The sequence below is a fragment of the Tamandua tetradactyla genome, chromosome 7 (assembly GCF_023851605.1).
Source record: "Tamandua tetradactyla isolate mTamTet1 chromosome 7, mTamTet1.pri, whole genome shotgun sequence".
NCBI lineage: Eukaryota > Metazoa > Chordata > Mammalia > Pilosa > Myrmecophagidae > Tamandua > Tamandua tetradactyla.
Genome location: NC_135333.1, coordinates 130,912,285 through 130,982,567, shown reverse-complemented (window position 1 = coordinate 130,982,567; position 70,283 = coordinate 130,912,285). Strand labels below are relative to the sequence as shown.

At 36.7% G+C, this 70,283-nt stretch overlaps 1 protein-coding gene and 1 long non-coding RNA gene across 2 annotated transcripts; one reads left to right on the top strand and one right to left on the bottom strand.

Annotated features, from left to right (window-relative positions):
- Window positions 1-16,367: 16,367 nt before the first annotated feature.
- LOC143690149 (uncharacterized) lies at window positions 16,368-58,724 on the bottom strand. The gene is made up of 3 exons (XR_013179012.1): window positions 58,589-58,724; window positions 53,866-54,018; window positions 16,368-16,726 (listed from the first exon to the last, which is right to left on the bottom strand). It is a non-coding gene; the product is annotated as an uncharacterized LOC143690149 (long non-coding RNA).
- Window positions 58,725-58,955: 231 nt separating this feature from the next.
- AVPR1A (arginine vasopressin receptor 1A) lies at window positions 58,956-64,226 on the top strand. The gene is made up of 2 exons (XM_077168115.1): window positions 58,956-60,150; window positions 62,425-64,226. The coding sequence occupies exons 1-2, from the start codon at window positions 59,181-59,183 to the stop codon at window positions 62,709-62,711; spliced, it is 1,257 nt and encodes a 418-aa protein (XP_077024230.1). The 5' UTR covers window positions 58,956-59,180; the 3' UTR covers window positions 62,712-64,226.
- Window positions 64,227-70,283: the final 6,057 nt, after the last annotated feature.

The following is a 70,283-nucleotide window of genomic DNA, read 5'->3' as shown; positions in this document are numbered from 1 at the left end:
CTTCATGAATAATGTCATCTACAGAGCTTTAAAAAGTAAGAAAAAAGAATATACAGACATCTAATGGGAAACTTGTACCATGATGCTGTACAATTATTGTATCTTTAAGGTGGTCTCATACTTTAGGAAATTCATGTGAGAAGAAAACACTCCACGCTGTCAATTTTGCACTTTGTTGGTTGACACTGCTTACTTGGAGAAGGCATTTACATATACACTAGTCTCTCTCTTCAACCTTGTTTCCTTTCTTCATCTTTCCATTTCTTATATCCTTTACCTATTCTCTCATATTCCATTCTTCCCACCCCTACTAACACACAAGCAACAAAAAAGGGAAGGGAGTATTTATTTCCCAAAATTGTATCAACTTACTAAGGACTAGGAAATCATGATGTCAAATAAATGTGGAAAAAAAACTTTTCTTTTTTTTAAAAGAGAGGGACCATCTTAATTAAAATGCAGGCATATTGATTCCAAAGTCTGTGCTCTTTCCAATAAAATACCTTTATGATTTCTTATTTTCTCTCTCAGTATTCAAATAATTCCTACGTGCTGTGAGGAACAGAGGGCTGTCACTTTTATCAAAATTAAAATCAGGGCGGGGAGGGTGTTTCTTTGATTTATTTTAGGAAAAAAAGGACAATCACCACTTAATTCCCTCAATTCTTGATGCTTTTAAGCCAGTGTAGGAAAATGGTCTTACTGTAAAGTCTGCTTTTGCATTAGTAATGTGAAATTCTTCTCAAATTAATTTCATTAAAATAATAACTCCAATTAACTTACAACAATGAGGTAAAACTAACTTTTGAGAAGTTAAATGAATTGTTTCAACTAATTTTCACAATATTCTAGTGAAACAGATACTGCTGTTACCCTCATTTTACAGAAGAGGAAACTAAGGCATAGACAGGATTAAGTAACTTGACCATAGCTAGTAAGTGGCAGATCTGGAGATTGAATCCAGGTGCCCACTTTACATCATCCCATAGAATGATGATGAGAACCGAGCAGAGTTTTAACTACGTGACAATCCCGACTTTCATGTGAACTTTAAAATATATACTATATTAAATACTTATACTATGGCATATTTTAAATACACAGGTGAATAAATTATGTACGCAATCCCTCATTTTGGCATAGATGTAAATAGTGAATGAAACAATTTAATTATATAAATATCATGAGTTCCTGTTTTGAAAATAATTCACAATTTAACATCTGAGGGGAAGCAAGTTAAGCATCTCAATTCTGTGACTTTGAATTTCTGGTATTTCTTATTCCAAGTTTCTTTAATGAATTCTGAATTTATAGGAGACTAGAAAACATGTAAGGCAAAATCAATGTGCAACAGTTTTTTAAAATCTTGACTAAGAATAAATGGTTAGAGTAGATTCTGAGGAAACAGTCTGCATGTACATTGCCAACTGGTGATAAAACTAGAGAACTGACTCTGAAATGACCTAGAGGAGCATGAGGGCACCGTTTGCAAAAAGAATTAACTGTAAATTAGCTGTGATCAAGAAATAGAGTACTGACATTGAATATCAATTAGTGACTAATTCTCTATCATTTTAGTTGGGTCTGGAATACATCATATAAATTTTTTTGTATGATATTTGCTTTCCTGATTTGGGTTTCTAAGATGACTCTAAATCAATTTCTATTTTTTGCTTTAGATAAATTGATAGTTAAGGAGAAGCTGTCCAGTTGCATTTAAGTAAGCAGGAGAAAGTCAACTGGGTATTTGCATTGTAGATTACCATCAACCTGTGTTTTAGGGTTTAGGATATCTGTGCTCTCTATGACAAACCACTTGCCTCCCCAACACGGTGAGGGCTTTGACACATCTCACCATTATCAGCATGTCACAGAACAGAGATTCTCATGAGGGAGCTCAAGTCTGGGGCTATTCTGAGGACTGGAGTTCAGGGACAGGAGTGGGAGAGGGGCTGTTTGTGATCATTCTGCTGAAAAACCTTTATGGGTTGCTTCTTATCAGAATTTGTGGTCTCAGAGCCTATGTGCTGGTTTGAAAGGATGTATGTACTCTAGAAAAGCCATGTTTTAATCCTATCCCATTTTGTAAAGGCAGCCATTTCTTCTAATCCCTACTCAGCACTGTATGTTTGAAACTTTAATTAGATCATCTCCATGGAGATGTGACTCAATCAAGAGTGCTTGTTAAGCTGGATTAGGTGGAGACATGTCTCCACCCATTCTAGGTGGGTCTTGATTACTTTACTGGAATCCTATAAAAGGGAGATTCTGAGAGAGCAGAACGACGTAACTACGAGAAGCAGAGAGTCCACCAGGCAGTGTGACCTTTGAAGATGAAGAAGGAAAATGCCTCCTGGACAGCTTCATGAAACAGGAAGCCAAGAGAGAAAGCTAGCAGATGACGCTGTGTTTGCCATGTGACTTTCCAGCTGAGAGAGAAACCCTGACTGTGTTCACCATGTGCCTTTCCACTTGAGAGAGAAACCGTGAACTTCATCAGCTTTCTTGAACCAACTATTTTTATCTGGATGCCTTAGATTGGACATTTCTATAGACTTGCTTTAATTGGGACATTTCCATGGCCTAAAAACTGTTAACTTTTTAACTCCCCTCTTTTTTTAAAAGCTGTTCTGTTTCTGGTTGCATTTCGGCAGCTAGCAAACTAGAACAGCCTACCTTCCATCCTATGCTATGCCTCCCCAGAACCAGCTTTGGGTGAGTCCCTGGAGTGGGGCTGGCTTGGAAAGCTCCCCAGCAACGTCTCGGGGACTGGGAGAGTTGTAGGTACAAAGCCATCTCTGCCCAGAGGGATAAGTGGAGTGCTGAGGAGTGAAGAAGCCCTGTGTGGCCACTCCCCCTTTCCTTGTCTGGGCCCTGTCAGCTCCAGGCCCTGGCTTAAGTGGAGGAAGTAGTGGAGGATGGTGGTGGTCAGGCTTTGCATAGTTTTGCTAAAAGAGGATGTAACTTGAAGATGGTGAAGCTAAAAGCTCTTTTCCATTCTTATTCTAAATAAATCCTTTTGAAGAAAATTAGAATCACTTAAAAAAAAAAAAAAAACCAAGAGACTTGAGCAACAGAGACACATGACTACATAACCTCATATTTTGTAAACTGAATAGAGTTTTCCAAGCATCCCATTTAGTTTTCTCCCAAGGGTAGTATAATGTTCAAGATCATTTCAAATGCTCTTCAGACTAAAGTGAGGCTTAGAATAGCAGAGAAAAATATAATGATTTCAAGTACAGTATTTTAGTTTCTCTATTAGACATGAAAAGAGCATGCATATGTAATTTCAGCATTTCCTCAGGGACGTTTTCCTTTTGGACTGAAGCAAAATCATTTAGACCGTGCAGAAGAAACTTTCCAACATAAAACTTGAGACACAACAGAAGGTTGGCAATTGATAACTGATACAGTAAGGCCTTGCAGACTATGGTAAGAACTGTGGCTTTCACTCTGAGTAAAATGGGAAGACATTGGCAGGGCTTAGATTTAGGTTTCTAAATAATCACTTTTGCTACTATGTGGATAATAGACTGTAAGGAGAAGCGAATAGAAGCAGAGAGACAAGGTAGAAAGTTTTGTAATGATACAGGTCAGACATGTGACAATGCACTGGGATATGGAAGAAGTGAAGGTATTCATAAGCAGATTTAACAGTAACTATTTACCATAAAATTCAGTGATTCTGAATTTACTGCCACAGAGAGAATGAGACTGTAGGGTTTCTCTAAAAGTTCAAAATGCAGAGCTCTTCAAAAAGCAGATCAATTACAATTCATCCACCACAAACCTCTGAGGATGATCCTCATCTTATTTTTTCATGAATTGTAGATATATAACCTATAAAAGGATTTGATGATGATTGCTGCTTATTAGAGTGCCTGTTAGAAAGCTTGTCATTGATTCTGTACATCAACATAATGACAAGTATGGATATTTTTATAGAACGTTGCACCTATGAATAACCATTTTGCATGCAAAAGAATAGCACAGTTATTCTAAACTGTGCTAAAGAAATGAATGAGCTATTTAAAATAATGAAAAAATAAGGATTAATTACAGCAATCTACATGGTTTATAAAATGCATTTAATAATGACAACTGATTATATATATACACATAAAGCCAATATACATTTCTATTTAAATATATATAATTACTTTATTAGAAAAAAAAGAGTAACATTTCTGGTTTAATTTAGAACAATGAGAATTACTGAAAAAATTAGTCTATAAATCACCTAAATATTACCCACTCATTGCCTGTTTCACAAAGAAAGGAAGAAAACATTAAAGAGAAAAGCAGGAAGAACCTAGAATAAATGAAGACAATGATATCAATCTTTGTCTTTTAATTTATTGCTTCTAGATTGAAGAAGGGCTACTGCCCCCCAATATCCAGTCTTCCTTTTACCTTTTAGTAATAAACTTACCTTAGTTTTAATGGAGCAAATACTTGTCTACCTTACAGAATACATTTTATTCCTTGAAGCTGGGCATGAACATGTCACTAAGTTTGGACCAGAGGGTTATGAATAGAAGTGATATGCATAATTTGTGTGCCACTTCCTTAATAAGATGGCTGTCTGTCTTTAGTAAGATAGATGCCTGCTACTTTATTTTTCCCGGCAGCTAGAATGCAGCTATGATGGCAAGGCTTCATCCACCACATGGATAAGGACAGGGTGGAGCAACAAGGTGGAAGATACTTGGGTCCTAAGATGTAGAGCAGAGCCCCTTTCAACTCTGGAATGCCATCCTTACCTTTGACCATTTAATGAGAGGGAAATAAATTTCTATCCTATTTAAGCCACTGTTATTTGAGACTCTTTATTATAAAAACTTACCTTGTGCTCTAATTCATCCATTAGAGAGTTTTAAAATTCTCTCATTCTGCTTCCATTTTTTGAGTGGCTTCTGTGTATATTAGGCAACAGGTATAAGATGGCAGCCCAATATACTCTCTGCCATCATGAAGCTTAGAGACAAGTAGAGAAAAATGTACAAATCAAATATCACATAAATAAAGGTAAAACCACATAGTGTGCGCTAGTTCCATCCTTTAGGTGCATTCAGGATAAGTCTAATTCCTCTTCTACATTAGAGTTCTCAAAATATTTGAAACCTTGAGTCTTTACTAATTCTCAAGCAGAAACAATTATCTTCAACATTCTTCTCATCATGTGGTTTGGAGTTTCTTTCACTCCAAATATCACTCCATTCTAGTCATATCCTTCACTCCATTATACTTATATCCTTCTTGATATGCAATGACCAAATGGAATGCATTAATTCAGGTGTGGTCCAACTGATTGATGTAACAAATTAACATGCTTAGAGGCTTCAACCAAAACAAATATATTCTCCTACAGGCCTGAAGGCCAGAAGTCCAAAATGAGTCTTAGAGGCCTAAAATCAAGGTATTGACAAGGCTGATTACTTCTGAAGCCTCTAGGAGAGAATCTTATTTTCTTGTCTTTTCTAGCTTCTGGAAGCTGCTTATATTCCTTGGCTCATGACCCCATCCTTGCACATTGCCTTTTCTCACCCTGCTTTCATCATCACATCACTTTCTTCCTCTTCCATAGTAAAATCTCACTCTGACTCTTGTGATTCATTTGTGTTTACAGTTAGGGCCTACACAAACAATCTAGGATAATTTTCCCTATCTCAAGATCCTTAGCTATAGCTACAAAGTCTTTTTTACTATAAAAGGTAACATTCACAGGTTCCCAAGATTAGACCTGGATATCTTTGGGGACCATTATTCAGCCTGCCATTTAGTCATACTCTAGACTCAAATTAAACATACTAGCAGATAAAGTTTCAAACCTTTTCATACATGTTAACAGGCATCATCCTATTTTTTAGACGTTTTGGTATTCAAGTGCGAGACCAAATATTTCATACCCTTATTAAATTCTCTCTTGTTATATGTAATCCATTGATCTGGAAAAAGAGAACTTATTGTATCTATACTCTACTATGTGGCATATCTAATAACCTCTCCATTTTTGAAAGCATTGAAAAGATGTCAACATGTTTTTCCTGTTTTTGAAAGTCTGATGTGATGAGGTTTCATTGTATATGGGCAGGGGATTGTCATAGCTCAGTAGTCCTGGACCAAGGCTGAGGAAAACTAACTGAGCTGGCAGGGGTGCTCCTAAAGAGTGTTGATAAAAGTCCAGTCAAAGTCTCCAAAGCGGGATGGTCCTGGCTCATGCTGACACAGGGCTCCAATCCAGAATGTGAGCCATGGCAATAGGAGAGGCTCTCCAGCAGGAACACGTGAGGTCAGTTATTTCAGGCTTTTTTCCATTTACAGAGGAACCTGATCTGAGGCTGAGGACATAGATAATAAAGTCCAGCCTCCTCAGGGTAGAGAGCAAAATCTAAATGAGGGACTGAGATTCAGAGTAGAGTTCCTAGTAGAGTGAGGAAGTGGTGTTTGGCAGGAAACTAAGGCAGATGTCCAGTCATATTTGCTGACCCAACTTGGAAAGAGGCTGAAACTCAGCAGGTAGGTAGATGCCCTTGTCTGCCTCATACCAGGCAGTGATTAAGAAGACCACCTGGAGACCTTACTCTCTGGAGTGTTGGCCAAGACTGAATCAGAGACTGGGATTGGAAGGCCCCTAGCTCAGAGGGAGGCCGGGGGAGAAAGGAACATGAATTTATAAAATTCCAGGCCTTGAAGAAGTGTGGGAAGTACTGTAACCCAGTACTTTCATCATTTGTAACTTAACTACCCTTGAATACAGACCTCTTTATTTGAGTAGGAAAATTGCCTTTCTACCCCAAATGGAAAAACTCCAACAAAATATTTAAGATACTTCAGGGAATAATATGGAGTGCTTACCATAAGCCTGGCAATGCTGCAAGTGTTTTGATATACATTATATACATGACATATTAAGTAATTATACTTATTTAATCCTCACAACAACCTATGAGATATTACTTTACAGATGTTGAAACTGAAGCATCAAGAGATTAAGTAACTTGTTCAAGTTTACAAAGCTAGTTAGGATTTGAACACAGAAGCCAAGATTTTAACCACCACACCGTGCTGCCTCCTATGCACGCTCCCTTCTTGCATCACCCACCATGCATAGTCCTTGCACAAAAACAAAGCCCTATAAATGTCTGTCGAGTTGATCGAAAATGGGGATAGAAGCATGAGTAGAGGGATGGATGGATGGAAGAAATACCAGCTGGGAGAATATCAGTTTTATTTAATCAAATGAAACAGCATGAAAACCCTGCTATTACAGACTGCTTCTTTAAGAGCAGTGTAACTTCACTAATAACGAAATCTTCACCATCTTTTATTAGCAAACACCTTCTGTGATGCTGTCACAGTTAAAATAGGATCCAAGTTGGCTAAATACCATAAACAATATGTGCAGCTCCTTTTTTTTTTATTCCAAAATGAAAGGGGACATTACAATTAAACGGAACAAGAATGTTCTGAGCCAAACATTGGAAATCGCCTACACTCGTCCATTACTCTGTTTAATGTGTCAAAAGTAGCTCTTTAAACATTCATTATTCCTATTTCTTATAAAGGACACAGTTTTTGTTGAATTCTGAGTTGCATGAAGGCAGATGGAAGAAAAGGGAGCTCTGTATTCAATATCTGCTTTGATATAATTTTCTCTTCTTTATATGTACTGCAATATTAAGTCTAGGCTGATAAGTTGATTTGGCATTTATAATTCTTGGCAATGGACAGACCTGCTGTTATGTATGCTTGCCCTGTTTTAGCATTTGCTAACATGTCCATAGAATAAGATTCTATTAGAAGTGTTTTAGAAAATAATTTTTTCCCAGGTACCTGTGATGCTATAAGTTTAAAGTAGCAATTACAATTCCAACAAATAATACACAGCTGGGCTTCAGTGAAAATTTTGTTTCTACTTCTTCTGAACCAAAAATGACATTTTCTCAAGCACCTAGATTTTCATTCAAATATTGTTTACTCTGTCACTTAAAGCATGGTGGATTGTATGAATATATCTAAATGTGAAGGTTTGGCAGGCTTTCAAATAACTGAAGACCACATGTTGCCCTTGGTAAAAATTATTTTGTACAAGGAGTATGTACAGATGGACTGCTGAGAAATCATTTGCCTGTTTTATGGCTTTTGGCTTCCAACCCACCTGGCCTAGGCCTTGTCTGATCATCTAGTTATATTTTCACAACAACTCAAATGATAGGATCTTTTCCAGTATCATTTGAACTGCCTGCAGCTGTCCTTGTCAACCTTTGTAGTCACTCAAATAAAAAGCAAAGATAATTTTTTCCCTCAATTTTCTCAAGCAAAAACACTAAAATTTTCTTTATGTTTGGTTTCAGGCCTCAGCTAGGTCACATATGGCATTATTTTTATCCTGTGTTCAAGGCCTAATAGTTTTATGACATGATCTTTAAGTCAAGTCATTCTTTCTTTACTCATTTAACCTGTTCATTCAATATTATTTTATTGTGTGCCTTTTGTATGTCCAGTTCAATGATACACAAATAACTAATGGAGGATTAGGACTCTTGAAGATTTGACGGTCTAATAGAAATGAAGATATGTAAACAGGAATTAGAGTGTCATGCGGAAAGTGCGTTTTGAGGGCAAGTATTATGAGATCTCAGAGGAGAGCGCAATGGAGATTTGGAGGGAACTAGGCACCAATCTAACTTGTAGGCTGTCACTTGCTTATTAAGGTTTGGCTTTCATTCTAACATATTTTAATTTTGAGGGATTTTTCAATGTTTTTGCTTGTTCACCATCATCATCATCATATTATACATGACGCAATACAACAAACAACTATTCATGAATCTTAACTATGCCCCAAAAATCTAAGGAAATTAATTGGAAAATCTAATTCATTAATAAAAGCTAATAAAAAATTAGCTTGTCAATGATTACTATTTATTATTGTACCAATTTTGAATTTTCTATTTTTTCTGTAAATTTAGCCATTTCATCTGGGCTATCATATTTATTTTCAAATAGATGTCCACAATCTCAAATTAAATTTTAGATAATGGTTTTGCTTAGTTCACTTTGTATTTTTTTATTTGTACTGTTTTATTGATTTGTCTTCCAAGACATTTATCTATCTTGTCCATCTTTTCAAAGAATGATTTATTAATAGTATTATAATTTTCCTTCTAAACATTGTTTTAGCTCTGTCCCATATAATTTGACACATACTGCCTGAATTGTTTGAAATATTTAGAATCGATTTCCTCTTTAAATCAAAGCTCTCCAGATTTATGGTTTGTTCTGTTTTGTTTAGTTTTTGGTTTTCAGACTTATGGTATTTTATTAACTACCTTTGGCTATTAAATACTCATTTTTTTGAGTTGTCATTAGAGAATAAATCTGTATATTAATTCTTTGGATATAATTCATAAGTCCACTTTGGTTTTGCACTTGGTCCATTTTGTGTGTGTGTGGATGTTCCACATGTGCTTAAAAAAACACACACAAAAAAAGTATAAATGCCTACAGAGATCAATTAGTTCAACCTTATAGTACTATTGAAATATTTTCTGTCTTTGCTTATATTGTCTCATTGCTTTATCAATAAGTATTGATTTATCTCTTTCTCCTAGTTATTATAATACATATTTTTAAAATGTTTATGTATAAATTCTTATGCCTTTTACCGTCATATATTGACATTATTTTTACAATTTTACTTTGATACAAAATTGGTACTCATCTTTTTCTGATATGTTTTTTGTAAGCTACTTATTTCAATGTTTTGCCACATTTTGTTTTAAGTATATATCATACTGTTGGTCCTTTGTTTTGTTCTGATCTGTATTTTAAACCATTATTGGTAGTTTTTATTACTAATATGCAAGAATTTATTTCTACCATATTACTTTTAACATGCTTTTATGATAATGTTTTCTCCTTTCCTACCTTTCTTTGGAGAGCTCAAACTTCTACTTTTGAAAACTCATGCTTTGAATTCTTCCTATCAACTTCTTAAACATATCAATATCTCTATATTCCCCTCAAAGATATGAGTGCTTTAGTATGCTCATCTGCCCACCTCTCCATTAACTCCCGCCATATTGATAGTCCTGGAATGCTATGTATATACATTGCTTTTGGCCTTTGTTAATCTTCAAGTTATTTGAAGTTATTTACTTATCTCCTCTTTCCCATATTGCACTGGTTCCTCCTTGATGAATTTCTTATTGCTGAAATACTTCCTGCAAAAAATACTTTCATCTTTGCGTGGAAAACATCCTAAGGCTTATATGCCTAAGAATAACTTTATAGCAATTAACATTTAAAGTATTGTTTACCTGGATATAAAATTCTATGTCTCAAGTATTTCTTTTTCAATACCTAGAAAATATTATTTCATTATCTTCCTCTTTCTTGTGTGTCTGTTCCGAAGTTTTATATCAATATAATTCTGTTATCTTCATAAGTTTTTGCATTTTTTCTCTGGAAGATTTAAGGTTTTCTTTTGATGTTTTTAAAAAGTTTCACAATAATCTGTTTTATGTGATATGTTCCTTTTTCTGTTCAGTTTGATTCTGGGAAACTTTTGTTTTTTAGTTCTTCACATTTCATATACTATATTGCTTTTCATACCTCCTTTGTCAACACCATATTTGTTAACATTTCTTTAAGAAAATATCTTCTCTTTTTTCCTTCTGATGACTTTGGGAGAATTATTTGATCAAATCATTACTATACTTGAATTCTATATCTTCTAAAATTTAGCCCATCTTTTCAGTTTTTCTCTTTATTATGTTTTTCATACCTGTTATTTCCAACTGGCGTTTTAAAAAACAAATGCTTATAAATGTACTCTTCAACAAGACTACTGAAATTTTCCTGAGGTTACTCCTACAAATCTTCGTAGCAGCTATTTTTCTATTCCTATTTGCAATGCTCCAAGCAATGATCTGCCAAGGGTCATGTGGCTGTTTTGAGAGAGCAGCACTGCAAAAGCCCTCCCCCAATGCAAGCCTTTTTCCATGGAGGCATCCTCCTGCGCAGGATGCCTTTTCTCTTCACTTACACGATCATGAATGCCTCTGTCTTCCTAGAGTTCTCAATAGTCATTCCTTGGTTCTTCAGCTTACACATTTTCTCCCCTTTAAAGCCCTCTTCCAAAATTGGGTAGGAAAAGAGAGCCTCTAGCCCATGCTAGTTTCTTTCTCATTTCTCACCATCCCTTCCTCCCTTGAGCCCAAAGAGAACATACACAGAGGCACATATTGAGAGGCGCAGTAGAATGAGAAAAAAATATATGGAGGAAGGCAAATGGATTTATCTTCCCCTTGCAGCTTAGTGACTCTTGTGCCTACTGCTTTCTACCTCTGTAATCACACCATGTTATAACACTCCATTGTAGGAAAGTTTACAGGAAGCTGGAAAATCCCAGACCCTTTGGTAAAAGAGAAAATCCTTAACGTGAATTGAGTAGCATTTTAAAACCTGCCCCGTGGGGTGTGGAACATCAGTAGAAAACCTACATTAGTAGGCAATGTATTTATTCTGTATGGTAAGTGAAAACAAAACACATGGCTGCAATAAATGCATGCTTTTAAAGTCAAGAACAAAAATTCTAATGTCCTTAGCTCATTAATTTTGATTTTTATGAAATTATTCCATTAGCTCTATAAGGTACATTGTCTTAGCTCTGTTAGGCTGCTGTCACAAATATCACAAACTTGTTTTGACTTCAAAACCGGACTTTACCGGCTTGCTCCCTCCCGGGGTCGATTCTTGCTCCCCAGCAGTCTTTGGGTTCCTCAGCTTTCCAGACTCAGGGCAAGCCCTCTTCTTTCTCATCCAGGTTCCAATGACTTCCAGCTTCTGGGTCCTCCTGTTGCTTTCTCCTATTATGCCTGAATTTTTTTTACTTATACAAGACTCCAGTAATCACGATTAAGACTCAACCTCATTCAGTCGGTTGAGCCTTAACTAAAATAACATCTTCAAATAATCCTCTTTACAAAACATCCAAGAGTTGGAATCAAGACCCAGAACATATCTAAATTGGGAAATATAATTCAATCCATCACATATATTAAGTATTATTCTGCTGGGGATGTTTGATGTTTTGTTTTGTTTTCAATCAACAGACAATCCACGTGACAATTTAGTCTGTAATGTGGGAGGAAATGGGCGTTAACTAAGGTCAGAAAAGATTACCTAATGATACCTCAAAAGATGTGATACGTGGCAATAACACTACAGTGTCTCAAAATATTTGTCCCGGTGTCTGAGAAAGATCTGCCTGAACAAAAGTTATTGGCTGTCTTCTAGACTAGAAATTCATTTTGAGCTACTTTATCACAAAATTTAAAATATTTATTTTAAGCTTTGGCATATGAGGCTTTATACTAAGAAATCTATGCTGAGAATTAAGCAGCTTAATGTTTCTGCTGTCTCCTCCAATATCAGTGTAAGTGTGTTTGTAGACTTTTTAACTTTATTGGATTTACTCAATCCTTTGGGTAAATATTCTGTTAATTTAAAGTTCAAATTTACTATCAAGGATGCGTTTATCCTCTCAAAGAATCTTCCCTTCCTCTCCCCCTCCACATGATGATGTCGGGGTTCAAAGGGAAACCTATATACCATATGTAAAACTTTGGGGAAGGGGAACCCTGATCCTTCTCTGCTAGTTTCCACTGGCCTCTGGTTGAGGTATAATGCATCACCCCAGCCTCTATGTCAGCCTCTGCCTTGACGGGTCTCCTGCAAAAGTTCTGCCATTGATGGAATTTGTGGCAGGTCCTCTCCACATGGTGAGGGAAAATCCAGCTTCCGTGCTGACTTGCCGTGTCATCACCCTGACTCTCACCAACATTCAGAATCTCTGAGCCTCAGGCTCATCTTCCTACTGACCCCTGACTTGGGCTGTCCATGTCCCTATTCTCTGCCATGGGGTCACCTCATGTCTCAGCCCACAGGAGCAGCTGGAGTGCCCTTCCATGACGTACAGAATCATTCACTGTTCCTCTCTGTAAGCATGGCAATTTACTAATAACAAGTTTATAAAAAGACCACTTTTTACATTTTCTTTTTTTAGTTATGTTTTATTAACTGATTTTTTGTTTTCTCATCATAAAAGCATTTAAGAAATCTTTATTTTGTCTTGCCCAAGATCCTCTTTACTGCAGATGAAAACAGAAACTGGGACTGATACAGGGAATCGGAGAGGTAGAGTGATGGGGGGATTGAAGCAATAAGTAAAACATATCCCTCAAATTATGGATTCTCTACTTTTATCAATACGAAAACTGATGTACCTTCCAGCCTTCATGAACACATTGATATGGACACATTCATAAGAAGAGCAGATTGAAGGATTTTTTTCAGAATATTTAAAATGTCATCCTAGAACTGCAGAGTTTCTGAATATTTCAAACTCATTTGACCATGGACATTTTATTTTGCACTTTTTTAAAGAACTATTGTTCTTTGGGAAAATTGTTTCAGAGACAGAAGGTAACAGAGAGCTCTGTTTCCTTTAGCACTGAGGTCTTTTCATAAAAAAATATAAAGCAGTTTTGCCCTCTGCCTAAAAATTAATCTTTTTTATAGCCAAAATACTCTTTGGACTCAGTAGATACAAAATCAGCAACAAAATTCTCCTTAAAATATATGCACCTGCTGTAGATTCCCAGGCTATCACTCTGACCTGAGATTCTAATTCCCATTAACATGTTAAAGGATGAAACTTAGAAGAGGAAATTCAAATTAGTGATTCACTAAAACTTTATAGCTCTTCCTGTGCTCAATCTGGAAATCCACTTGCCTTTACCCTCAATACTCATACCTTACCTTTCCAAAATACTCCTGGTTTTCAAGATCACTTTCTCAGTCCTGTTGATTTGGTCCTTAGCACAATATGAGTTGTGTACATAGGGAGTACAGGGGAGTTACTTCTCATTTTAAAAGAGGGAACTCTTTTACAACAAGGAAGTGATCAAAGTATATTGTCAAAGTCAAACAACACCTAAATTAGAGCCAGGACTAGAGCTGGAGACCCTACACTCCTCCTCTGATCCAATGCTTCCATCACACCCGGGGAGAATATATTTGTATAACATTATAATTGCCATGCATAATAAACAGAAGCAGACTTCCCAGGACATTGGAATACTATTCCTATTTAGTGAAATAAATCATTTGCATCTTTGATTAGGAATTCAATTCCGATGGCAAATTGCTTAAATTGGTCAATAGGATTGATTTAGTTATTATAAGTTATCTCAACCAATGCACTTAATCTAATTAGAAATGCTGAAGAAGAAACAAATGATATCTGAATATCTGGTACTGAGAAAGCATAAAACTGCATTAGTCTAAACATCTAACTACATAAAAATACTGCCTGAAATAACTAAATTTTAAAAAGAGTAAATTGATTCTTCCGTAATTACCCATGTATCTAAAGGAAATTTTTCATATTTCTTTTGGAAATATGTAATTTAATCTCCTTTAAGAAATTCTACCAGAGTTAACTCTGCTTTTTCATTTTACATTATTGTCCAGCTGACCCTCATTTCATTACACTCTGTTCTATGTTTCAATTGAAAGAAAAGGAGAAAAGGTTATTACAATCATCTTTCTGAACAACCCACAGATATCTTTAATTTTTTTCCTTATCTAGGTCTGTCTATTCACAGAAACGTATGGCCTAATAAAGCAATAAAAGCAGTGGGGAGAGATGTCACCTTCCCCCCACACACACACACACAAAAATTGTTTTGGCTTTCCATAGCAACTTCCTAATCCCAAACATAGACTGATACAATCATTTGGTGGAATGATTCTTGCATATTAAATGTAGACCTAAAAACTTACTAACTGCTTAAAAAGTTTTATAGTGGAAGGAACAGTAAAGTTGGAATAGCCACGATTATCTAGGACATGGAGCATAATCTCAGATCTCTGAAGGAGAGGACCTGGTAAAGTGGAAAGGAAGGGTTAAGGGAGCACAAGCAGACTGTGGTGGACAGTACAAAGCGTTGAAGTAAGAATTTTGTTCAAACTTCACCTCTTATTTGTGAGGCTTAGAGACATCACATGGTGTGCTGTGATGTCCTGTGTGCGTACAGGAAGTGTACAGGAAGTGCCTCATCCAGAAGACCTCAATGAGCCTGTGTCCAGGCTCTGCAGCCCTCCACCCCTCATAACTGGGGCTAAGTCCTGGTATGCGTGGCCGGAACTAATACTCATCTCAAGCAGTGGACCTTTAAGCATCATTAGTCCAGCACTCCCAAGCATCATCCAGACAGTGGCCCTTCTTTCCTACCAAGCTCTAGCCACTATAATACCTGGCTCTCTGCAATGGCTTCCTAATTCGTGTCTCTGCATTTATTCTCACCCTCCCCAATCCATTCTCCACACAAAACCAGAGTAATCTTTTAAAAGGACACATGTTCACCCTTGTTAAAATCCCCTCAACTGTTTCTTTAGATAAAACCCAAATTTTTAATGTGCCCTACAAGACCGCATGATCTACCGCCTACTTTTCCAGCTCTTCGTCCCAGTCTCCTTCTGCTATCATGCTACAGTCATGCTGGCTTTCTTTTTCTTCTCAAAAAATAGTCCTTCTCCCTTCCTTCCTCGAGAATTACCACTGCTCATTCCCTCTTACCTGCTTAATATCTGTCTACGTGGCTGGAAGGTAAGTTTCTTGAGAGAAAGAACCTGCTATATCCCTAACCAACTTACATAGTGTTTTTCACATGGTAAGTGTTGTGAGTTGAATTGTGTCCCCCAAAAGATATTTTGACTTCTTAACCCCCACCCCCTCCCCAGTACCAGTACATGTGACCTTATTGGGAAACAGGGTCTTTGCATATATAATAAAGTTAAGATTGGGTCATCCTGGATTAGAGTGGCCCACAATTCCAAAGACTGGTGTCTGTATAAGGAGAGAGATATTTGGAGACACACAAAGTCATACAGGGAAGAAGGCCATGTGAAAGCAGAGGCAGAGATTAGAGTGACACAGCAAGTTAAGGGGAGCCAAGGACTGCTGAGAGCCACCAGAAGCTAGAAGAGGCAAGAAAGAATTCTTCCCGAGAGCCTTGTGAGGGATCATGGCCCTGCCAACACCTTGATTTCTGATTCCTAGCATCCAGAATTATGAGAGTAATTTCTGTTGTTTTAAGCCACCCAGTTTGTGATCATTTGTTAAGGTAGCCCTAGATATGAATATCATCAAGTAGCAATAAAACCTGTTTGGATAAATGGGTAACAAGACCTTGGCTACTATCTAGTTTTAACCTTGTGGACAAATTCCAATGGCTGGATTTCTGTGTTCTCACTGTGATTGAATTTCCATCTTGACAACTTCCCTAGTTCACAATTTAAGAGTCATTACAATTTTCTGCCCATGCATTTAAGAAGAAGAAAAAAAAGGCTGATAAAATTAAAGAACTACTTTTTTTTTTTTACAATATTGAAGATTCATTTCACAATAGGATTCACAACAGGCTTCTCCTCAGAGTACCTGTGTGAGCTTGATTTAAATTATTATTTGACTTCTCCAAATTCAATTTACACAGTACTCTTTGGAAATAAATTAGTGCATGTTTGAGGTAGAAGCAATCTTAGGACTCACCTGTGTCCTCAGTTGTCAAATGAAGGAGTCATTGCTCAGAGAGATTTGGAGACTGGACAGCTTGCTCAAGATAACCCTGGGTTATGACCAGTGGATGATCTGGTACGAAAAGACAATACTGCATTCAGAGAGAAATTCAGATATACTGTATTTAATGGATACACTTAATGTAGAAATTCCTCTTTGGAAGAATTTAACTTATAGCTGATATATACAAGTTGATATGAAATGGAGATTTTTAGATTTCACTTACCTAGGTTTACCCCCCCTTTCCTGTAAGCTTTGCGCAGGCTTCAACAAAAGTGCTGCTAAACTTTGTGGAGAAGTTTACAGATGGGGTGGAACCATGCTGTTCACTACAGTAGCCACTAGCCACAAGTAGATACTGAGCACTTGAGATATGAGCTGCCCAAATAAAGACGTATCAAGAATAAAATAAACCTTGGATTTTGACAACTTAGTTGAAAAAAATTGAAATATTTCATTAATAAATTTTTATGTTGATTACATGTTTAATACTATTTTGGATATGTTGAGTTAAATAAAATATACATTAAAATGAGTTAATTTCCTCTGTTCTTTTTTACTTTTTAAATGTGACCACTAGAAAATTTATAATTATATATGTGGCTTACATTTTGCATTAATATTTCTATTGGACAATGCTGGGATAAAAAATGTTTATCACGTGGTAAGGCAAGTATTTCAGTTTAATGGGCAAGTAGTTCATCTTATTTCTCTGCCTGTGCAGTACGTAATAGATGCTCATTATATGTTTGTTAGTTAATGAATGAAAAAGGAGATGAAATATGGGGAGATAAAAGGGAAGCATTGGTTTGCAGATTCTTTGTATTCACCCAGATCAATTAAGAACAGTAGAATATACCAAGTTACTTGTAAAATAACTGCAAAGTTTTTAGAAATTTCAAGAGAGAAATAACTGTTAACATTTCAGACTAATCATTCATTGTGAATGTAAAATTTAGAGTACTTTTTCCCCTCTTTTATTTAATCATTAGGATAAACTGCATGTCAGAAAGAATGTGTTTCAAAAGAGACATAACCAAAAGAAAGAAAATCTACTTTATCTCTAAGCAATGACCCCCGGAGTCATTTCCTGTATAGTGCTCTAAATAGAAAGCTCTTTGCCTATGGCAATCCTACTCCTCTTCAGGTCTCGTCTCCCATCTATTCACTCTTAAGCCTTTCCTTTTAACTCATATAAAATATAATTATTGTTTTTATTAGTTGTTTTTATTATTATGGCACCCCTTGTATCCACTTTATACTTTATTACCCATTCCACACATTTCAGAACTTGATCGTCTTGTAAAATATTATTCTCTTATTTTGTTGGGTTTTATGTCTTGTGTCCTGTGAAAACAGGACAGTGTGCTGTTTTTTTATACTCTCCACAGTATCAAATATAGTAAGCCCTAAATAAAGATTGGTGAATCCAATTAAACAAATAACCACATAGCATGAAGTGTGACACTCTTTATGTGGGGATAACACAGCTGGAATCATTTTAGGGAGGAAGTATTATGGAGACTAATGGCTACTTGTACATGACTAGAGTTAAAATGTTCTCATTAATATGTTTTCCAAGAAGTGGTATGCTTGTGCTTTTATTATGTGAAAACAAAATGTTCAGTGATTAAAACAATTCCAGAGGTTTCTCTTCATATTTATACTAGAACAACCCAGGAACATACATAAATTCTTTCACAAAAATAGTGTGATGTGGGTTGTTTGGGTTAACTGTTATTGCATGAAACTTAGTAGCTTTTAACAACAGTTTTACTTTGTTCACAATCTCGTGGGTCAGGAACATTGGACGGGCTCAGCAGGGCAGTTTATTTCTGATCTATGTGTTGGCACCTGGGGCTGGAGCTGAAGGTTTCCACATCCAAGATGACTTCTTCACACAAAGGTTAGGTGTCTTAGAGCTCCTTGGCCTTTCTCTATACCTCAACTTCTCGCCCCCCCTCCCCAAATGACTTAGGTTTTACAGCATTGTTATCTAAGGGTAGTCAAATAATCACTTCTCTGAGTTCTTTTGGTTAAAACAGTCTTGGAGCCTACCCAGATTCAAAAGAAGGGGCCAGAGACCCCTCCTCCCCTCAAAGGGAAGAAAATCAATGGCTTTAAAAATTTCCCACATGAATTTATCAGCTTCCTATAAAACTAGGCATCTGTATGGAATCTGACAACTTGGTTTACCTTGGACACTTGGCTGAGAACAGCCTTTTGAGCTTCTGCCCAAACAAGCGCTTGTATTCAACTTAAACACATTCCCTGGGCTAAATGTAAAACTTTCCTAACACTGCTCTGGTTTTCTAAGTTTGTCCCAAACTATTTTCAACACAACAGTCTTTCCTTTGTCTTTCTGTTACATAGCCCAGATTCTAAAGCTGGATCCGTGGCCCCTCAGGAATGTCTTTGAATCATATTAATTGTCATTTAAAGACCGTATTGAAAAGTAAGTGTCTGATAAGGGCAGCTAACACTATTTTCCCCTCTCTCTGATTATTGCCATGGTGAGTGTTATGCATGCTGGATGTGAGTAGGATGTGGCTTGCTGGCCGCCAGATATGACATCCTTATCCTTGAATTGCTTAAAATTTAAATAAAACACTCACTAATACCACCCATACTGGTGCTGGTAGGTATTTCTTTCCAGAAATATTTATTGGCTATAACTGAGACAAAAACCTTTACCATGTAGGAATTTCTTTCATTCAACTTACTTAACTAGCATACACAGTAAAAAAAAAAAAAAAATCGCTGAATAATTTTGAAAATGAAAAGTCAAGTGTCCCTTTCCTCTCTTCCCTCTTGTGAAGAAAGGCCTGGGTAAAATTTAAGCCATCTACTGCAAGTCTGAAATTAACATGTAGGCTTCAATAAGTGACATGAACAGTTGTTTATACCAGATTGTCATCCTCTCCCTCTTTTCTGGTAACAAGACCATTCTTTTCTATGAAGAATTCATTTCACGTGGTTTAGGTAGGACAATTCTCATCCCTTTTCCTAACCGTAAGGACCAACGTGTAACCCAGGCCAAGCCAAGCACAGGATCCCAACCTGGTGTCTACTATGACCGGCTTACAGGTGGGCATATGAGCCAAACTGAACAATCAGAATTCACCTTGGGAAACTTGTTTGGTCTGCTGAGAAATATATCCTCATTTCTCTGGGTTTGCCAAGATACTAGGATATGAATCTTGGGATTCTGTGGGCCATCATAACCAAAACATGGAGGCATTCTAAGAAATAAAAAGAGAGATAGAGGCCTGGTGACATTGTATATGCCCCTGGATCCAGCCTTGCCTTCAGCTTTGTGCCTCTGCACTTCTTTTTTCTGCTAAAGCAAGTTAGTATTGAGTTTCTGCCCTAGGGCAGCAAAGTACTTATTAATACAATGGAACCTCCAAAAAGAAATTTTATAGTTGAATTGGAATTTGTCTAATGAGATTTAGATAGTATTAATTCTCTTTTCACTTATTTGTCCCAAACATAAAACTTTGCTGATGATTTGTTTTGTAATAAGACTCCCAGAAAAAACATATATCATATCACAGAATTATAAAATTTAAAAATGGAAGGAAACTTGGAGGTCATATTAATCATCAGTAATTACTTCGGGAGGAAGGAAGGACGACTTTTGCTTGTTTGCTGTGAGCAAGACTCGCTAGATCCTCACAGATCTTATTTCCCCTTCCTTGGTACAAAGGTAATCACCTTCCCCAGCCTCCCTCACAATTATATTGAAGTTAGAAGGGTAGTTCTAGCCAATGGCATAGGGTCAGAAGTAATTTAGTCCACTTCCAGGAATTTCGCCTGAAATCCTTGGCACATTTTCCTGCCTCTCCAACCTTATATCTACACGAGAATGAGTTGGAAGTAAAAGACTCCAAAGAACCCTTTTACAGAAGAAACCTGGACCTCTAAGGTTGGAGGAAAGCTGCTAAATCTGCATTAGACTGCAGGAGTGAGAAGTAAATTTTTGTGTTAAGCCACTGAGATGCCATGATTTAAAGCAGGAAATTGGAAGGTTATTTTCTCATATCATAAACACCTTCCTTGTATGACTAGATCTTTTTACAATTTCTATGAAATAGGTTTTAGCATCCTCATTTTACAAAATAGTTAGGATCTTGTTAAAAAAAAACATTCACCCAGAAGGAGGATTCAAGTCAGATCTATCTGAATAAATGGTCAATATTAATTGGCTAAAAGGTTGGTTATGCGAAGAGAGGAGTAAGTTAAAAGCTAAAATCTTCTAGATGTTTGGTAGATCTAAAAAGGGAAGATTCCTCAGAACAAGCTAAAATTTAAGAAGATGAATGAGAAAGAAATTGCTCCATTGATTCAAGGAGACACCTGGAATTGACGATAGCCAGCCAGGAAGCAGTGTAATAAATGAAATCATTCCACATGGGAAAATTCCAAAAGGAAAAATTTAGAAAGAGAACATTTCAATGAGTAATTCAGAATAAAATCTTCTCCCTCCTTTACAACAACCACTTCAAATTCTTTCTCAAATTAGTATAGCACTCTAACAAGACTGCTTGAAAGCAAGGGAACAGGACAAGCAGCACTTAGAGATGGCATTGACTCACACCAGTCCTGTTGAAAAACTACAGCAGCAAATTAGTTACTGAGTAATCATTGGAGATGTGCTGAAATTTCTCTAACAGCTGCTATGAAACCAGAACTGACATTAAAAGACAAGGCTGACTAAATTTTAAAGAAACAGAGAAGGAGGAGAGAAAACTAAAGAACCATCATATTACAGTAAGAAATTAGGCTTCCCAAGGTTTGGATATGAAAGAAATAAAAGCTGTTCTGGCAATGGCAAAATTCAGAAGCATGAGGATTTTCTTTACTCTAATGGGGGTAAAAATTGACACCCTTACAGACTTGTTTATTTGAGCTGAACAATGTAGACTTTTAATTTTAATCAGAATGTTCTTGTGGAATATGTAGATTTACTTAGCCAACCAGACATTATCCAACTGCTCTGTGTCTTACATATATGTTACCTGCCTGCCCCGGAAAGCATTTCCCTGAAGAAAGGAAGGAAGGGAGGGAGGGAGGGAGGGAGGGAGGGAGGGAGGAAAGATGAAAAAGTCTTAACTCAGAATGGGACTTCCTTGGGACAGTATCAATAGGGGAAAAAAAGCAGAAGAAAGAGGAGAACAAGAGAAAGGGGATCAAAAATGAATAGTAGTAGATTAGCAAATATATCTTTACTCTGGTTTATTTTGTGCTTCAGATTTACAAAAACTCCCAAAGAAAGGAACTATCTTAAAGTTGAATGTTCAAATGCTTCAAAAATAATTTTGTTGAGAATTTCAAATGTCTGGAGAAAAGGAGGAATATAGGCTTTTTTAAATGTTGGATTACTTCTAATTAAAACATAATTTGAAAACGTGTAGGTTCTAAGGTTTTGCTTCAGAAAATAGCACTACATGCACAAGTTGAAAGATTGAAAATTCTTCCTTGAAATTGACATTATGGTAGGCTGGACTCCTCCCTCAGTGTGAGTATGTGGGAGAAGTTTAAGTAACACTTTAAAGTAATTTTCAAACTACACAGGACTACCCTTGCTCCACTGATTCTCTTTTCACACTCCCCCAGAAATTCTGCTGTTCTTACTCTTTTTTCCTTTTTTCTGGGAATCACTGACCATCAGGTCCCTTGGTGTTTTGGGGGTAGAGAAAGCTAAAATAATTAGTCTATACTATCCCATAAAATGCATTAGAATATAAAAAGCACTCCTAAAAGTATGTATATAAAAAAAAGCACTCCTAAAAGTGTGTTATAAAAATACATAAAAAAAAACCTCTGAGGTTCTTAACAGGAAACAACTGGAGAGCACAATCTCTTTAATAAGAGTTTATACTTCTTATTCATGTAATTATAATCTTAAAATGGGATTATTTTAAAATGTCATCCTCTCAAAAGAATTCAATTATATCATTTGCAGTAAGAATATTAATAATCTTAGGCATCTGGCTCAAAATGCAAAGAATGATGAAGGATCAGTTTAACTTTCTTTATCTCACATAACATTACCAGACTTTCACACAATACTACATGTAAAGTTGAAAAGATGATGTTTGAAATATATTTAAAGCAACAATTAGGAAAAAGTGCATTAACACCATCTTTATATATTGAAAAGTAAGTATGTATGTAGAAGAACCTGAATATATGATTTGATGCATTTTTGATTCTCGGTAATTCCTAGCTCTTCCAAGTTGCCCAGCCACTCTCCTTCTATTGTAAAAACATCATACATTGTTCTGCAACTGGATAGGGAGGAGAGAAGAAATGCAAATCTATATATATAAAAAAAAGCAGTCAACTTTGAATTTAAAAGAGGTAAGTTCATCCAAGATAAGTAGTCTAAAATCCAAAGAACGTTTTTTTCACAAAAGCTAGGCTCTTGAAACAAGAGAAGGTTTGTAGGTATTCTAAAACCTTGGCTTTGGTTTTAAAAGCAAGGCCTGGCTGATACAGGGAATAGAGCATACCACGCTTGGGTCACCAAACTGAAAAGAATTTTGTTGTATAAGACTGAAGAAGAGTTCTCCACTTCATCAGGACCTAGCTATAATAAGGAGAAGTTAAGAGAGAATTAGGAATCACAGGGAGTAGGTAATAGAAACAGTTATGGTTGACAATCAGTTTGGAATTTTGGAAGGAATAAGCCTTATAATGTGTTCCCAGGGTGCGGCAATAGAGTATATATGATATTGAAGTAAGTTTAGACGAGAGGACCTGAAAGAGCCCACCCTACTTGGCTCCCTATGGACATGAAGGAGATACAAAAATTTCTACCTGCCCAAGGGGGTACGGAAGTAGCTGAACACTTATAGAAAGAGTCCAGGCAGGCAGTCTTCATGATGAGGGGCAGAGACCTCTAAAGACTTAAATGTGGACAGTAAAGCTGAGGACAAATGATGGATCTGGGTAAGAGGATCACCAGTGCCAGCAAGAGGAGAGTAAGCAAGGAGAAACCACTACATCGTTTTTCCCATGCCAAACCTGGAGCAATCACTTTGCCTTGTGACGGCAGAGCTGAGAACCAGAGAGAACAGCTATAGACCTCAGCAAGGGATGCCACAAAAATAGAGGCAGACTCCAAAACCCACATAGGACTCCTAAATTCTACATTTTAAAAAGATCATGACTCATGCAAATGTAAAATCAATACATGCTCAAGCTTTATACAGCTTATTAATAAGTTGAGAGACCCAGTAAGATGTTAAAGTTCTATTCAGAGGAGAATTTAAAGAACATTGATTATATATATACAGTGTGTATATGTGGGTTTGTATATATATACATATATATATATGCAGTCAGGAATGCTGAAATGAATTTGCTAATAGATATAAGATTGATTACTGTCTTATAGGACAATAAAATGTAATGTTTGGGGTTATCTTTTGTATACTACAGATATTCATCATATTTCTTTTGGACAAAATTCATTTGCACTACTGTCAGTTTCCAACAAGTTAACTTCTCAGAGTTGCAAAACAGACTAGTAAAAGTCAGTCAAGGGTGTACACCACAACAATGCCTACCACTCTATTGAAAGGTCATCAAGTAATCCCTTAGATTGAGACAATTTTTTCTGACATTTTATATCACTCTTGAGCTGAAGCTGGCAAAGATTTGTGGCAGATGGCTTTTGTCTGATACCAGAAAAAGTATATACGCCCCCAAGGACATTAGATTATCCCAAGTAGAAGTGGAGAAGAGAAACAGGGAGCACAGATGGGGTGAAGGAGGATGGCAGGCTGACCTAAATTTTAAACTGGAATTGACTGCATTACCTGGGATTAGTTGGGTTAAGTTTTCCACTGTCAGCAGATGTTATTTTAGAACTAAACTATATGCAGTTACATTAGGGTAAAGGTTATTATATTCTGGAGGCATCATGTTTCCATGTGGTGACACTCTGGCTCTTGGCTGTTTCCCAGATGTTTACTCACTCTTCCCCAAGGGAAGAGGAATAGAACTGCTTGGCTCACCTCTCTCTGAGATCTTCCTGTTTTGGATGTGACTCTTCTCAGCCTGGTGCACGATGCTGTGTCTAGGAATCCCTTTCATTTGAGAGAAGAATACATGGGAGCCCATAGGGACTACACATCTAAGCCACATCCTCTATCCCAATACCATGAATAATGAAACTAACGTTTTGGTTCCCATATAGCTGATGCTAGTACTTATCTCTCAATTATTTTTGCATACAAGAGAGGCAGAAGGGTATTATTTAATGACTTCCTAAAACTCGAACAATTATATTTTTACATTGTCAGGCTTGGACCTGTGAAATTCGAAGGAAAATGTTTTGATACAAGAATATCAATATTTAGTCAATAACTGGAAGGCAGAAGACAAACAGGAAAGAAAAAAAATGAAAAACAGTGAATTTGGCCATTCTCTTAAATGTCAAATTCCAATAAATATTATTCCATTCTTATCCTATTTGTCTCCTCTGGCATTTGAAAATTATACCCACCACCTTTCAGAAAGTCTCTCCTACTTCAGCTCGTTTGACATGAAAAAAAGGAAAGAAATAACAAAATGCTTATTTGATAGAACTTATTTAGATCCTAAGAAACCAAACATGGCTAAGAAATGGACTCTTCTTTCATGTAGCTTGCATGACATACAAGATGACCCAGGAAAAAAGAAATAATAAGGATTTCATAATAAAATTTGTGCCATAAGATTGAAAATAGAAGGCTAACTTTATTTTTACTTTCTTAGTTTTCCATGAATCTTCTTTTTTATAATTTATTTAATTTTGATTATTCAATTTTCAAAATTTTTTCCAGGAAAAGAAATTGAATGCACATATTATAAAACTTGGTTTAAGCATCATGACAGAGAAAACCTTATACAATATAACATGGAAATTATATTCCACTGCTCAAATTATTCTGAGACTCATATCAAATAATGGATTTTAAATCCTTTAAAATTCAAGTCGAAATTGGTAAGAGGTTCCATAATATTGAGCTATTTTCAAATGATATTATAATTTTGATTCTTCATTTTAAGCCACTGCCAATAAGCATGGCACTTCAAACTTAACTCACAAAATCATAATAAAAACATTTTTTACATTTGCAGGGTGACAACTTATAAACATTCTCATATGAATGTATTTGTTCAATTGTGTACTTTGAAAATTAATGATAATATCTTAGACATATTGGAAATAAATGTATCCTTTTTATTCCTCTATTTATTCATGGAGAATTATATTTCAAAATGCTTTTTATCTTGGACTCTCTGATTTGGTTTTAGTCAGATTTCTTTCAATGCTTAAGATGCTTTTGCTATCCAAAGTCACTACATTTCCCCTAAGCCACAGCATTGGACTTATAAATTACATTTTTAACTTACTGATTAAAACCAACACAAATGTAATAATTTTTTTTTGTAATATAATGATTGTGTCCAGAATATATCTTTATCAAAACTTAATGCCAAACCCAGGATATCCTCCCATGAGGCTTTATTCTGGAATTTTATGAAGACAATATAATGTTCACGATTTATAATTAAACTAAGCGAAAAAAAAAATGTTTTGGCCATTTTTGAAAGTCCCAGTCAAATCAGGAGGAACTAGAAGAGTACGCCTGAATTTGTCCACACAAAGGAAAAAAGGTTTTTAATTTGTCAACAATTGTTAAGAGATGAAAGGGGAAGCATGTCTTTTAAAGACCAGGAAACAGATTATCAAGAGATCCTCAGACAGTGAAGAGTTATCACTGAAATTCAAAAGCCTCCTGCTCCTTGTGCCCTGTCTAATTATGAGGAAAAATGTACTCTGTAACAGCCATCTCAAGAATTATGGTGATAGAAAAACATTGCTTTTAACCTACATCAGGCTATTCATTCTAAGGAAGACAGCAAACATGGAAAGTGTTTACTATATCAGAGACAAATCAGTAGAGTGGTTAACTACACCATTTCGGGAGAAAGAGAACCCAATAATGTAGAGCTCACAGGGCTACTACTACCACTACTACTCTGCCTCTGTGTTCTTGGGCAATTTATTTAACCTCCCTGAGACCTGGATCTTCATTTGTTAAACTGTGGTCCACTCACCTCATTGGATTTGTGAGGACTAAATAAGATAATATTTGCAAGGTCCTAGTTAACAGCTCCTACTACATATGGTCCATAAATACCATGTATTATTTTTACTATAGAATTTACAACAGCTTAAAGAGCAGAGATATAAGTGAAATTTGTCCCCAAATGATTCCCATGTCACAATTTGGCTCTTTCAGATTCTGTTTATAGATTATTTGGAAAAGAATATGCCTATTAAAAATGACACATCTGTCCTTGTAGGAATGGCCCCACCAAAAGACAATCCTCTCAGTCTTCACTAGCTCCATGTGAAGACTGATCATTTTAGCTGCCAACCTTGGCTTTCGAGTCCTCTAGAAATAAAGAGTCCCCACCATGGGTATACATAGCCAAAAAGGCTTAAAGATCATATCATCCACATGGTACCAGGGACCTAAGCACACAACATATAACCAAAACAGACAGCTATAAGTATATAGTAAATTATACATAGTTTATCAGGGAACCTGTGCTGGTTTCAAATGATGTATGTACCTTAGAAAAGCCATGTTTTAATCCTAATCCCATTGTATAAAGGCAGCCGTTTATTCTAATACCTATTTAGTATTGTATGTTTGAAACTGTAATTAGATCATCCCCCTAGAGATGTGATTTAATCAAGGGTGGTTGTTAAAATGGACTAGGTAGAGGCATGTCTCCACTCATTTGGGTGGGTGTTGATTAGTTTCTGGAGTCCTATAAAAGAGGAAACATTTTGGAGAAAGAAAGAGATTCAGACAGAGCAGAGCAGAACAACATAGCCATGAGAAGCAGAGTCCACCAGGCTCTTTGGAGATGAAGAAGGAAAATGCCTCCCGGGGAGCTTCATGAAACAGGAAGCCAGGAGAAGAAGCTAGCAGATGACGCTGTGTTCACCATGGCCCTTTCAGATGAGAGAGGAATTCTGACTGTGTTCACCATGTGCCTTTCCAGATAAGAGAGGAACTCTATGTTCGCCATGTGCCCTTCCACTTGAGAAGGAAACCCTGAACTTCATCGGCCTTCTTGAACCAAGGTATCTTTCCCTGGATGGATGCCTTTGATTGAACATTTCTATAGACTTGTTTTAATTGGCACAATTTCTCGGCCTTAGAACTGTAAACTAGCAACTTATTAAATTCCCCTTTATAAAAGCCATTCTGTTTCTGGTGTATCACATTCCAGCAGCTAGCAAATTAGAACAGAACCTATGCAGAACCCAAAACAACAAACTACTGATAAATGAGCTAGGAAGCTATGTGACTATTCTCCAGTGTTGACCAAGAAGAGATTGTCCAGCCATCAGCTCTGGTATGAAGCTTCAGGTCATTTGAAACTACAACTGCCAGATTAGATGGCTCAACCTAGACTTGGCATGTCAAGTTCATGCCTTTAAAAATATAGCATAATTTGGGCTTGGCTTGGCAAAGGGAACCATGTTGAGTGCCATCTCCAAACAATTCACAGTGGCTTCTTTGAATGCTTTGTTGGGACAAATACATAGGTTGAGTCTGGAGTCAACTGGAAAAAGCACAGTAATCCAATTGGCAGTGGGTGCACAGGAGGAGGTGTGTGTGACATCATATGTTCTACCTACTTGAAATCTCTCAACTAGGCTACACTTGAAAAGGGCAGATATTACATATTTTCTGGATCAAGTGGCCTGCAATGGTACTTAAAGTTAGAAGATGCTAATGAACTATTAGTAAAGAAAGTGGAGTCAAGAAATGAATTGGGCAGTCTCAACTTCAGGATCTAAGGACTAACTTAGGAAGTGACTTGGGAAAAGTGCTGTTTCACAGAGCTAGGTGAGAAATGATCAGTTAGTGCAGTGGTATATCAGATATCACAGAAGGACAAGAAGTCTTATTTGGTCGAATCTCCCAGGGACATATGCTCCAAGAATTATTATCAGGGATTATGCCCTGAAGAGTAATCAGTATACTCTTCAGAAATTCAAATATTCCCAAAATAATGTTCTGTTGTTCCCCAATTAGGAGATAAACATAGATTTTAAGAAATTCAACTGAAATTCCTCCTTATGTTTATGAGAGCTTTCTCAGAAGAATGAAAATGTGCAAAAGGGTAACAGGTTACCTTTCCTAATAGTCATAACAATTTAAGGCAGCCTAAGCTACTTGGTATGGCCTGTCTTATGAAAACCTCTTCCTAAAGGTAGGGACTTTCTTAAAAGGTGCCACATCTTTTAGAGGTGCCACACCTCTAGTTACAAAAATAGCTGGAATAATTTTCATGAAAAACTGAAAATACGTTTGGGATTGCATGACTTAATATTGAACCTAAGGGCTTATTTGAAATTTAGTCAACCAGGGAAGCATAAAAGAAATAGGCGAATTGCCTCTGAAAATAATAATAATAAAATTGAGAAATAAAGAAATAAATAATAAAATTGAGAAATAAATGGGAGAAAGATCAAAGGTGATGGTGAACCTTTGTTCACCATCTGAACCAGTTAGTGCATATACCACTGCACTAACTGATCAGTATCATTTCTCATAATACTCTGTGAAGCAGCACTTTTCCCAAGTCAGTTCCTAAGTCAGTCCTTGGATCCTGAAGTTGAGACAGCCCAATTCATTTCTTGACTCCACTTTCTTTACCAATAGTTCATTAGCATCTTCTGCCTTTAAGACCATGAAATGAAAAAAGTGTGTACTATGTATTAATAGTATACACACACACACAAAAAAAATTTTCAAATATTAGGAGTGTCAAATTGAAAGTGACTAGGATATAGTGTCCTGTATGAAGGAGGTGATTTCCAAAGAAGTTGCTTCTCATGGGGCCAATTTTAAATAACTGTATTCCAGTATGAACAATCACAGGGATTTATTTATTTAAGAATGAAAAGAATCCCCCACCCCATATTATTGACAGCCCCTTCCAACACGAAAAAGTTAAAATGGGCATAACCCAAACAGCATTAAAGAATGGGATAAAGATCAAAGGTGATGGTGGAGTTATACTGAGAAGATGTCAGGTTTAACAAATGAGTATGAGTGCTGAATCATTATGCTGATATTTCTTTTAGCCTCCAGTACCTTAGAGAACCTAGAAATAAAAACCTAAAAGTGTGGAATTGTAACCCATTCCAAACTCTGAAATCTGTTCTACAACTAATTGTTGCGATATACTTTGAAATTTATTGCTTTTATGTATATATGTTATTTAAAGAGGAAGAGTATAATAGAGAAGATAAGATTTAACAAATGAGTATGACTGCTGAATCATTATATTAATATTTCCGTTGGTCTCCAGTGTCTTAGAGCAGCTAGAAGAAGAAACAAAAAATCATGGAACTGTAACCCATACCAAACTTTAAAATCTTTTCTCTAACTACTTGTTAAAATGTACTTGGAAATTTATTGCTTTTCAGTATATATATTTCATATTCCACAATTTTAAAAAAAGTTTAAAAAAAAAAGAAGAAGAAGAGATTCTTTTGCACAAGACACCTGTCATCATAAGGAAGGGCTACTGTTCCATGTTCCAAAATGTTGCTAGAAAGGAGATGTAAACCAAATTAGAAACAAATTTGAGTCAGACCAGTTTAAAGGGGGAAGTAATTGAACCCTACCTGCTGATCTTTTACTATGCCTTCTTCTGTGAATATTTGTCTAGAGGTTCAATACCAAATGATTTCCTACAAAGGTCTGAAGATGATGCTTGAGCATTCACTTCTCAGATAGAACTACCAGACTATCTTTCATTTCTGCATGTAGCACAATATTGATAAAGGTTGTCCAAAATCCAAAGGACTGTTCATAAGAGATTGGCTGAAGCAATATAAGGAAAACATAGGCTGGTAGAATGGATTTTCCAAAGCCAGCTTGATGGGCTTGTGATATAGCAGAAGGGATGTTATGTGATTTCTGAGGCAAGTTCATAAAAGGCAATGTAGTTACTGTTTGAGTCTCTTGGGATATTTATTCTTGGAACAAACCACCAGGCTGGAAGAATAAGAATAAGGCTTCAGATGATTCTAGTCTCCAGTCTTCAATCACTCCCTGCCTTTAAGTTTTCCCAGCTGAGAACCAAACACCATGAAGCAGAGACAAGCCATCCTTGTCGTGTCCTTTCCAAATTCTTGAACAACAAAATGTGTGCACATAACAAAATGGGTGTGGTTTTACACCGCTTAATCTAGGGTGGTTTGTTATGTAGCAATAGTAATTAGTAAATATTTTGGGAGCTTAAGTTCTGGTTTGGGAATGAGTATCAGGCAAAAGCTGGAAGAATCTTGGGGAGACTAAAATGGTTTATGGAGCCTAGTGGAAATTCAGGAAAAGGTTATTAGAAACTTGAGGAAAGAGGATACTTTACATAGTAGCAGAAAGTTTGGCAACACTAGTCTCTGGGGCAAGGTAACATGAAAGATAAGAAATCTGTCAACTAAACTCAATGATACAGCTAAGAGAATTTCCAGGTAAAACAATGAAAGTGCATCCCGGTCCCTTCTTATTGCCTATGGTATAGTGCAAGAGGAGAGAGAAGAGCTAAAGCACAAACTATTAAATATAAAGGATCCAAGACTTGCTGGGTTCAAAAATAAAATGGTTTCTCATTCCCATCCTCTCCAGACTTTAAATTGTTATCAGAGTAAGAGAAGATATCAGAGTAAAGAAAAAATCCAGGGTAAGGACCTTAAAAGATTTACGGTGGTTTCATCCCTTTAAAAATGACAGAAGGCCTTGTAAGTATCTTAAGCACATGCCTCATAGACCTTCTTCATTAAACGGAAGGGCTTCTAAGAAATGTAAGAGCATTAAAGTAAAGAAGGGCTTATCTCAAAGAAATTGCAGATGTGGTGATATTTGTCTCAAGAAGTAGATTATAAATTTAATACAAGAAAACCCACAAAGCAATTATATCAATTTGATTTAAAAGGGAAAGGGGCAGAGACTGTGCAAAATGAAGGGAGACCTTTGGGTCCCTAAACTATTATGGGCAGAAAGCAGGTATGAAAACTACTAAGGTGCAAACATAGTCTCCTTTTTATGGAAAAAGAAGAGTGATTCCAAGTGCAGAAATAAGGGTCTAGACGTGCAGTCATGAGCCAAGGAGATTAACTTCTGGACACTGAACCCTAATCAAGCAATTGATTACATTTCAGTTTGCTATGGACTAGTGATCATTGTGGGTCTCCTGTTTCCCCCCTTTTAATACAGAATTATCTGTGACAGTTATGCCTTTGCCACCATCGTATGTTTTGTGTGTGGGGGCATGGAGATTCAGATAATTTTTCTCTTTAGTTCACAGATCTTTAGGTGAAGAGATACAATAATCAAGGAACAGCACCTAAGGAGGCTCATCCAAACCTGGACCTAATATAAGTGACAAAATTCTGAATTTCAGTCTGATGCCATAATGAAATGAGACATGGTGTCTTAGGGAAGGAGACGGGTTTATTTTTAAATGTGGGGGAGGTACGATACAATGTATTTTCCCAAAATGGCCACAATATCTCCTACCCCTTATGGCTGTTTGCTGTTCCAGAGGTGGGAGCTATGGTGACACTGGAAAGGCATGTGACTAAGTCACAAGTGACATAATATGATCTCTGACGTTAGGCCATAGAAGGGAATATAGCTTCTCCCTAGTCTTCTTGGGACACTTGCTTTTGAACCCAGTCATTCTACTGTGAGGAAGCCTAAGCAGCCATATAGAGAATCTGTGTACATATGGTCCAGCCAACCTCTGCATCTGAATTCCCATCTGATAAGCACTGTCAGTCCCCCAAATAAGAGTGAGTGAATCTCCAGATGATTCTGGCCCCCAGCCATCAAATACAACCATCCTTAGAGTCTTCTCAGCTGAGATAGCAGACATTGTGGAAAAGAGACAAGCTGTTCCCGCTTTTCTCTCTCTGAATTCCTGACCCACAGAATCTGTGAGCAAAATAAACGGTAGGGATTGTGATAAAATAGCAGAGTAGGAAGCTCCAGTAATCAGTCCCTCCAGCAAAATAACTATTGAACTGGCAGGAATGATCAGAATCAACCACTTTCAAATTCCAGAGTGTACGGGAACATCGTGCAGCAGCCAGGCAGAAGCCAGAGGAAGAGGCTAATGACTTGCGATAAAGACGAGTGAATTTCAATTTCCCTGCAGTGGCTATCATCTCCCTTCCCCCAACCTTGCAGCTTGCAGCAGTGGTGACTAGAGCTTTGGCTTCTGGCTCAGCCTCACGGTTCCAGGAGGGACATAAAGAACTATTCCTTCACGCTGAGGATGTAAAGTTTTATTCCACATCTCTACCTTTGATCAGCTACTTTAGATTGCTAGGGACTTGTTCTGAGGGCAGCCATTGTTTCAACCCGCTGGGGCAAAGGCAGCAGAGGAGTCTTACAGACTAATCTTCTTCAAAACTCTAGAAAACAGTTAGAGGGCTACATAAACCAGGCAAGTGCTGAATTAAGGAAATGCACCATCAAAAGCCATAAAAGAGGCTCCTGTGCACTTACTGGCTCCTCTCCTATCACCTCCACAACCCAGAGTGGAGCTGGCTGGCCCATGTGTGGTAAGTCCCTGGCTCTGTTCCAGATGGAGCAGAGTGGACCCTGTGTACCTACTGTGGTGTGTGTATGTCAGTGCCAAACAATGGGGTCAGAGACTGTGCTGGGGATTGGGTCTCAGTTTCACCCTCCCAAAGTTTGTACTGAAGGACGATAAGACAGCGGGAGAGTGTGAGAAACAATTAAGTTGAAATGCCAAAGGCAAAGGAATACCTGCATTAAGTCACTGGAAAGAACACTCAAGAGGGGGAGGAGATCTTTTCCAAAGGGAGTAGAGGGACAGTCACTCCTGTGGATATAAATAGGGAATTCCTAAGGCATAGACACAAAAGAAGCAGCAGCCTGCCCAGCTCTGACTCTACTAAAGCTCAGATAAGACAGAAAGGACCCTGCTCTTCCCATTTGTCTCAGGCTGATCTGCTTGATAGGAGAGCTAAACTCTGAAGGAGAAGACAAGCTAAGGCAGAGCCAATTTGCAGAGAGTGAAAGATGCTTTTTTCGCCTGGATCTGTTTGTTTTGATTAGCTCCTGGCATTTAAGAAAATCTCTGTCATACACTAGCTGGATACAAACTTAAGGGACAGTCCAGGGACTAAATCCCAGAATTAACTTTAAAATATTAAAACGTACAATGTGCAACAAAAAAATAACAAGACCAAAAAAAAAAAAAAAACCCAGAAAATGATGGCCCATCCAAAGGAACAAAATAAAAATCCAGAAACCAACAATGAAAATGATCTGACTTTGGACTTACCAGAAAAAGACTTTAAAACAACGATACCCAGTATGCCCAAGGAGACAAAGAAAAACATGGAGAAGGAACTAAAGAATTGGAGGAAAACAATAGGTGTACAATACGGGAATCTTTCCAGAGAAATACCAGAGTTGAAGGATACAATAAATGAAATGAAAATTTCTCTGGATGGTTTCAACAGCAGATCAGAGTGTGGCAAAAGAAAGAATCAATGAACTCAAAGACAAGACAACTGAAATGATTCAGACTGAGGAGCAGAAAGTTAAAAGAATAAAAAAGAAGGAACAAAGCTTAAGAGACCTGTGGGACACCATCAGGCATACCAATATATACATTATGGAAATCCCAGAAGGAAAAAAAAAAAAAAGAAAGGGGCAGAAGGAATATTCAAAGAAATAATGGCAGAAAACTTCCCAAATGTATCAAAAGACATGAATACGCATATTCAAGAATCCCAGTAAACCCCAAACAGGATTAATTTAAACAGAACCACACCCAGACAAATAGTAATCAAATTGTCCAATGCCAAGGACAAGGAAAGAGTGCTGAAAGCTGTTAGAGAAAAGCAATCAGTTAAGTACAAGGAATCCCAATAAGATTAGACGTCTAGTTCTCATCAGAAACCATGGAGGCAAGAAGGCCATGCTATGAAATATTTAAGGTGCTGAAAGGAAACAATTGTCAGCCAAGAATGTTATATCCAGCAAGACATTCTTTCAAAATTAGGGAGAGACAGTCACAGATAAGCAATAGCTGAGGGAATATGTCACCACTAGACCTGCCCTACACACAACGCTAAAGGCAGTTCTTCAGACTGAAAGGAAGGGGCACTAGATGGTGAATCAAAGCAGCATAAAGAAATAAAGACCTCTGGTAAATGTAACAATACAGATAATTACAAATGCCGATACTATTGTATTGGTATAGAAATATCTGAGTCCCTGCTTTCGAATAGTTGCCTCTCCTTTGCTCACAACTTGCATGGTGTATTTTTTTCCATCCTGTCACTTTCAGCCTACTTACGTCTTTGAATTTAAGATGACTCTCTTTCAGACAGCATATAGTTGGGTCATATGTGTTGTACTGTTTGTTACATAACTCCATTTCTTTCTTAATATAGGTTCCAAAATGCAAATGCACAAAAGGTATGATATATTGATGATTGTAACAAGTAAAGAAAAAGAGGGGACAGAGGGGTATAGGAACAGTGTACATGTCTATTATTAAAGATAAGTTGGTATGAAACAAAATATGATTACTATACATTTAAGATATTAAATTTTAACCCCATGGTAACCACAAAGAAAAAATATGACATATATTCAGAAAGAAATGAAGTGAATCTCAAAGTGGTACAGTACAAAAATAAATAAATTAATAAATAAATATGGAAGTAACTATTAAGAGAAGAATTGAGGGTCAAAAGGTATAAGACTTAGAAATACAAAATAGCAAAATGGCAAAAGAAAGTCCTGCATTATCAGTAGTTATTTTAAATGTCAATAGATTAAACTTCAGAGTCAAAAGGCAGAGTGGACAAAAAAGCATGACCCAACTATATGCTATCTGAAAGAGAGTCATGTTAAATTCAAAGACATAAGTAGGCTGAAAGTGACAGGATGGAAAAAAATATACCATGCAAGCAGTGACCAAAGGAGAGGCAACTATTCGAAAGCAGGGACTCAGATATTTCTATACCAATATTCATAGCAGGATTATTTAGAATTGCTGAAAGCTGGAAACAACCAAGTTTCCATCAACCAATGAATGGATAAATAAAATGTTGAGTGCATATACAATGCGATATTATTCAGCCACAAAAAGAAATGAAATTCTAATACATGCAAGAACATACATGGACCCTGAAGATATCATGTTCAGTAAAATAAGCCAGACATGAAAGGACAATTATTGTATGAACTAACTTACATGAATTAATGTGAATAAGCAAATTCATCTAGTCAGAATCTAGAATACAGGTTACCAGGGTCTGGGGTGGGATAAAGAATGAAGAATTAATGCTTAATTGGTACAGACATTCTGTGTGGGTTGTTGGAAATGTTTTAATAATGAATGGCGGTGATGGTAGCACAACATTTTGAATGTAATTAACTGAACAGAATTACATGTTTGAATGTGGTTAAAAGGGTTTTAGGTTGTATATATGTTACTAGAATAAACTTTTTTTAAAAAACATTGGATTGTACAACACAAATAGTGAATCCTATCTTAAATTATATACTATAGTTAATAGTATAAATCTAAAAGTGTTCTTTCATGAATTGTAACAAATGCATCACACTAAGGCAAAGCATTAATAATAGGGCGGTATATGAGAAGTATGTATTTTATGCACAATTTTTCTGTAAACCTACAACTTCATGTCAAATCTTGAAACAAAATCAAAATATTCTATCTTTGGGTTAATTATTCTTCTTTGAGCCTCTCAAAACATTCCTCACAGGGAAAAAAACCACAAAATCATGGAAAAAATGTTAACAGACAATGTTTTCTCCTAGTTTACATAGTTTTGAATCATAAACAATGGAAATTTTAAAAATTGAATTACAGCACATTATTTCGTTCCCGTGGACACTGGTTATTTTAGTTATTTCTTCCATCAAAGATAAGCAATTTTAATAAGCAAATATTTTTATTTAATGTCAAATGCTGAATAATATTCCTATGCAAATGTCTTCTAATAATGGTTCTCTAGCAATATAGTACTTCCATTTAATGTGTTGGGCAAGTGGGGGTAAGAGGTGTTTATCCTTTTGCTCAGGTTTATGTGAGATGAGGTTGAAGCTACAGGTTCAATGAACAGAATTTGCCTCTTTCACGGAAATAAAATGCAGAACCCTTAGAGAGGGATGAGCCTTATGAAATAGAAAGGGCTAAAGTTTGATGGACAGATAAATCTTGGGCAAGTCCCATAGCAACACTGAGCCTCAAGTTTCTCATTGGTTAAATGGGGATAATAATAACTCCTTAAATATTTATCCAGGAGGGGAGCATCTGTAAATTATACATACTGTAGGCCATATCATACTAAGTATTTGGTAGTCAAAAAGCTCATTTTCTTTGTGTAAATATTTAGCAAAAGGACTTATTTTACTGTGACAATAAACATTTCAAACCACATTGGAATGTTTAAGGCATCTTAAACACATTCTCACCTTAATTTTAATAACACAACTGATACTTTGTTATTAAGGTGATTCAGACTTTAAGTAGATAAAGAAGTTCAATTGCATCTTTCAATCTCCTAAATCCCAAGAATTTCATCATATAACCCAATGGTTTTTAGCCTAGGGTGATTTTGTCCACCAGGGAACATTTAGCAATGTTTGGAGCTATCCTTGGTTGTTATAGCTGGGGAAGTGCCATTGGCATCTAGTGGGTAGAGTTTAGGGATGTTGTTAAACATTCCACAATGCACAGTACACCGACCACCTCCGCACAATGAATTATCTGATCCAAAATTTCAATGTCAAGACTGAGAAAACGAAATTCTTGAAAGATAAGTCATTGACAGAGTGTTTAAAAAACGGATGAGGGTGGGCAGGTGATGGTGGCACAGTGGCAGAATTCTCACCGGCCATGCCAGAGACTGGGTTCTATTCCCAGTGCCTGCCCATGAAAAAAAAAATGGATGAGAGGTCTGGCTCTGGTACCATGGGATCAACAATGCCATCCTGACCAAAAGGGGGGAAAGAAGTGGAACAAATAAGGTATCAGTGGCAGACAGAGTTCAAATAGAGTCGAGAGGCTACTCTGGAGGTCACTCTTACTCAAGCTTCAGTTGGACATTGCTACCAATCATAACTTGCCAAACTCCAACCAAAACTACTCTTGCCAATCCTAAAGAATACCTAGGGCACTATATAAGATTCTACAACAGTTCCATGCACTAGAGTAACTTTCCAGAAACCTACAACCTCCATATGGTTCCCTGGACCAGATAAGTCCTGAAATGCAGAGGGGCCAGCCTCTCCAGAACATCAACTAGTTCCATTCCCTTATCCCATATTATTGACAGTCCCTTTTAACATGAAAAAGTTAGAATGGGCATAGCCCAAATATTCCTAAAGAGTAGGAGAAAGAACAATGTTGATGGTGGAATTATACAGAGAAGGGAGGGTTTAACAAATGAGTACGAATCATTACATTGATATTTCTTTTAGTCTTCAGTACCTTAGAGCAGCTATAAGTAAAAACTTAAAATGGTGGAATTGTAAACCATACCAAACTCTGAAATCTGTTCTACAACTAATTGTTGAATGTGCTTTGAAATTTATTGTTTTTTTAGTACATATGTTATTTTTCATTTAAAAAAAATAGTATTTCTTCTAGCCTCCAGGTTTTGGAGCAGCTAGAAGGAAAAATCTGAAATGGTGGAACGGTAACCCATAACAAACTCTGAAATCTGTTCTTTATCTACTTATTAAAGTGTACCTTGAAAATAATTGCCTTTTTTTTCTTTTATTTGCATAAGTGTCATATTTAACAATAAAAATATTTTTAAAAGTAGATGGGGGAATGCAAAGTTGAAGGATGGGGTCAGAGCTGTGACATTGTTAAATGTCAACTTTATATTTAATCCTTATAAAAGACATTGGGGCCTCAATCTGAAAAGAATTATATGGATTCAGAGTCAACACTACCTGGTGATGCAGTTCAGAAAGGAATAAGGGATTGGGAGGGGGCGTCAAGGGATACATGATAGTAGGCCACTGAGTAGTACTACTCACTGAAAGGTTAAATATTGGAGGAAGAGATTTCAGGGAAGATGCTATTTTCAGAGATGTTGAAATCAAGGATTGTTCAGGAAAAAAGGGACATATATAAATGGATATAAAAAATATTTACTTTATTAAATATGACTCAAAAAATCTGGGCTGAAGATACAGATGTGTGTGTTCTCACAAACACACTGTGACTGAAGTCATAACAATAAATGAGTTGGTCTGGGGATCACATAATATACAGATGAACAGCATGATAATGCAGAACAAGATCAGTGAAAGGTGCTGGAGTGATGAAAGAAGAAATATGTCAGACTTTGCTAATTGTGAAGCAAGGAAAGTTTGGAGTTGATATAAGAGCAATACTAAATATTATTTTTAGTCAGTTTGTATATATCTAGTTTAAATCAAATCCACACATAGTTTGTGCATAAACTGCCGTTTACCTCATTTTCGCACTAGGAATTCCTTTATATTACCCCCAAATTGTAAAACAGTAATTCTCTTGAGCATATGCCCAAAATTCCATATTACTTTTCTTCTCAAAAACTGCTTACATACCAGGGCAATTAGGGAATAAGAAATAAAAGGCATCCAAACTGGAAAGGAAGAAGTAAAGTCATCTTTCTTTATAGATTACAAGAGCTTTTATCTATAAAATCCTAAAGTAGCCACACCAAAAAAAATAAAAAACCATTAGAGGTAATGAATGAATTCAGCTGAATGTCAGGATACAAAATCAGCCAGCAAAAATTTGAAAAGGTCATTCAGAAAACAATACCATTTAAAACAGCATAAGAAAGAAGAAAATACTTAGGGAGAAATTTAATCAAGAAGGTACAAGATTGTACACTGAAAGCTAAAAGCATATCTAAAAGAACTTAGAGAAAACCTAAATGAATGGAAAAACAGCTGATGTTCATGGATTGGATTCCCAATCTCAAAACTTAGAATAAAGCCTCAATAATCAAAACAGTATGGTATTGGCAAAAGGACAGACATATAAACAAATGCAATATAACCAAGAACCCATAAATAAACTGCTTTAGTTTCCCAGCTGCTAAAATAAACTTTTCTTCTCACACATTACTTTTCTTCTCAAAAACTGCTTGCATACCAGGGCAATTAGGGAATAAGAAATAAAAGGCATCCAAACTGGATTTAGCCACACAATGTGGCTAAACAACAGGAATTTTTTGGCTCATGTTTTAGAGGCTAGAAGTTTTGTTTCCTCCTAGGTTGGTATTTTCCCACTGGCTGGCAATCTTTGGGGTTCCTTAGCTTTTTCATCACATGGCAGTGTTCTCTCCTCTCTTCTGGGTTCTTTTGATTTCCACCTTCTGACTTCTCCCCAAGGCTGCTCTCTGTGTCCAATTTCCTTTACTTATAAGGACTTCAACCATATTGGATTAAGACCCATCCTCTTTCAGTTTGGGCACACCTTAACTAATAACATCTTCAAAGTTCCTATTTATAACTCGGTTCACAACCACAGGAACATGGGTTGGGACCTAAATATATCTCTTGGGGGGGGAGGGGGGCAAGATTTAATCCCTAACATTAACCCACACATCCGCGGCCAGCTGACTTTTGACAAAGGTGCTGCTTTGATATGCTAATACTGCTGGAATACAAAATACCAGAAATGGATTGGCCTTTATAAAGAGGATTTATTCAGTTACAAGTTTACAGATCTAAGGTCTTAAAAATGTCCAAACTCAAGGCATCCAGAGAAAGATACCTTGAATCCAAAGAAAGACCAATGTCTGTCACATGAGAAGGCATGTGACTGGCATCTGCTGATCCTTGTTCCTAGTTCTGCTTCCAGCTTCTGATTCCAGTGGCTTTCTCTCCAAGCACATGTGGGCTCTCACTTACCTGCTCTGGGGCAAAACTCTGGATTTCAACTCTTAGCTTAGCCTCTACTGGGAATGGAGATTTCTTCTCTTGAGGTTCTGACTACTTCCGTGAATCCTTTCTTAGCACCTGGACTATTTCTGACTCAATTTCCAAACATCTGTGTCTGTTGGTTCTGAACTCTTTCTCTCTGTGTCAGCTCTCTTAAGACTCCAGTAATTAAGTCCCACCTTGGGTGGGTGCAGTCACATCTCTTCTAATCAAAATGTCACACATTTGGGTGTGTCACATCTCCATAGAAACAACCTAACCAAGAGATCTCACCTTATAATGTTGGATCAGGATTAAAAGAACATGGCTGCCCCACAAGATTGGATTAGGATTTAAAAAGTATGGTTTTTCTGGGGTACATAACAATTTCAAACCAGCACAGTTTCTAAGATCATTCAATGAAAGAACAATCTCTCCAGCAAATGGAGCTAGGAAAACTGGACCCACATGCAAAAGAATGAAGCTGGATCCTTACATTGTATATAAAAAGTAACCTAAAATAGAACAAAGACTAAAGTTAAGAGCTAAAACTGTAAAACTCTCAGAAGGAAATATAGGGGCATATCTTCATGATCTTGAATTTGGTAATGATTTCTTAAATGACACCGAAAGCAAAGACAACAGAAGAAAAATATAGATAATTGGACTTTATTGAAATTCAAAGTTTTGTACATCAAAGAACACTATCAAGAGCGTGAAAAGACCACCCAAAGAATGAGAGAAAATAGTTGTTGTAAATCATATCTATAAGGGTTTAATATGGAGAATATGCAAAGAACTCCTATAATTCAACAAAAAAAGGGACAAATGGTCCAATTTAAAAATGGGCAAAGGATATGAATAGATATTTCTCTAAAGAATATGTATAAATGACCAATAAATACATGAAAAGATGCTTAAAATTATTAGTCCCTAAAATCATTTAAGAAAATGCAAGTGAAAATCACAATGAAATACTTCTTTGCACCTGCTATGTGGTAGATTGAATCATAACCCCACAACTGTGGCTTTGAACTCATTTGTAAATAGGTCCTATGATAATCCTACCTTGATAAGGCCAACTGAATCAGAATTGGCCTTATTCCAATATGGCTTATCCTTATATGTAAAGGAAATTGGACATGTGGCCTGTTGATCTACCGATAGTGGACGTCTAGCCTCCAAAAACTTTGAGACAATAAATTCCTGCTGTTTAAGCCAAACAGTGTGGTATTTTTCATAGCAGCCCTAGTTATGACAAATTTGGGTAGCCAGAATAGGATGCTGCTATTACAAATACCTTAAAAATTTGGAATAGCTTTAGAATTAGATAATGGTATCTAACTAGGTAATGGTATCTATTTAGATAATGGTATCTAATTCTAATTAGGATGGAAGAATTTTAGGTGCTGGATAGAAAAACCTAGATTGCATTGGGAAAAACATGCATGTTAAAGGAAATTATGAATGTGTTATTGAAAAGTGGAAGAAAAGCAATCCTTTTTATAAAGTGGCAGAGAACTTGAAGAACTAGTGCTTCAATGTCAGATGAAAGGCAGAAGTTGCAAGCAATGAAACTGGATCAGCTTAGGAGATTTCCAAGCTAAATGTGGAAGGTATAACCTTGCTGCTTGCAGTAAAATGTGAGAGAAAAGCAATAAAACTGGGCATTGAACTCTTAAGCATCAAGGGCATGCTTTTGATGATTTTGAAAATTCTCAGCCCATCCAGGGAGTCTAGAGCCAGAAGCAACCCTAAGAGAGCCCTCCCTGAGTTTGGTAGTTGAGATCCCAGAGAACTGGGCTCTGTACAAGGTTGTGGCTGAATGCTTGTTAGCTAAAGAGATTAGGCATATGACTAATGTATTCAGTCAGTCATCTCAGAGGAAATCAGAAACAGAAATGCAATTATGCAGAAAGAATCTATGAAATATCCTTTTGTCTTATGGCTTGAATTCCCCTTGAACTACAAAGAAAACCAACAAAGTTTTTGAGAATTTTGTATGAGCAGAAGCATTGCCAGCCTGGGCTGAAAAAGAAAGAGATGGGATGAAATGAATGGAGAATGACTTCAAGAGCAGAGCCATGGAAGCAGAAGTCTGAGCAGAAGAGAATTTGAGCCAAGAGAGAAGGACTTTCACCCTGGGGGTGGAGGGAGTGACTTCTCTCCAGGTGTTTGGGGGGGTCTTCTGTCCTCGCATTTGGGGAAAGCATAGCTGCAACCCTACTCAGAGAGGGGGGAGCTATGCCCTAGCATTCAGGAAGAGCATAACCTCCTCCCCAGTGCTTAGAAATGGGGGTCTTGCCACTCCAGTAGGCCCAGAGGACAAAGCACTGAACTACAGATGACTTTCAGATCTGAGAATATAATGGAATTTGCTCTGCTGGGTTTCAGATTTGCTTGGGATTTGTGACCCCTCTTTTCCTCCCAATTTCTCCCTTCTTGAATGGGAATGTGTATCCTATGCATGTCCTACCATTGCATATTAGAAGCAGATCATTTGTTTTTTAGTTTTCACAGGTCTCCACAGATGGGAGACGAATTTTGCCCCATAATGAACTACATCCATAATTGAATATGTTGAGACTTTGGACTTAAGTGTTACTACTGAAAATGGCTTAAGGCTTTTGAGATATTATAGGTGAATGTATTTTGCATGTGGAAAGACTGTCTTTTGGGAGTTCAGAGGGGAGACTATGATAGACTGAAACAGGCCTCCCACAAAGAAATGTTCATGACCTAACCCCCGTTCCTCCTGTTGTGAACTCATTTGTAAATAGGATCTCTGAACATCCTATTTCAATAAGGCAAAATTCAATCAGGGTGGGCCTTAGTCCAATATGGCTGAAGTATTTATAAGCAAAGGAAATTTGTCATGGAAGCAGAAGCCAGAGAAGGAGACAGAAAGAAAGAGATTGCCACGTGAGAGGTAGAAATTAAGCCACCACAAGAATGCTACTGACGTTGGGGAAAACGTGGCATGCCTGAGACCCTAATGATAAGCTTCTAGCCTTCAAAAACCGAGAGGCAATAAATTCCTGTTGTTTAAGCCAACCAGTAAGATGTTTGTCATAGCAGCCTAAGAAAACGAATGCATACTAGAATGGCCAAAATTTTAAAAATGGAAATTACCAAATATTGGTGAGGATATAGAGAAATTGAAACTCTCAGACATTGCTGGAAAATAGTTTGGTGGCTCTTCAAAAATTAAATACATATTTACTGTATAACCCAACAATTTCATTCCTAAGTATAAACCCAAAAGAGTTGAAAGCAGGGGCTCAAACAGATATTTGTATGACAAGGTTCACGGCAACATTAGTCACAATTGCTTGAAGATGAAAACAACTTAAGTGTCCATCCAACAGGTGAATGGATAAACAAAATGTAAAATATAAATATAATGGAATATTATTCAGCCATAAAAAGGAATGAAGTTCTCATACATATGACAACATGGATGAACCCTGAAGATATTACATTCAGTGAAATAAGCCATATAATTATTGTATGATCTAACATATATAAAATAATTAGAATAAGCAAATTCACAGTGTCAAAAACTAGAACACAGGTTACCATGGCTGGGATGGGGGCAAGGAATGGGAAGTTAATGCTTAGTTGGTACAAATTTTCTGTGTAGACTGATGGGAAAGTATTGGTAATAAATATCATTTATTTTCATATATTTAATTTGTAACAGGCTCTAAGAAATAACTTAAATTCTCCTACTGTGTCCTATTAATATCCTAAATTTGCTTTGTGAAGTTTTCTTCCTTCTCAGACTTATGTTGTGAATGTAATTGTATATTTGAATGTGGTTAAAAGGGGGAAATTTTGGGTTGTATATATGTTACTAGAATAAAAATTCTGAGGAAAGAAACCACCATAAGACTGTATGAAACAATGAACCCCCGATATAAACTGTGGACTATGGTTAATGATCTAATTATAATAATATTGTTTTATCAGTTTTAAGAAAGAAACCATACAAATGTGAAGTGTTAATGATAGGGAAGACTGCATGTGTGAGGGGATTGTATGGAAACTCTGTATTTTCTGCTTGACTTTTCTATAAGCCTACAAGTTCCCTAGCTAAGGAAAAAAAATGGGAGTGGATAAACAAATTGTGGTTTATCCATACAACTGAATGGTACTTACCAAGGAAATGGAATAAACTAGTTTCACGTGCAGCATCATATATTATGCAGAGTGAAAGAAGCCAAACAGAAAGAGTACAAACTGTATGGTTTCATTTATATAAAATTTCAGATTGTGCAAACTAATCTATAGTAACAGTAAGTAGACAAATGCTTGTGTGGGAGCAGGGCTGGAAGGGACTATGCAGATGGGAAGGGGAACTACGAAGGGACACAAAAAATCTTTGGGGTGATAGGTTCATTATCTTGATTATAGTAACAGTTTCATGGGTTTACACATATGCCAAAACATTAAGCTGTACACTTTTGATATTGCAGTTTATTGTATACTTCAAGAAGGGTAATTTTATAAAAAGTGGCCTGAGGGCTCGTGCAAACTATTTATTACTGTTCTGCAATGGGATAAGTGTAAACACTGAGTTTAGGTATCTAGAAAAAAAATTTATGGCAATTTGATACTGCCACAACATCCAGTTTACATCATCAGTAAACTCTCCTTGAAAAGATTCAGCCTGAAGTTGTTCTCCCTCCATCCTTATACTCTGATTGCCCTACTTATGTCATTCAGATCAATTATTAGAACTCTGTCATTATTTTTTTGCCATTTATCCTCCCTCTAATATCTCCAAAAAGGCAAGGAAAATATGTATTTGGACCAATGTTTTTTGGCAGGGTGACTAACCCCTGCTAGGCACTCAATAGATATCTGCTGAATGAATGAACAGATTAAAATGCTGTTATTGATCTTTGGGGAATCACGAAAAACAGACACAATGGCTCTAAGACTAGAGATATGCAATGGGAAAATGTTAGTTCAAAAATTTTTCAACTTTTTTGATATCCTTATTCAGTAAATGTATACAATGGATTGCTGGAGGAATAAGTTTGGGCACCTTAAGGAGGAAGTTGTGATAGCTAGCTGTCCTGTGCCTACTGGGAAGAAGCCAGAGGAGACTCGTATTTTCTTTCTAGAAAAAAAATGGATATCCAAAAGACTTTGAATTAGGTCTCTCATAGTATTGTGGTAGATAAGGTGAAAAAACAAATACTAGATACAAGCAAATTTTTGGCTAGTTTAACAATAGATAAAAAGTATGGCAAGTTTCTATGGCTAGTCAGAAATCTCTAGCGGTATGTCATTCTTAACACAGTCATTGCTTTTCTTGATGACTAGCATAATGATACAAAAAACCTTCTTGTTTCGATCCCCATACAGGCCACCAAAAAAAAAAAAAGCATTCATATCAGGTTTTCTGATACGATGATGAAGAGAATACCAGAAATTTAATTTAATTTAAAAACGTATTTTTAAATACCCTGCAATTTGATTTGCCTTTCCTTTAATCCAAGAGTCAATTGGGAGGAAGTTTTTAAAATTTGTTTGTTTAGTTTTATCTTGTTTTGAATACAATTGGTTAGGGCATTGACTTTCTTGTACTGTTATTAGGTTACGGTTTCAATATATTGTAATCAATGTTGCATATATAATTTTTATTTTTATGAATATTTCATAGGCATTTGTAAAGACTGTATTTTCTGTTTTTAAAATACAAGTTTGATGTATATCAATTAGCTATAACTTATTAAATGTTATTTTAGTCTTTTATATAATTTATTTTCATATATTTAATTTGTAACAGGCTCTAAGAAATAACTTAAATTCTCCTACTACCAACGCGTTCCTATTAATTTACTAAATTTGCTTTGTGAAGTTTTCTTCCTTCTCAGACTTATGTTGTATTAATAAAGTTTACTACATTCCATTTCTATCTTCAGCTAATTTGGAAGCTATAGATCTTATTACTTTTGTATTAATTTCCTTAATGTTTTAACATATTATAAAATTAGAATGAACTATCATAAAGACAGAGATTAAAAGGATGATAAAGCTGGTATAACAACTGATGAAAACCTTTAATTTACCATAATGACAGAAAATTTTTCAGCAGTGGATTGAGAAGATAACAAAGTAATACTTTAAGTATGCTGAAGAAAAATATTTGCCAACCTGAAATTGAAATAAGCTAACTGATAGATCTAAATTCTGAGACACTGAGTTATTTGTATATAACCTGGTCGTCCCCTGAAACTTTGGGCATTTATATCACACCTGAGACTCAGAGTTAGAGCACTGAAGCTATGAAAGTGTGCATTACCCCATTCAGCAACTGTTTAAAAAGCTGAAAAAGTGATCAGACTTCATCTAGAAGTATGAGTGAAGCTCATTTGAATAGGACTAAGGTAAATAAGGGTACTGGGTAAAGGATGATATGGCCTATATTTTCAAACTTCAACTTCTGTGCGAGACCAAAAGAAGAGACGTTTATTTGGTGCCAAATTTATATTTTGGGTAGCACTTTATCTAATTTAACTTGTATGGTCAGTTTACTTGAACACCATAAGTACATGGAATCTTGAATAGGGTGTAAGATCTTGTTGATTTGTACAGGTTAGTGTGATGTCCCAATATATCCCAGAGTAATCTGGACAGAGAATAAAAAAGTATCTACAAAGTCCCCTTAGGGAATTGGGGAGAAAGGAGGAAATATTCAACCTCCCCATTCAGGGAATTCCTGATGTTCTCAAAAGCAGTAGGGACAACCAACTCAATAGGCTGAGCCTTCAATCTTGGGGCTTGCCCTTATGAAGCTTAGTCCTGCAAAAGAAAAGCTAAGCCTACTGATAATTATGCCTAAGAGTCACCCCCCAGAGAACTTCTTCTGTTGCTCAGATGTGGCCTCCCTTTCTAAGCCAACTCAGCAGGTAAACTCACTGTCCTCCACCCTACATGGGACATGACTCTCAGGAGCGCAAATCTTCCTGGCAATGTGGAACCTGACTGTCAGGGATGAGCTGGAACCTGGCATCATAGGAATGAGAAGGCCTTCTTGACCAAAGGGGGAAGAAAGAAATGAGACAAAATAAAGTCTTAGCGGCTGAGAGATTGCAAACAGAGTCAAGAGGTTATCCTGGAGGTTATTCTTATGCATTATATAGATACCCCTTTTTAGTTTATGGTGTATTGGGGTGGCTAGAGGGAAGTACCTGACACTGTTGAACTGTGTTCCAGTAGCCTTGATTCTTGAAGAATACTGTATAACTACATAGTTTTTACAATGTGACTGTGTGATTGTGAAAACCTTGTGCCTGATGCTCTTTTTATACAGGGTATGAATGAAAGGAGTAAAAGAATAATAATAATTAAATAAAATAAGGATAAAATAAATAATAGGTGGAGACAAAGGGTAAAAATTGGATAGATTGAAATGCTGTGGGTCAATGAGAGGGAGGGGTATGGGGTATGGGATGTATTAGTTTTTTTTTCTTTTTACTACTTTTTCTGGGGTGATGCAAATGTTTTAAAAATGATCATGGTGAAAATACAAAATTATGTGATGATATTGTGAGCCATTGATTAATATGTTTGGATAATATGTATGTGTGCAGATATTTCTCAATAAAAATATTATTTAAATGGGTTAATAATTCTCAGTATCAAGACATGCAAGGAAATAGTCAAGATTAAACTAAAAAAAAAATCTTTTTTCATAGCATAATGGCTATCTTAATTAAAGGTGCTTAAAAAAAACACTATTTCAATGGAGAGAGCCTTGTGAAAATATGCATCAAGAAGCTTTCTGTTTTAGTAAAACTTCAGCTAGAAGTCCCCAATATGCCTACTTCCAAGTCCCTTTTAAAATACATATCCAGATTCGCAAAAATACAAAAAGCCAAGACATTTCTGAAAATCAAAGAGAAAGAACCAACTATTTGCAAGAATCTCTAAGGCAGATTAAATTGACTTGAAAGTCAATGAAATTGATCAAAAATCATGGCCACCTCACCTGAAAACAAAATGGCACAACCCATGAGGAAATAAGTATAGAGAGGTTCAGTTATGGCCACACTGTTAACTACTAATCCAAGGCAAAGGTTCTTTTTTATCCAGAAAATGGGTAAACACCCCACTAGCACTTTCAAAGGCAGTTTAGAATTCCTATAAACCATCAGTACAGAGAAGTTTTGTCTGATACCAGAGATGGTCCTTATACCAGCAAGGAAGTAAAAAACTACATACAGTCAAAATGATCCTTCAAAAGTCACTAAGTAAAGCTTCATAGAGATTGACATACTGCCTCTCTAAGTCTAACACAGCTGGTGTCTCCTCCAGAATTGTGGAAGTGAAACGTGCTTGGCTAGAGAAAATGTTGTATGAATAACTCATATCTTTAAAGACTGGCCCATACTCAGCATTTCAAGGTCCTCACAACATTAGGGAGATGTGGGAACTGAGCTAAAGAGAAAAAAGAATAACTTATTTTTCTCATTTAATCCTTGGTCAAGGGCACGTGCTTACTGAGTAGAATTTCAGGTAGATTTCTCTGCACTACTTTCCTAACTTCTCCCCTATACAGTTGAATTCATGTAAGCTGAGTGTGCTTCCATAGATGATGTACTTCCTCGGTTGTCCCTCCCTGAGCTTAGTTAGAGACTTTGATTCCCGAAACACTGAATATTAGTTAAAAGTAACTAAAACAGGATGAGCTTTAAAAGCAGTAGCTACTACAGGATATTTCAATGTTTTTCAAAGTTACACTCATGAATTACCTGATACACTTGCTAAAAATGGAGATTTCTGCTCTTCAACCTAAATCTATTGACCCTTTGGAGGTGGTATGCAGAATTCTGCATCAAAAAAAGTTTTTTGCATATTTCTTAATAGTGTACTTATTGTTTTAGATGGTGACTCATGTAACTGGTCATGTTTAATTCTTTGCTATGACAAGTTGAATGCTTGGAGTCAATTCTGTAGCCATCACTGGCAACTTTACAAAACCTTATAGCCTAACAATAAACAAACAAACAAACAAATAAATAAAATAAAAACCTTATAACCTGTAAAAAAAAAAAAGTTTTTTGCTTGATAGTTTGATAACCAATGCTGTGTTTTTCCCTGTGCCTGATGCTCCTTTTAAAATCTACAGACAATATATTGAAAATTCTTACTAACAGATAATGAAAATAAGTCACCCAGGTGAAGTCAGGACTCCACCCCCCCACCCCCACAGAGAGAGAGATTTTGTACATGGAATAGCAATATGTATCTCCTGAAGAATAAGAAGGAAAAGGAGAAGAAAGAAATGACAAATGTCTAAAGAGATATAAAAAATTGTTAAAAAACAATAATAAGAGTGGGTTTGGTGTAGGAATAAAGATCCCAAAAAAATTCACACATATATGGTGTATTAGTTTGATTCAGTTGTCAACTTGGCCAGGTGAGCATACCTAGTCTTGTTACTGTGGACATAAGCCAATGGTACGTGAACCTCATCTGTTGCTAATTACATCTGCAGTCAGCTAGGAGGCGTGTCTGCTGCAATGAGTGACATTTGACTTAATTGGCTGGTGCTTAAATGAGAGAACGCAATGTAGCACAGCTAAGCAGCTCAGCATTCCTCATCTCAGCACTAGCAGCTCAGCCCAGGCCTTTGGAGATGCAGAAAGAAGTCACCCCGGGGAAAGTTGTTGGAACCCAGGGGCCTGGAGAGAAGACCAGCAGAGACCATCCTGTGCCTTCCACGTAAGAAAGAACCTCAGTGGAAAGTTAGCTGCCTTTCCTCTGAAGAACTAACAAAATAAATCCCCTTTTATTAAAAGCCAATCCGTCTCTGGTGTGTTGCATTCTGGCAGCTAGCAAACTAGAACATATGGAAACCTGATTTATGACAGAGCTTTGTCTTTGCAGATGACCATGGAAAGGACAGATTTTCTTCAATAAATCATGAAACTTTTAGGAGAAAAAAAGATGGGCCGTGCAATGGTGGCTCAGGTGGTGCAGTGGTGGCTCAGTGGCAGAATTCTCATCTGCCAAACCAGAGACCCAGGTTCAATTCCTGGAGACTGCCCATGCCAGGAAAAAAAAAAAAGGAAAATATCTTTAATGATCTTGAGATTGGGAAGTATTTCTTCTTAAGTAAGGTATGAAAAGTATTAATCAAAAAAAAGAAAAATTAGTAAATTCCGCTGCATTGAAATTAAGATATTTATGACAAGATATCATCTATACAGGGAAATGACAAACCTCAAACTGGAACAAAAGTAAATTGTAACATATATCTGAAGAATTAGTATCAAGAAAATAAAAAGAACTCCTATAAATTAATAATAAAGGACAAGAAATCAATTGTGAAATGGGAAATCTATAGACAAATGCATTTTATAGAAAATGAGCAAGATGACAAACTTATGAAAATGATCAACATCTTTAACTAATATTCAAAATATGTAAAATCCCTAATAATATGCAAATTAAGACAACAATGATATATCCTTTACTCTTTTAGGTTGATAAAAAATAATAAGTCTAGTAAAAACAAGTGTTGACAAATCCTTGAAACAGTAGGGAACTACATGTTGCTATGAAAGCACTACCACTTCGTAAACAATTTGAATATTCACATATCCTATGACCCAACAATTCTACTCACAGATACGTTCCCCGGAGTCCTCTTGCACATGTGCACCAAGAGACATAAACAAGAATGTTCATAAGAGCAAAAATCTAGAAACAATCCAATTATCCACTGACAGGAGCATGAATACAATTGTGATATTTACGCAATGAACATAATACTATAGTGAAAACAACTTCATTATAGCCTACCTCACAATATGATATTGAATAGAAAAAAAAATTGCATAGGACTATATATAATATAATATCATAATTCTACAGCCAAAAGAACAAAATTAAACAATATGTTGTAAGGAGTACAAACATGTAATGCAACAATCTTTTTAAAAAATAAAAATCACAAAATGTATAATCATTATCTGTCATTGGGGAGAAGTCAGGAACGTGATAGAAGGAAAAAACATACAGGTAACTTCAAAAGTATTCTAATTCTTGAGTAAGGTATTAAATTAATATATAATCATTTGGGCTTTATTATTCATAACTTCAGGTACATATTACATTTATTGTTTTGCATGTATTATAAAATGTTACATAATAGAGCATTTTATTTGCAATAGTAAAAAGGAGGCCATTGAGAGAATTGGCAGCAATTTATATAGACAAGCTTTTTTTGCTATTAAAGAGAACAGAGAAATGGAAGAAATTTGATTGATATGACTAAAATATGAAGCATATAAATGTAAGGGAAGGATTTAAGATGGGAGGTATAGCATATTTGTAAGGTGAGGAAAAGAAACCAGTTGAGAATGAAAAACTGATTATCCCAGAAGCAAAATTCTTAAATAGACTAGAGAGGAAAAGATCAAGTGAATAGATTAAAAGAGTGAAAAATAGACAAGTGGAAGGAGTAGAAGCAAAATAATGGGTACAGGAGCAGCTAAACCAATAGAGGGGGTGGTGTTGTCTTCGATTGTTTTCATTTCCTCAATGAAGTAAGAATGAAAGCCATTAGCTGAAAGTAAAAAAAAACAGGGGAATGAGAGGGTGATGGAGAATTGAAATACAAGGGAGTGTAGGAGAGTTGTCTTGCCAGAAAATGAATGGACTTGATGAATATTTTAGGATTGTTGAGCATTGGAAATCCCTTGAAGTTATGACTATAACTGTAAAATGAGACCAGTCAAAATAATTTTGTTTTTCTCCAGCCAGAACTACATTTAACCAAAACTGGAGTTTCTCCAGGGGAATTGCAATTAAAAAGAGGACAAGGAGAACAGTGAGCACAAGAGAGTAATCACAGTAAGGAAGCATAGACCCTAAGATAAGTAAGGAGATAAATGAGGCCCCAGAGAGGGATGAAACACAGCAAAAAGTAAGCTAATTAATGGATTGGAGTTCTGGTGGTATATAAGAATTGTTTATTCACTCAATGATATTGGAATAACTGGCTAGCCATTCCATGGGCATAGTAAAATCCCTACCCTACTCCTTACGCCAAAATATATTCCAAATAAAGTAGAGATTTAAAAGTAAAGAACTAAATATAAATCAAACAATACAAATATTGATATATATATGTACACATATAAATGCATAAACAAATATATGTGACAACTTTTTTAATTTTAAGGGGAAAGCCTTTTTGGGTATTGTCATCAAGGGAAATACTTTATTGATACAACCAAAGAAAAACTATGCTTCGTACTGTAAAAATAAGTAAATGTGTGTTTGATTCACTCACTTATACATATATACTACACATTTCATAAGCAAAGTTAAAATGCAATGCAAAACTGGAAACAATGCAACATGTATGACAGACAAAGAATTAATTTTATATATGTGTGTGTATGCACACATGTATATTTAATTCTTACCAATCAATAAGAAAAAAGATACAGGTGAACACAAAATTCATGAAAAAACTATAAATATTCAAAAAAGCTTTCAACTTCAGGAGGAACCAAACAAATATTAATTACATTTAAGAGCAAATTACATGAGAAGGCCAATAACAAACCATCTCTTACAAATCAAAAAGAAAAACAGGAACACTACAATATATGGGCAAATAAAATGAGTAGCTAATTCACAAAAGAAGAAATATAATTAAGTGACACATTTATGAAATGTTTAATTTCATTATTAATCAAATCAATGCAAATTAAAACAATTGGGTACTCACTTATCAAATTTGGACAGAGTTCCTTTTTAGCAAGGAGACTCCATGTTCATAAGGAGTCTGTAGGAAACGGTCCTCTCATTTGCTATTGATTAGACTGTAATTTGAATATATTGTTATTTGATAATAGGATCAAAGACCTTAAATTTTACATAACTTTGACCTAGCAAATCCACTGAAATTTTATTACATAAGAAAACAATATTCCTTAAATAGCACCAAGCATTGTTCTCATTTTAAATTTTACCCTATAGAGTAAATACTTTCATAGTGAACACCTCCTTGCTTGATATGCAGCACATTTTAGAAGACAGTGTATGGGTGTGCATTTGCATGTGTGTGTATGTGTGTGTGTTAAAGAAGCTTATCCACTGGGTAATTTTTCAAATCAAATATATACTCACCAGTCAAGGATCCTAGAAGGATGACCTAGTACCATTTAAGTACCTTTCAGATATAAACGCTTATCTTCTCATTTTCAAGGAGATTGATTTCAAGGAGATGCTCAAAAAGTTGTCTCCTTCATCTTAGAAAGCTGGAATTCTTTTCCACTCACACTGAAAACAAAATGGAATTTGGAGTAAATGAATAGTATAATTGTCACACTAAGCCAGAATTGCTTAGAGATTACGCTAGAGATAGTCAGCAACATGCTCCAAAATCTCTGCCTGGACTGGCTACCTGGCCTTTTGTTTCAAGGTTATGGGGTAACCTGATGAAACCCCACGAACTCCCTGCTATGCAGAAATTTCCAAGGGAGTCAGTTCTTGTGGTAGTGAATGAATGAATGAATGAATGAATGAGGCAAAGGTCAACAAACAAGTGTCTCCTTCAAGAATTTTTTCCTAATTCACCCAATCACCAATCACTTTCTAAATTTTAAATTACTTCAACATTCAAAAATCAGTTCCTACTACAAAGTGTGCTATCTTATTCTGAAAGTGTGTTGGTGCTTGCAATGTATATGGGAGTCAGTAGGGTATAGAGATTAGAACCTAGAACCTAGGCTTCAAATAGACCTAAGTTGACTCCTGGCTCAGACACTTGAAGCCTTGCAACTTTGGTTAAGTTGCTTAACCTCTCTAACCCTTGTTTTTTCATCTATAGAGTGAGATAATATAATAAATGTACATCTATGTGCAGTTATTTTAAGCATTAAATGAGATAATGAATTTAAATCACTTAGCCCATCTGCTTGGTGTTGCATTATTATTAATAAAAATTATTAGTATTATTATTCTATTGTACTTAGTTTACCCAAGAGAAAACCAAAGCTATTTAATAACCAATGCAGATCCTACAGAATTTCCTAGTCTTAAAAGCAAAAATCTCATACATAAAGGAAATGTTAAATAATAATCAAGTGCCCAGAGTTGATTCTCTAAGATCCAGGCTAGAGGTTCACAGGTGGCACACAATGTAGTGGTTACAATCATAAACTATGGTGGAGTCCATTGATTCTGCTCAAATCCCAGTTCTATCACTTAGCAGTGCTGTGAACAAGGGCTGGTTATTTTGTACACACTGTACTTCTGTTGTCTTAAATGTAAAATGAAATAACAGTACATTCCTGAAAGGATCATTGGGGGAGTTAGGTGAAGTAATAGTTGCAAAGTATCTATGATCTTGTCTGGCCCAGGCAAAGCACATAATGACAGCTAAATTATATTCGTCTTTGTATCCAGCTCAGGACCTAGTACAGTGATGTGTAACGAATATTCAGTGATTTACTAGAAGTATTGATATACACACCAAACCACAGTCCTTTTAGTGTCCTTAATTTAAAAGTGACAGGGAAGGAATCCATGTGGGTGACAGAAAGAAAAATGATACAGCATACCATCCTCCATTTTCTCAATAAGGTGAGGAAAGGAAACTGACAGATTAAAGAGAGAAAGTGGAAATTTTTGAATAGCAACTATAAAAAGTACACAAAGTAATCTGATAAAGTAAATGTAACCCAGAAGTCTCTTGGGCCTCCTTGCCCCTGGGAGACTAGGTTAAACTTAACTTCAACCCCCAATCTCCTGAATTGACTAGTGGCTGCTCCTGAGCATTTCAGAACTCTACGTAGCTTCACTTTGTGGTCTTCAAACTGTCCCTTGTCTTATGACATGATAATCACAATTCCACAGAGAAAATAAAATGATGGGGTTTTCCACAGTCAAATATTCTGGGGAATATTCACAAACGAAGTTAAGCAAGTTTCTTCCAGGAGGATTGTCAGAGCTTTTTTTATGTGTAAATCTACGGAAGAGGATGAGGTTTGACCATTTGACTATGGAAATGGTCATGGAAAACCAATCAAAATTTTCCAATGCATAGAAGACAGCGTATGATTTTGCTACCTTAATTGGAAGGAAAAACTTTAATGCTAAAATAGGAGGTAATATGAAGGGTTATATTTGAAAAAAGGGAGATTTTATGCATTGAGCACCCATAAGATGTCAGAAACTTAACACACCACAGTTTATACAATCCTTGCAGCAACTGCATAAATTACATTTCATTATCAAGATTTTATAGATGAGGAATTTGAAGCTGAAAGATGAAAACAAAACCAAACAGCTAGAAGGAGAAAAAGGTAGTTTCTTTCATTAATTGAGACACTTCTTAAACATCTGGGATTATAAAATGGAAGGAAGGGAGGCTGGCAAATGAAAGAGATAGATTATTACAGGATATGGATGTACAACTTCCATGTGTTTCTTTTCATCATTCCACCCTGCAAAATATGTTAACTGAAATCCCTGAGAATAAGGAGAAAAAAGGGAAGAAAAAGCACGACATGGTATAGAAAATGTTGAATGTATTCTTATATACCAGTACCACAGTTCTTTTACCCTCACTGAGGAATTTTCATAGCAGGTCCATTGAGGTTCATGAATACTGAGTTTGCATTTCAGATGTCCTGATTTTCCTCTGAATGCAGAACCAGTAAAATTAAGATGGACACTTTTTAAAAACCATATGGGTTAAAGGGGGACTGGGCTCTGGAATCTGCAATAAACATTTTTTTCTGCTTTCTAGGCCCCATGGCATCTAGTACAATAATGTTATATGTTTCATATACTATGAAATTAGGTGATTGATACATATAAGTAACTGGTATTGTTTTTTACTGAATAGAGTATCTTCCAACTGTATCCACTGATGGTACTTAACAGGTAATATTTATATATTATAGTTTGACTATTAAATCAGAGGGCCTAACATAGGTGACTGATTTCCTGAGAGGCCACAGCACTGTCTCCATGGAATAAGAATGCCCAAAGGAACCAGGTATTGCAGACAGGATTTCCACGTCCCTTCCTCCCCTAAAAGCCCAAGGGTATAGGGTCAAAAGCAATAAAATTGCCAGGTTCTGGTCAATGGACCTCTTCTGCAACACCCAGGGACACTAAAGTAAGGCAACATTATTTCTCATAAGGCAAACTAATAACATAATCTGTGAAATAAAAGGTCACCTCTCTGAGCTAACAACTATTCCCTAAATGCTTGAAGTATTTTTCCAGATAGGTAGTCTGGAAACCTTTTACTTATTTGTACCTCTGAGCCATTTTAATCTTTTGCTTCCTAGTTATCTTGGACACAAAGACACAACACAACACAGCTTTTAGTTTTTGGAGCATTCCTGCCTGCCTGAACACTGTCCTGCTTGATTTTCACAATTACACGTGAGTAGGTGTGATGGTTAAGTTCTGGCGTCAACTTGGCCAAGTGATTATGAACAGTTTTCTGGTCAGGAAAGCACTGGCCTGACCATTGCTGCAAGGATATTTTGTGGCTGGTTATAAACTGGAAGGCTGGTGTATTAAAGCATCATTCAGTGGACTGCATCTGTGGCTGATTACATCTGCAGTCAACTTAGACTTCACTGCATCTTCAGACAGGAAGCCTCTTCTGTGGAGTTCATCCAGACCCTTCAACAGAGCTGCCAATTTCTCAGCCTGTACTACAGATTTTAGACTCTTCCATTCCCACATTTGGATGAGACACCTTTATAAATATCATATTTACAGATCTCTCCTGTTGGTTCTGTTTCTCAGGTAAGGTCAGTGCTTTTATTCTTCTGTTTAAGACGTGTAAACTGAGCCTTACACAATAAGATAGTACTGGAATTACAGATTTCTGAGCCAGAACTTTTAATGCAACAACCTTCGGGATTTCATGTCAATGAAGTGGGAAGCAGAATAGAGTTACCACTGAGAAATGAACTCCAGAAAATCTTTTGGTTTATTTGTCTACATTTTACAGACCATATTTTTTCTGACACAATCAAACTTATACCACAGCCTCAGAACACACAGGATATGAACAAAGTCGTGTTTTTATATCCCGATAAAGTGTTCTATTCTTTTTCATTCTTCTTGGAATAGCCTGAAAACAGCTCCCCCTTGCTGTCCTTCGAAGTATACCTTCACCAAAGTTAAAACAGAACTGAGGGATGGAGTCAGATATCTGTGTCGCTCCTGCTCTACCCCTGGGCTGTAGCTGGCCCGAGTTAAGTAACGTGTTAGTGGTCTCCTCTTCCTTACAAGTGCCTCTTTCCTGCCCCGAGATTTCCTGGTTCTCATGGCCGAGCATAGGAGGCAGGCAGATTCTCCCTCCCGTCCCTGGACAGACTCCCCGGGTGGCCGCAGTTGAGCAGCTGCTCTTCGTCCATCCTAAGAACAGTCCCCGCGATTCACAAGTAATCAAGTAGAACAAGTTCCCACGGACTACTGCGGCCCGATTCCCAATATTCCCGCGGTGGGAATCGGACTTTTCCTGGAAACAACCCTAGGAATCTACTTTAGAGAAAACTCCCTAAGTCCCCTGGCCCCACCGGGAAAACGTAAAACTAGAAGGCGCTCTCTTTCAGGGGTGTAGATGCACACACAGCAGCCATAGGGACTGTGGTGAGAACTAGGGAGTGCGTCCTGCCGGTCCACACACGTAGGCAGGGTAACGAATAGTGGACATTAGTGGGAAAAGTTCACCCAAGTCACCCAGCTGTTACCTTGCAAAGTAGGGGCGGACGTAATGCAATTCCCGGAGCAACTGTGCCCGGGGAATAAAATGAGCCAGACTGGCTGCCTCGGGACGAGCCCGCTGCGGAGGAAGGAACCAAGACTGTGAAGGTACCTGAGCGAGCGCCTTTCCGTGAACGCTATTCTAAGCACCGTATTTAGCGCCTTTGAAGCATTGCGGGGTCCAGGTGGCCAGTGAGGGTGCCCAGAGGAAACGATGGTGAGCCCAGAAAAAGCATGACACGGCTAGGTTTTCGGAAGTGGGGTAAAATGCCAGGGTCCCGCCTATTATGCTGAGCAATCGGCGAGTCTCCCAGCCCCACCCACCCCTGCAGCAGTGATGAAAAGAGGACAAATCACCGACGTAAGGGAGTAGAGGCACCAAGCAGTTGCCAGCCACAAGGGCGTTCTGGGGAACAAGCCACAAGCCCGTTCTGGGGAACAGAAAACTCCGCATATAGAATTGAGTTCGGAGCCCAGTTGTTTTCAGGGACTGGGAGCGCGGAAGAGCTGGGAGACGAGCCAGCGCACCCGGCGGAAAGCGGCTTAGTGGGCTGGCGGGACTGCGCCCTGAGACGCCCGCAGCAGGTAGAGAGCCGAGCCAAGGGAGCCGCGAGCCAGGGAAGGAAAGCGTGCTCAGGTATAGGGGCCCGCGCCAGGGAGGCTCAGAGGGAGCGCCCTGCCGGCCGACGCGAGGCCGGGACACCATGCATTTCGCCAAAGGCTCCGGCACGGAGCGCGCCGGCAACTCCAGTCCGTGGTGGCCTCTGACCAGCGGCGACTCCAATGCGAGCCGGGAGGCCGAGGACGTCGGAGAAGCCAGCAGCCCGGAACAGGATGTGCGGAACGAGGAGCTGGCCAAGGTGGAGGTAGCCCTCCTGGCCGTGACTTTTGTTGTGGCCGTGCTGGGCAACAGCAGCGTGCTGCTGGCGTTGCACCGCACGCCGCGCAAGACATCCCGCATGCACCTCTTCATCCGCCACCTCAGCCTGGCGGACCTGGCCGTCGCCTTCTTCCAGGTGCTGCCGCAGCTGTGCTGGGACATTACTTACCGCTTCCGCGGGCCTGACGGGCTGTGCCGCGTGGTGAAGCACCTGCAGGTGTTCGGCATGTTCGCGTCGGCCTACATGCTGGTGGTCATGACCGCCGACCGCTATATCGCGGTGTGCCACCCGCTCAAGACGCTGCAGCAGCCCGCGCGCCGCTCCCGCCTCATGATAGCGGCCGCCTGGGCGCTGAGCTTCGTGCTGAGCACGCCGCAGTATTTCATTTTCTCCATGATCGAGGTGAACAATGTCACCAAGACCTACGACTGCTGGGCCACCTTCATCCAGCCTTGGGGGGTCCGCGCCTATGTGACCTGGATGACGGGCGGCATCTTCGTAGCGCCAGTGGTCATCCTGGGCACCTGCTATGGCTTCATCTGCTACCACATCTGGCGCAACATCCGCGGGAAAACAGCGTCGCGCAAAGGCGAGGGCACCGAGGGCGCGGGCGGCGCCTTCCGCAGGGGGATGCTGCTCGCGCCTTGTGTCAGCAGCGTGAAGACCATTTCCCGCGCGAAGATCCGCACGGTGAAGATGACCTTAGTGATAGTGACGGCTTATATCGTCTGCTGGGCGCCCTTTTTCATTGTCCAAATGTGGTCCGTCTGGGATGAGAAGTTTGTCTGGGTTGGTAAGTGCCGGGACAATGGGGGGGGGGGAATACAGGGATGATGGGGCTGCGTGTGTATGTGTGTGTGAGAGAGGGAGGGGGGAAGGACAATATTTTAAAAAAATATCCTCTAGGGCAGTAGTTCTTAAACTTCTTCTAAGTGCAAAAGAATCACCAGGGAAATTTTCAAATATGCACATTTCTGGGACCTCCATTGATTCAATTTATTGGAATGCGGTCCCAGGAATCTGCATTTATATCGTGCAATGATCCTAAAACCACAAACTGTGCCCTGGAGTTGGTCATGAATATACAATAGTTTATCAAATCACTAGCCATAGAACCATGTAATTACCTCTTTTCCAGACCATTGGACTCAGGGAAATATATTTACTATCACAACTGTTTTTTCCTAGAACTCTGAAAAGTATCACAATTTAACATTTACATTTTGCAGAAATATGCCACGGGTAAAATATCTAAAGGGCAACAGTAAAAGTGGACCTATTTTTCTCAAGAAAAATGGAGAACAATTCTTTTAAAGAATTCTAATTTGGTTTTTAGCTAAGGTTCCATTTCTCATCATAATCTTTCAATTTTTCTTTACAATCTCTTTAACATTTTCCATTATTTCAAAGCAGTATTGATAAACTCTAAAAATGTTAGGCTAAGTGACTAGTCTTCCAGCATTAGTTTAATCATACAACTCTCCACACAATTCATGCAGTAGTTTACTGAGAATGTTCTATATACATCTACTAGATCGCCTGATGTTAATGCCTTCAAAACTAGAAAAACTGACTTCACAGAAATTTGCCCCAAAAAGGCATTCTTTAATACTGTATCTTGAAAAACATTTCCTTTAAGTAGAAGAAAACTTTTCCAAATCATATATATTACAGGAATGTTACTTCTAACAACTGTAGAAGGGAAGTAGATGTTTGGGAGGGGCTTTTTCTTTTTATTATTTAGGACTGGGATAGAGGAATATATGCTATATACTTTGGAAGTTATAGTTACAGTAAAATATGTGAGAGTGAATTTTAAAATTCTTGCATGGTTTTCTAAGATTTATTACAGATTATAAAAAACACAACATAAATGTTCTTGCTTTAATTTTGGTTTACAATTTCCCTGTCTTCTTTGATTGTAGCAGCCTTTTGATATTGCCTACCAAAAAAAAATCTAGTCTAATAATTGATGTATTAGGATTTTCACACGATTTTGCATTCTTTTTTAATACAAATTCATTTGTGATTTTGCATTCTTTTTGAATGCATACTTAGGAAATGATTGTGATCACTTTCAATAGTAGCATCTTAGAACAGGGTGTGAAGAAATAGCCTATAATTTATTCTGGCATAACAAGACTGCAAAGACCCAAGTTTATATTTAACAATCAAGGGGAAGGCACTGCTTTCTAGCTATTCTCATTTGCGCTGCTTTCTGGTTATTGTTATTTCTAGAAAACTCATATAATAGTTCCATTCAGTATAATAGTTCCATTGTCAAGGGTTATAATATTTATATAGTGTGATCAGTGCTAATCAACATAAAAATATTTCAAAATCCTTTTGTAATTTCCTAATTCAGTTGTTCTTAATATAATTTAATTATTTAAATCACAAAGATGGTTTTCTTTTAAAATCAAAAACAGCTTAAATTTTGTATCTTTCAGGGACTGATTCCAACTATTCCCTTCTGTTTAATTTTCATATTATAAGATTATATTGGATAACCTTGTGAACTATGCCTAGTAGTTTGAGTTTTGTTATTAAATACATCCTTATAATATCAAAAATCTTAAACTGTTAGACATAGTTCATGGTGTTATACTTTTACCTGAGTTGTTAGGATGAATACAATGTTGTATATGTGGTTATATAAACTCCTCAAATTTCACTGAAATTGTAGTCATTCTATAAATTCTATGTACAAGAAATTATGCTACTGCTAGTGTAAAGGATACAAAGATTTTTTAAAACAAGCTATATAATATTCTTAATCTGAGTATAACCTACTTGTGATTTTCACCTATTCTATTTAAATATTTAATAGCAGTTTAACAAATATTTGGATTAATTCCAAGACTTCTGGTGTAGGCAAATGTTTTAAAACCAAATCCCTGTATATACCACCCATTTCCCTATTCAATAAATAAAGTAGCTCATTTTCTATACTAATACATGAGTTTTTTTCTCTTTCATTAGTCACCACAAAATAATGAGTTCATCTATTGCTCAGTTACTTGAATTTGATTATTGAAATAAATCACCCCTTATGTTTTTCATACAGATTCGGAAAACCCTGCCATCACCATCACTGCATTGCTGGCTTCCTTGAATAGTTGCTGCAATCCCTGGATATACATGTTTTTTAGTGGCCATCTCCTACAAGACTGTGTCCAGAGTTTTCCATGCTGTCGAAACACAAAGCAAAAATTCAACAAAGAAGATTCAGACAGCATGAGCAGGAGACAGACTTCTTACACTAACAACCGCAGCCCAACAAACAGTTTGGGTACCTGGAAGGACTCTCCTAAATCTTCCAAGTCCATCAAATTCATTCCTGTTTCAACTTGAGCCCATTTTTGTGCAGCCAGACTATTGTTACTGACTTTTTGAACCATTGCTGAATGCAGCTAGAAATCATGAGAACAAATGAGCTTAAATGATAAGCATAAATTAATCTATCATGTACAGGACGGTTTCCAGATGCATTTACACATGACTTTGATCAAGAGCTATGAACTATTTTATACAAACTGCTCATGAAAACATACTACAATAAAATTTGTAGGCCTAATTCCCAGAAATATTATAGAAGTTATTTTTCTAAACGGAAAATCACTTCCACCCTTGGCTTTGTATTTTGTTGATAGTTTCTCTTTTTTTATTTTTATTTTTGACATAATTAAAGCTTGATTGATTTAAAGTTCATATAATGTAGGGGCACCATTACTGAACAAAGCCTACTGTCAGCCTTAGTGTTTGAAAAAATTAGGAGAGACTTCAGAGAAAATATATTTCTAGCCAATAAAGTAAATTGCTGCATTAGAAAATACAGTCTTAACTAGTGGCCTGGAAATAGGACAGAGGCCTTGAAGAAGGAATGAGTTCCTAGGGCATGTTAAACCAGAGGTGTCCCATTTAGAGTGAAAAAGGGAAAGTTGTCTTTGAAGTTATAAATCATACTAAATTTAAAAACGTTAACTTTGTTAGAACGGGAAGTACTCACCTTTAGTTAAATCTTCTGGTTTCATTGGTGGTGACAGCGTCATTATTAACATGCTGAAGTTAGAGAAAATGCTGAGAGCTGGCTGATATCTTTTTGCTTCCCGATGCAAGGATGTTTTCAAGTCAGCTTTGTGTGAGGAATAACCCCCCTTTTTTTAGAAGCGCAACAAAGAAAAACCTAAGATACTCTGTAGATGCTGTCAACATGGTAAATGCATTAAACCAATGTTATAAAGCAGCCTCTGCTATGCTGAACATGAACACAATCCAGAGAGTCTCCTAAGGAATGAGTAGGGATATAGAACGTCACCCCACCTCATTGCTTAAAATTCACGTTGCCTTTACATTTGATCTCCCACCCATCTAACAGTTTCATAAAGAAGAGCAGGGTGGGTAAAAAGGAAAAATTGCTCTGCCTTTAGTCTGTCCTCCTCCAGTATTAAATGCATAACTTCAGGCAAGTTACTTAGGCTGTACAATGGAGCTGATAAGATCTACCTCACGGTATCGTGTGAACTGTGAAAAGAGCTCCGTAAACTGTGAAGTGCTGGACATACGACGGTTTTGCTTTTATTATAGCCTTGGGATTTTCAGAATTGCAGTGTTCTTTCCTGTTTGTTTTTCATTAATCAGAATTGGTTGGCTCTGTGTCTGGAATATAAAATCCTAAAATTTAAATATAGCTCTGCTGATTCATTGGAAAGCCTTGACAACGGTCACTAAACCTGACTTCTTTCCAACTAAAGTCTTCTAATTTAAAAAGAGAACTTGTTTTCCTTAGAATGCAGGTAAATCAAAATCAACCAAGAGTGTTGATTTCAATCATTTTTAAACAGACAAATAAATACTACTTTGCTACTATTATGCCTTTTTCATTAACAGATCTCCATGAGTTTTTTTCCAAGATATTTTGTTTGGCTCCCTCTCCTCCTTAGAGACCAAGCAATAATTTCAGGACACATCATAAATATTTTGCATCTCTTAGAAGAAGTAATACTTGCTTTTAATATCACTATGGCAGATGTTTGGGCATTAAATATGAGGAAAGGTATGGGTTTTTTCTCTTTACAGATAAGGGAATGAGCACTAGATGGCACTGGGAGAGCCTGGAACCATCAGCTTCCCTCCTCTTCATTCTTCTGCCTTTCCAAATCTCAGCTCTTTTACTCCCTGAATTGAGATGTCCTAAAAATGTTTGTAAAGGTTTTATAAAGATTAAGCCCTTAAGTTTTAGGTTTCTGCTTTCAAGAAATAACTAATATTTCTCTAAAAAGATATTTCCAATGTGAGCCATCACCTAAATTAGTCAATTCATTATGTGAATCATGGCAGCATCTCAATAACATTCCCCTCTGAAATGCCATCCACCTTTATGATGAGTTCTTTTTTGCTATTTTAGCAACTGAAGTCTGTTGGTTAGTGACAAAGATTAGCCTACTTTTTTCTAAATCCAATCCTAAAAAAAAAATAGCTTCATGGTTCTTGTATAGATTCTGTTTTAAAATGTTGACATATACTGCCAAGTAAAACAATTCAATTTGTATCTTATTCCGGGAATATCCAGCAAATTAGGTGCATATCAGCCCACCCAACTGTTTTCTCCTTTTAAATGCATCACATGAAAACAATAAAGAAAAGGCTGGAGAAACTGAAGACACCTGGGTGATAGTTCTTCACTAGGCAAGCGTGTGCTCTTACTCTCTATGGTTTAGGCTGAGAAATTTAACCTATCAAATTGCTAAACTTTCTTAATGTTATGTACCAAGAATTGGCACTCACATGAAACAATTTTAAATTAGAAGAGTCCTTCGTCTCTATATCCATCATATTTTAGAAGTCAATTTAATAGGGTAGTACCTCAGCGTTCAAACTCCTTTTTTTTAATATATGCAAGATATTGTCTATCATACTTTTTAAGTTTTTTAAATAAAGCACTTTTGGGAAAAATGAAACAAAAAGAAACTTTAAGCACACAATATTAATGCATCTGTGAGTATGGGGAATGACTGATAAATAATCCATCAACAGAGAGAAACTGACGGCATTATCTATTGGACATTTGAAAAATATGAATTGATGACATAAGGAAAACATTTTTAAGTACACCGTAAGGGATTTCTGGGTAAATTTGAGGGCATGTCTTTTTAAAGTGTAAAACTATTGGGCATTTATATTGAAATTTTATTTAGAACAAAACTGTGAAGAAAATTAGTGAAATTCTTAGGTCAATTAAATATTTGTCCTACAAAGAGAATTCCCATCATCATCATCATGATTAAGAGATGGATATGGTTTTTAAGAGGAAAAAATAAAATAGTCTTAACTACCAACTTTCTTCTTCTAAGAAACTCCCAAACTTTTCTTAGAAGAGACAACCATCGATAACTAAGGAGTACAACTTTAATCTGATATTGCACAAGTAAAGTATTTCAATTAGGTTAAAGTCTTATGTTTTTCAGACTCTAAAAGACCAACAACTTTAATCCTTAACTGGACACTCACAGCTTTAACTTAGGGCCTTAGATGCTGTCTTTACCACTAAAGCACACTTAGAATCTATCTGGGGGTAGAAATGAGCCAAATTCATCAGATCAAATGTCATAGATGAAGACCCTTTAAACGTATGTGAATTGGGTCCCTGCAGATTTTCGTAGTGAAAGTAACAGCTCTATTTAGAATAAGACCAAGACAGGACCATCTGGGATGCTATTCCTGGAGGTACAGAAGTAGCCCCTGCATCCCTGGCCAACCCCTCTCTGCCCTCTCTGTAACCCTTTTAGTACCACTCAGTGCTATTGGCAACACCTGGAACCAGGAGTAATATAGGACAACAAATAATGAGTATAATTCCTGATATAATTTAACTTTATCTGATTTAAACAAAAAACTAAGGAATGTTCAGAAGAAGGATCCCCAAGACAGACTTAGGGGGTTGAATCACACAAATTGTGTGATTCCATTATACTCATAAGCACTTTAAGAACATAGTTTAACACAATTTTTATGTATACCATATTAGCATTATTGAAAGTATACATATAGTATATTAGCATCAAAAACAGTGTTTTGGCTAAAAATTAAATGGCAGTATTTTTCTTTTGTTTAATATATGCATAAAAATCACATCTTTTTACACTGATTTATATTCTAAATAGAAATTAAAGCAAAGTATTGTAAAGTGAATTAAACACTTTTGTGTTTCAGGGTCAAATTACAAATATACAAAAGGAAATCTGAAAATAAAACTGACAGTAACATCAAAATAAATTAGTTAAAAATATAAAGTAATTAGCATTTCCACATATGAAGTTAGTTGTCTTTATATCACAGGATTTCTGACAAGTATAACCTGGAATCATTTGACATTACTGTGTCAAATTTACTAAGAATTAATGTTATATATTTAATACTCTCACATCTTTAGAACTAAAAATGTTCTCTATCTCCTAGCTTATTGTGCTATTAGGAGAATTTCAATGTGTTTTCTTTGGGCCAAGAATTGAACTGATGTCAAAAATGTATTGTGATTTTTATTTAATATTTGATCCTACACAAATGGATGAAAATGACTTGTGGTATTATATTGAAATAATATGCTTATTCCTCAATTTTACTTTGTTAGCTTGTTTCAAACAATAAAAATAAATTTAGGATGTGTTTGAAATAATTCTTTTACAATCTAGTTTAATAATGATATATATTTCAAGCTAATTGTGCCGATTTTGGAAAAACAAGATGGATTTTACAGCTGGTAGTTGTTAATAGGCTTATATCTGAACACAAAAATGTTCATGTCTAAACTACTCAACTATATCGAAAACAGATAAAATTTTATAATTGTCTTTTAAATAAATTATGATCCAGAAAACAAGCAATTTTGTAATAATTTGTATTAAAACAATTGGGTCAAATGAGAATTATTCAAGCATAAAAATGTCATTTCTGTTCATTTATTTCTAGAAGTTGCTTCAGCTAATACGTTGGTGACACTGATTTCTGGAGCCCAAAGATCAACATTATGTCCATTAATTGTCTTTAAAATTGGTATTATTTTCCTTATGGGCTAATACATACAAATCATACTAACTTTCAATTTATGTTGCAACATTTTTCTTTTACATGTCAAATCCTAATAGCATGGGATAAAAGACCTATTTGGGGTTTGGTTTAAACTCTAGAAGCAGTTAATGCCCAGAATGGAGAAAAGGGAATTTCAGGTCCCTCTTTTTAAATATCACTGATATTTTAAAAATCATTGTTATTTTAAAAGATTTATAAATGTCTAAGAATTAATAGGATTTCTGCCAAAGTATATTTTCAAAAAATCCTATGGATCAGGTAAAACTCAAATGATAGCTCTAATATATACCAGAAGAGGCTCATAAAGAAACATGCAAGTGTAAAGTTTATTCATTTGTTCATTATCCATCTCCAGCCCTTTTCAATTTTAAGAGTTAAATGTTTCTTTCTTTCTGCTCCTCAAATACCTCTCCACACCTCCACCATAACACATATTAAAATAGTTAGTGATAATGCTTTATCGACTTCACCAAGATTATCATATCATATCTATCTTAAAAATGGGGAATGTATGTTCTTCATCTTTGCATCCTCAGTACCTGGCATATAGTAAATGTTCAATTAGTGAAATTAATGCAGTTATTCTAAATACACAAAAACACACATATAAGATAATTCATAATGCTGTTATGAGATACTGTGACTGTTTAAAACTAAGAATCTTTAATTTCATTAAAGAGCATTGTATAATAAAAACGAAAACATTACATTGGGGAATCCAAAGCCCCAGTGTTCCCACCATCTATAGCTGAATAACAATGGAAAATTTATTTTGATGGATGTGACAACCTAAGTACTATTAGCTTGGTTGGAAAAAGATGGATTTACAAATTCAAGATCAAACTTAATCTTAATAGAAAGCCTTTGTCATTGCCACAGAAATGAGCACTTGTCCCTAAGCACAATCCAGTAGAAATTCAGCAGAATAAGTCAAAGCATATATTTTTCCTCCGCACAACCCTAGCCTCGGGCTTCCGGGAAGATGGCGGGCAAAGTGGAGTGGATTCATTCCTGCCCTATGAAACAAGATAGAAGATGGGGAGAAAATGTCCAATACTGCAGGTCCTGTAATGTGAGTAGTCTAGAGAGGGTTAGGCAGTTTTGAAGGGTAGAAGGATCCCAGGAAAGTGACTGGGTTGGGTGATAGGGTATCACCACCGGGTGGCCTGCAGTGCACCTGGGAGGTACAATAGGAGGGAACTGACCCTCTTGGCCTCCAGTTTGACCAGCGGCCAGCTGGGGAGACCTCCCCACATGGTTGCAGTGGACAGAGCCCACAGGGAGCCCAGAGGCTAGTGATCATCTACTGCAGGACAGGCTTTGGGGTTGGGGGGAGTGATCACCAAGTCAGGTGCAGGAATAGCCACTCCGCAGTCCCAGTGTCTGGCAGGCCCACCAGTGCTGCAGATCAGTTGATGGGCAAATCCCCCATGAGCTGGTCAGTTCCTCCATCCCCCGGCAGAGACCTGCCAAGTGGCTGCCTCTGGCGGAGCAAAAATGAGAGGGAGATTGTTACTACAGATCATGAAGAAATTTTTAAAAATCGTAAGAAAATATTAAGAACAACTATATGCCAACAAACTAGACAACCGAGATGAGATGGACAAATTCCTAGAAACACACAAATTACCTATACTGACTCAAGAAGAAATAAAAGATCTCAACAAACAAATTATAAGTAGAGATTCAATCAGTCATCAAAAATCTTCCCCCCCCACACACACACACAAAAGCCCAAGACCTGATGGCTTCACAGGAGAATTTTATCAAGCTTTTCAAAAAGAACTGATACCAATCCTGCCCAAACCTTGCAAAAATCTGAAGAAATAGGAAAGCTACCTATTCATTTTATGAAGCTAGCATCACTCTAATACCAAAATTAGATAAAGATGATACAAGAAAAGAAAACTACAGACAAATCTCCCTAATGAGCAGAGATGTGAAAATTCTTAACAAAATACTAGCAAATTGTATCCAATGCCACATTAAAAGAATTACACGTCATAAACAAGTGGGGTTCATATCAGGAATGCAAGGGTGATTCAACATAAGAAAATCAATCAATGTAATACAGCACATTAACAAACCAAAAGGGAAAAATCGCCTGATCATATTGATAAAGCATTCAACAAAATCCAGTGTCCTTTCCTGATAAAAATACTTCAAAAGTTAGGCATTGAAGGAAACTTTCTCAATATCATAAAGGGAATATATAAAAAACTCATAGCTAGCATCATACCTAAATGGTGAGAAATTGAAAGCATTTCCCTTAACATTGGGGATGAGAGAAGGATGCCCATTGTCACCACTATTATTCAACATTGTATTAAAAGTACTAGCTGGAGCAATTAGACACGAGAAAGAAATAAAAGGTATCCAAATGGGAAGAGAAGAAGTAAAACTTTCATTATTTGCAGATGACATGATCCTATATTTAGAAAACCCAGAGAAATCTTCAGTAAAGCTACTTGAGCTAATAAGCAAATCCAGCAAAATGGCAGGATACAAGATTAATGTACAAAAATCAGTAATGTTTCTATATACAAGCAATGACCTATCTGAGGTGATGACTAAGGAAAAAAGTCCATTCAGAATAGCGACTGGGAGAATTAGGTATCTAGGAATAAGCCTAACCAGATACGTCAAGTATGTATGCACAGAAAATTACAAAAAAAAAAAAAAAATCCCAACAACCTACTTTGAAGACTTGGAAAAATTGATTATCAAATTTATATGGAAGGGAAAGAGACTTCAAATAGCTAAAGATATGCTAAAAAAAGAAGAGCAAACTGGGAGGTCTATCACTTGCTGACTTTAAAGCTTACTATAAAGCCACAG

What these genes read in the sequence shown, in the direction of transcription:
- AVPR1A (XM_077168115.1), top strand. Translation starts at nt 59,181, where the DNA reads ATGCATTTCGCCAAAGGCTCCGGCACGGAGCGCGCCGGCAACTCCAGT. An exon ending in TGAGAAGTTTGTCTGGGTTG is followed by an intron (nt 60,151 to 62,424) that starts GTAAGTGCCGGG and finishes TTTTTCATACAG; the next exon opens with ATTCGGAAAACCCTGCCATC.